General features: G+C 39.8%; 3 protein-coding genes across 3 annotated transcripts; 1 reads left to right on the top strand and 2 right to left on the bottom strand.

Moving 5' to 3' along the window:
- The first annotated feature begins 1,695 nt into the window (after positions 1-1,695).
- Positions 1,696-10,954, top strand: LOC135477702 (dnaJ homolog subfamily C member 1-like). Its single transcript, XM_064757894.1, has 10 exons — positions 1,696-2,019; positions 2,639-2,740; positions 3,070-3,116; positions 3,654-3,825; positions 4,520-4,805; positions 5,398-5,534; positions 6,094-6,213; positions 7,945-8,008; positions 8,675-9,048; positions 10,035-10,954. The coding sequence occupies exons 1-10, from the start codon at positions 1,864-1,866 to the stop codon at positions 10,104-10,106; spliced, it is 1,530 nt and encodes a 509-aa protein (XP_064613964.1). The 5' UTR covers positions 1,696-1,863; the 3' UTR covers positions 10,107-10,954.
- Positions 10,955-19,868: 8,914 nt separating this feature from the next.
- Positions 19,869-36,484, bottom strand: LOC135477950 (uncharacterized). Its single transcript, XM_064758186.1, has 14 exons — positions 36,289-36,484; positions 34,155-34,376; positions 33,365-33,560; positions 32,963-33,086; positions 32,603-32,726; positions 31,232-31,393; positions 29,846-29,911; positions 29,008-29,249; positions 28,246-28,472; positions 26,486-26,583; positions 25,500-25,625; positions 21,197-21,361; positions 20,643-20,689; positions 19,869-20,031 (listed from the first exon to the last, which is right to left on the bottom strand). The coding sequence occupies exons 1-14, from the start codon at positions 36,482-36,484 to the stop codon at positions 20,002-20,004; spliced, it is 2,025 nt and encodes a 674-aa protein (XP_064614256.1). The 3' UTR covers positions 19,869-20,001.
- An 11,940-nt stretch (positions 36,485-48,424) lies between these two features.
- LOC135478269 (mesenchyme-specific cell surface glycoprotein-like) lies at positions 48,425-55,376 on the bottom strand. The gene is made up of 10 exons (XM_064758543.1): positions 55,325-55,376; positions 54,926-55,115; positions 54,059-54,188; positions 53,595-53,718; positions 52,049-52,210; positions 51,754-51,822; positions 51,177-51,418; positions 50,553-50,776; positions 49,161-49,270; positions 48,425-48,561 (listed from the first exon to the last, which is right to left on the bottom strand). Exons 1-10 carry the CDS (start codon positions 55,347-55,349, stop codon positions 48,425-48,427), a joined length of 1,413 nt encoding a protein of 470 aa, XP_064614613.1. The 5' UTR covers positions 55,350-55,376.
- Positions 55,377-60,993: the final 5,617 nt, after the last annotated feature.

Here is a 60,993-nt window from a genome sequence, read left to right as displayed (position 1 = left end):
ATCGGCGCTTAAAGTTTATGTTTGTTCGGTTCGAAGGTTTAACGTCGCTTACAACATTGTTTCGGTCTTATCACGACAGTGTCTCCTTGTACATGGTATGTTTTTATGCGAGACAATACTAAAGTAGACACCACACACGACACCCAACCTATATACCGACACCTGGTCGACAAATGCTTACTTGGCATATGCCTCTTATACTGAGCGCCAGGCGATGTACTGCAAAGAATACCGATGTTAAAGTCTTATGTATGACTCAATTCGAGACCGACAGGAGTATTTACCATTTGCGAGGCACACTTTGACACTGAGTTTGAAAACGAATACCCCAATCAAATTCAGAGAAATTATTTGCCATGCTGAATGTAAGACCTAAAATGCATGGAGCAAGATGGTTTTCCTACTTGATGCGAGGGGACACAAAATGAATCTGCGCACAAAATTCTGTAAAAATTATACAATATTTGGGGCAGTTGTTCCACGAAAACCAAAGACCCATGAAATATTCAAAGGTTATGTATGCACGAATCGGACTGGCTTTCAAACTTGATAAGTAGTTTATCGTTATGAACTTGAGCACAAAATTGTCAAAACGGGCAATACTTGATAATGATTTTTTTAAAAAATACACCTTTAGAATTAACATAGGCCTACGAGAACAATATCACGAACAAAGAATCTTTCAGAGTCTTTGCACATGACGGCAGAGGGCACCGCAATTACGATGTGAAATATGATCACGGGGAATAAACAGTTTTTCTCAATGAGAGAAAGTCGAAGTTGGCTCAATTTATTCCTGTGACACTTGGATCGGTTTTTCTGTAGGGTTAGTGATTAAAACTTAAGGGAGTAACCCGCCCCCAAGATGTTTTGTCGTCTTTCGCGACAAAACATAAAAAGGTACTTACTGGTACCATGGGTTTAAGACAATGACAAGACAATGGTCCTAGTTTTGGAGCGGGAAAATGGAACGTGCGCAGGCCGTTGGCCTAGCGTACGTTGTTCGTCACTTACGATATGGAGATTGTATGATGGATAACAGCATGTGTTTTACAGGACGTGCTCAGCTGCTAGCCCCCTACATATGTTGTCATGTTTGTCTGTCCTTCATAATTCGAAATCTATTCTGGCTTCCACGTCAGTCGTACGTGGGAAGGTCTTCAACAACCTGCGAATGGTCGAGTGTTTCACACGGGTTTTGCCTGGTTTCCTCCCGCCATAATGCTGGCCGTCGTCGTATGAGTGAAATAATCTTGAGTACCTGTACGGCGTAAAACACCAGTCAACTAAATAAATAAACGTAATTCAAATTCAAGTTCATTTGTCCGTGCTGATTCAATCCAAACTGAATATGACCAAGTTAAAGGTGCAACAACAACAGCATATACATACACCAACTGAGAATATATGAACACAATAGACAACTAATGACAATCTTGTCAATATGCAGCTTAGGCCTGTATGGTTTGAAGCGCACACCCTCTCAGAACAAGAGGCCGGACTTCACCGGTTACGTGTGACCATCAGTTTGTGAGCCATCACACTTGTCGTCGCTGTTCTTGTTTTACTCAATGTGCTTTCATCGGCTTCAACAGTAAATGTGACCATTAGAGTTCTCTCCCTGTAGAAATCACTTCTTTAGCTTGTGGAGGTAGATATTTCGGCTTCAGATGTTGATGTTGTGGCAGGAAGGAAATGATAAAACAAACGTGGTTTGTGTTTTGATTAACTGATGAATAGATGTGAAAAACTGAAGATCAATGCCGTGGATGTGAAATTAAAGCAAGTGACATTACATGAGAATTGGTTTGAGAACAGTAACATCAGTGCTTTAGTATCTCTGCAAAGTTTCCGTGACTACATATGGCCAGAGACATCATGACGTTTCGCTTGTCGACCACCCTTCTGTTTCTAATGTTATTAGTAGTCTGCTCAGCGTGGGACAACGAAGAACTGGAATTGTTCGACTTGGTAGAGGAAATAAACCAGAATTTTTACGAACTGTTTGGTGTCGATCAGGTAAAGTTTCGACCAGACAGTAGATCAAAACCGAAATCGAAATTTAGTCTAATGGAGTGAAAAGTGAAATCACTGCCTTGACTAGGTACATGTTCCTGACAACACTCACCATTTTAGGCTGTAGGGAATCATTGATCGTAGGGGGGCCTCTCACCAATGCCGTTGCTGTGAGTTCAAGACAAGCACATGCTGACTTACTCTTTGGCCGTACATAGGAAGGTCTTCCAGCAACCTGTGGTTGGTCATGGGTTTTCCCCAGGGCTCTGTCCGATTTCTCGAGTACGGCATAAAACACCAATCAAATAAATAGATAAATAAATAAATCAATGGCTTAGAGCTGGAATGGCAAAGACTCAACTGTGAATTAGTAAATGTGGTGTAAGGTAGGTACATGTACATGTAGCATGTCCTGATTCATGTCATTGTTATTCAGGGTCCTCAGTTCTAGACCTATGATAAGATTAAGTACAAAATGTGTTTACAAAGAAATTTACAAAAGTACCAACACTCTTTCTTCCTAACATTTTTTGAATGTAAGATAAAACCAGTGTGTCTTTTTTTTTTTGTTTTTTTTTTGGTAGTATGCTCATAAATCATAAAAAAAATCTTACTTTTTTAGGCTGCAAAATCATCTGAGATCCGGAAGGCGTATAAGCGTCTATCACTACAGTTACACCCAGATAAAAACAAAGCTGAGGACGCAGGAGAAAAATTCAGACAGGTGAGGCAACATATTACGTAATTGTCAATTTTCAAACACCAGCATGTATTGAAGATGTGATTAATATTACATTTATTTTATTTTATTGCATTTTTAACATGACACTACTTTTCAGTCAAGGTTATAGGTGAAGGAACTGAAGTAAACCACTGCCATATGCCAGGTTTCAAACAGAACTAGCCACAGCTAGATTCAACCCATGTGTTTTATTTGATGCAGGAAACATAATTAATTACCTTTATTGTTAAAGTATAAGCATTGTTTATTTTAGTGGAAGTCTAGTGGTATTTTAATTCTGATAAAATGTTATGAATTTTAAAAACTTTCAGATGGTGGCTGTGTATGAAGTCCTCAAGGATGAGAACAGAAGGAAACAGTGAGTTTATACATGCACTTTGTAGTATCAGGTACTGTACTGTAAAGTAGAATTAATCTTGGACTGATTATGTCACTTTTACATATACAGAATGAAGAGCATTCTCTTTAGGTGGAAGTTATATATGTATATTTTATTCATTTATTTATTTGATTTGTGTTTTACGCCATACTCAAGAATATTTCACTTATACGACCGCGGCGGCCAGCATTATGGTGGGAGGAAACCGGGCAAAGACGGGGGGAAACCCACGACCATCCACAGGTTGCTGACAGACCTTCTCACTATGGTCCAAAGCAGGGAACTCACTTGTTCTTTCCTGAATTAGGTCACAACTATCGGTGTACTGATAAAACATATATAAAGTGCACACGGACTGCAAGGTCACAGAAGAAAACAATGTGTTCTACTGTCATTTGGACCTTCTGTGTAGCTCGTCCTTGAGTCTCCCATTGGTTTCAGGTTTAATGTTTCTAGCCATAATGTAAGCCTGGGTAATGAAATCAATAGCATTGATTCTAACTGTCATGTTTGCAGATATGACCTGGTCCTACAGAATGGCCTTCCTGATTGGAGGATGCCAGTGTATTATTATCGGAGAGTCCGGAAGATGGGGCTACTTGAGCTGGCCCTGCTCTTGTTTATCATCCTCAGCACTGGACATTACCTGGTTGTCTGGTCCATCTACTTAGAGAAGAAGTTCACAATGGTAGGTGTGGTGACGAAGAAGGGACAAATCTGGAACAAGGTTGCACTAGGAGGAAGCGAACATGTTCAATCAGTAGAAATCGTTTTCACACCTTAAATTGAGCTCAGGTCATCATAAAGGTGACTTTGAGTCATGCAAATATTCAGAATTTCAGACACATAAATGATACCAAGCAGGTTGTTGTTATATACATACTTCAGTGTTATATTACAATGCTTCTAAACATTGTCATCATTCTGAAGACCTTGAAATATCAAACATTATGACCTCTTGTTGTGTTGGTATACTCTGACTAAGTTGGGTGTCCTGTCTGGTGTCTTAGGTATGTCATTTCAGTGAGGCAGCAGTGCAGATATAAATGTCAGCTTTGTGACAGGTGGCCAAGGAGATGCATAACATTTTTGAATGCTCTATGACAGAACTATTATTAAAAGTGACATCAAACCAAACAGCACCAAACAAAATCAGATCTGCTGAATCCATTAACCCCAGGATAACAGTACTTTTACAAGGACAGCCAGCATTATGGTGGGAAGAAATCTGGCTGAGCTTGTGTGAAACCCACAAAGCATCTTCAGGTTGCCATATTAGTTTAACTTCTTAAAGAATACATCATGTAGTGCATGCTGTAAATACATTATAATTTATCCAGCTATATCAGTGAACCAAATAGTCAGTTGATTGATTTTTCCAGGAGGAGCTGTTTACATCTGTGCGGAAGAAGAAGGAAAAGAAAGCGAAGAAAAACAAAGCTGAGGTGGAAGAGGAGATGGACGAATTGTTAAAAGAGGAGCTTCAGCAGCTGCCACGCCCGCAGTTCAAGGACATCCTGCCATTCCAGTGTGTCCGATTAGTCATCCATGTGATTGTCTCTCTGCCCTCATACTACGGTGCATGCAGGGATTATGTGGTGGAGCTCCGCGCCAGACAGAAAGAGAGAGCCCTGGAGAAAGAGGAAGAGGAGGCTGAGGAGATAACAGGTGGGCAGGGATACAATAAGTGTGTATGTGGTCAAGAAGAAAGGTTAGTAAGTGGGTCTGTCTGTAGTGGAGTAGAAATGAGTCATGGAATAGTGGATGGAGTTTGTCCTTAGACAGATTTGATCAAGGATTAATGAGTTGGTGGGTTTTATCTTTGGGTAAATGTTATTGAGAATCTATGGGCATATATAGCCATGTGAGATTATCTTACAGCAAATGATGCAGTGGGTGTGTGGGCAGTTAGCGTTTTTCTGTGGCCAGATATGGTCATAGGTTAGTGCGTTGTGTAGGTGCAGTTGAATGATTTCTATTGTCAAGTTATCTCTTCAGTTATCTAGTTGTTTTCATATTGGTAAAGAGTGACAAGACATGAGTCCCGTTTATCTGTTTTATAGTGGATATCAAAAGTTTGGGATAATTGTGTTGGAGCTTTAACATCCATCTCTAATGACTGCAAATTGTTTAGAAATTTCTGTTTTTGAGGTGTGATATTGATTTTCCTCTACGACATCTGTATTTACCTTTAGGCACATGTAACACAAACACAAGACTACAAACTCAGCATGCCTTTATATCCTCTGTTTCACTGCAGAGGTTGTCAAGAAACCAAAGAGGAGGAAAAAAGTGGAGCTCCCAGAATATTCCCCAGAACTATACGAGCAGTCAAACGTTGTGTCGTATTCACCACTGGACGACACGAAACAGGAAGATGAAAAGCAAATCATAAAGGTACGTGCTGAGGACACTTAATCATAAAGGTACACGCTAATGACACTTAATCATAAAGGTACGTGCTGGGGACACTTAATTGTAAAGGTACGTGTTGATGACACTTAATCATAAAGGTACGTGTTGATGACATTTAATCATAAAGGTACGTGCTGATGACACTTAATCATAAAGGTACGTGTTGATGACACTTAATCAAAGGTACGTGCTGATGACACTTAATCATAAAGGTATGTGTTGATGACACTTAATCATAAAGGTACGTGCTGATGACACTTAATCATAAAGGTACGTGTTGATGACACTTAATCATAAAGGTACGTGCTGATGACATTTAATCATAAAGGTACGTGTTGATGACACGTAATCATAAAGGTATGTGCTGATGACATTTAATCATAAAGTTACGTGTTGATGACACTTAATCATAAAGGTACGTGTTGATGACACTTAATCATAAAGTTACATGTATGTATTGATCGCAACACACCTCAGCTTTGAGTGTAAAATTGTTGAGTATGACATTGAAATCAGTGACACATGCATGTTGTTTGTGCAGACTGGGGAATGGACTGATGAGGAATTGGGATTGTTAGCAAAAGCTGTGGCCAAATTCCCTGGGGGCACGAGTCAGCGATGGGAGAAGGTGGCTGAGATGGTTGGCAGGACCCCGAGCGAGGTAATCAATGTTTTTCCACTTTTGGTAATGGTTTGTCACGAGCCACATGTATATGTATTTTACTGTGTTAGGGTTTCTGGTGATAACGTTATGGTCAAGTACATCAAGCAGGTACAGACTTTAAATAGTAGTTTGTACTGCAGTTGTATGGGGAAGTCATAAAACTCCTTCATGCCTGTAATAATACAGCCCAAAGTTATCAATTCTTTTGCTCTTGTCTTTAGTATGTCACAGTTATCAGTGTGTGTGTGCTCATAACATACATTTTAATATATAGTACACAAGCACTGCAATGTACCAGAACAAAACTGTATTTTACCTTTGTGATTTGGACCTTTTGTGTAGGTCGTCCTCGAGTCTCCTATTGGCTGCTGGCTACTGTCAGCTGGCTGCTGGCTGCTGGCTGCTGTCTGCTGGCTGCTGGCTGCTGTCTGTTGTCTGCTGGCTGCTGGCTGCTGTCGGCTGGCTGCTGGCTGCTGTCGGCTGGCTGCTGGCTGCTGTCTGCTGGCTGCTGTCTGCTGTCTGCTGTCAGCTGGCTGCTGTCTGCTGGCTGCTGTCAGCTGTCAGCTGGCTGCTGTCAGCTGGCTGCTGTCTGCTGGCTGCTGTCAGCTGTCAGCTGGCTGCTGTCAGCTGGCTGCTGTCTGCTGGCTGCTGGCTACTGTGTGCTGTCAGCTGGCTGCTGTGTGCTGGCTGCTGGCTGCCGTCAGCTGGCTGCTGTCTGCTGTCTGCTGGCTGCTGTCAGCTGGCTGCTGGCTTTGTTAGTAAATTGAATGCTGAAAAATGAATTAAGGCTCATCAAATGGACAGCTGAAAGCTATCTGTAAAAATATGGAATCTCTTTTTTCTGTTTATTTTTTGGAAGATAGTTAAATACTCTCAAATGTTCAGTTTGAATTCTGTGGTGAGCTTTGTTCACCATATCCAGTGGTCAGGTACTCTTAACGTCACAAAAAGTGTTGCCCACTATTAATACAGTTTTCAGTAGTGAAATAGATCTTATTGCCACAATTAGATTGCTCTAAATGACCTAAAATCCTCTGCAAAAAAGGGCATTGTTAGAGGCAAATAAGTTAAGGTCATAAAATATCACTTTTGGTGCCAAATGTTGCATTTTCCAAGTAGTACAGCACCCTAGCTTCCAAACAAACCTCAAAACATTGTACTAAGATCAATACAACTGTCACAATCAGGTTAAATGAGCAGGTTAGTCATGGGTGAAACTTTAGATCATTTACCGTACATGTACTTGAAGAATACTAACAAAAATTTTACCTTTAGCTAGGTGAATATTATTTATTTATTTATTTGATTGGTGTTTTACGCCGTACTCAAGAATATTTCACTTGTACGACGGCGGCTAGCATTATGGTGGGAGGAACCGAGCAGAGCAGAGGGGAAACCCACAGTTATCTGTAGGTTGCTGGCAGACCTTCCAACGTACAGACGGAGAGGAAGCCAGCATGAGCTTTACTTGAACTCAGAGCGATCGCATTGGTGAGAGGCTACTGGGTCATTATGCTGCGCTAGTGTGCTAACCAACTGAGCCACAGAGGCCCCAAGTGAATATTCAGAAAAAAGAAGTGCCACACCACTTGCAAAATAATCCAGTTAGCCCATCTTGCAGTTCAAATTCTTGACTGTAAAACTGTCATTTTCATCTAATCTTTTGTGTTAATATCTTCTGTGAGGAATGTTCATTCATTCTACTTCTCGGCTTCTCTCTCACTGCAGGTCATATCAAAATCAAAGTCCCTAAAAGGATCCTACTTATTAACAGTGAGCCCCCAAGCTCAAGGTAAGTCTAACAGTTGTTATTTTATCATCGTACATGGCTTCCTCTATCTGTTCTGTGTAAAGAACCATTCATTCTCTCATATTCAAACTACAGTCTGATGTTTAAGAAAGAAATCTTAGGCTATGAATCACAAAGTAAAAAAATGTGAAATTCAATTTTTATTGGTCCTTTTTTTTTTGGCAAACATTTTATACTCATTGAGTTCGTCCAAGTGATATTTCTACATCTACATTTATAAAGCCCATCATAATAAATAAAGATAAATTTTAATAAATACACATAATGTCACACTGGGCTTAATGAAGAAGTTTTTTTTTTTTTTTTTTCTTTTTGTAAAAGGTGTGACCTTCCCTGCTCTCTCCCCACCTGAAAAAAGAAAGAAGAAAAAACAAAAATAAGAAAGTTCCTAAGTATGTGTTATCATAATGACACAGTATCTAGGAAATTCCTGGGGCTTTGTACATCATTCTGTGTATCTATACATCACCTATGTAAAGTTCATCAATTACTGGCCAAAGGTCAGTGGTTTACTCCAGGCACTCCAGTTTCCTCCACCGTAAAATTGACAGCTGTCATTTAAGTGAAAATTTTATGGCGTTAAAACAGTGATCAAATAGATAAGTAAATAAAAATGTACATTGACAAGATGTGTCTGATTTTCCCCAGGGTTAACTGGCATCTCAGACAAACCTGTCAAGTTTAAAGGTGGGCGGAGCATTAGTGATGACATCATTTCCACAAATACAGAGGTGGAATTCACTGACAACGACAACGGTGCTGAACCAGAGGTGCGGGAAAAAAACTCAGGGACAGCATTGAAAAATTCAGCAAAAGTTGTAATAGTTAAAAGTGGCCAACAAAATGTTTCCAACTGTAGTCAGTCCAGTTCCCATGGTAACAAGACTTCAAGCGAGGAGAACCAACCAGATTCTTGGACTCAGAATCAACAAATGATATTAGAGTGGGCGTTGAAGCAATATCCTAAAGGCACAGATCAGCGCTGGGAGAGAATAGCTGATCATATCCCGGGAAAAACAAAGGTAACAGTAGTGTTATTAAAGTGAATATGTAAAAACCCTAAATATCAATCAAATAAATATGTAAATAAATCAGGAGTAACATTGTGTTTTCTTTGGCCTTGTGTTGCAAAGCCATGTAATATAAATTATTTTTCAATGTCGAAGTAGGGTATTAAATTAAAAATGGATTTGAAAATCATTTAAGTTTTGGAAAATTTGAACCGTCCAAGCGATTTTTCCTGAAAATTCCTATTTACATGATCAGATTGCCCTGAGAAACAGGAAATTCATAATATTCTCAAGCTTGGACAAAATGTAAGGCTGACTTTTCAGTTTTATTTTTATTTTTGGACTTTTAGCGTCGGTTTACTCCATAATACATAAAATAAAATTGTTGTTATTCATAGTATATAAACACAGACCACCAGTGTGCAATATAGCAATTGTATATATGTTGTTCATTGTTGGTATACTGTTATACTGTGACCAGCTTATAGCTAAGATTGCAACACTGTAACAAAACTTAGCCCCAGTATATATTAAACAGCATCACTTAACATGATGCATAAAAATTTCATATGGGTAGTGTACGCCTTGGCTAGCGGTGTCAGTTCAAATCCAGTTCTTACTGCTTTGTATCATATTGTTAAATATATGAAAAATAAACCTGGTTAGAAAATTTTCCATCTTGGCTAAAAAGTGGATTCAAACATATATACACTGAAGTAATACCCATTATATATCTAGTGCAGAAATCACGGAATTGATGTTTAATTTTGAAGATAAATTTTGAAGAACTTTATTTTGATATAACATGCACGTGTATTTGGTATCAAGCAAATTTTACATGCATTGAATGTAAGCAGTGGTCCACAGAAGTGGTGGTAAGAATTTGATTTTTTGTTCACGATGACCAAATTTACTACAGCTTTCGGTTAAGAAAGAATACAGTACAAGATACCAGTGAAATGTGTCTTAACGGCTTTGCCTCTTTCATTTTCCAACAGGAGGATTGTGTATCTCGTTTTAAGTATCTAGCAGAGCTTGTACGGAAAAGGAAAACAGCGTCAAAACAGTAGTCATGGCAACAGTGCTGTCTGAAAGTGGTCTGGGATTGCAGTGATACTGCCAAAAAGTGGTCTGACAAGAAGACGATGCTGCAGGAAACTGTCCTGAGACTGTAGTCATAAAGCTAACAACTAGTCCGTGGCTTTGTTGCTGCCAGAAACTGACTTCCAACTCATGTGATACTGCCAAAACTGGTCTGACGGGAAATGATGCTGCCAGAAACTAGTCTGAGACAGAAGTGATACTGCCAGAAACTGGTCTGAAACACTTACTGCTCACAGCTGATGTCATATGTACATGAAAATAATGGAGACTAAAGAAGGTGGCCAGTATATCACGACATTGTATCACTCAGCTGCCAAAAATTATCTGAATATTTTTGTATTACTTAAAAAATTTGCACCCAAATGAGATAACTCCTGACACAAGCGCTACAATTGTGTCTCTTGCCAAAATGGGATGCTCAAGGATCTAACTTGAATGTCTCCTTTCTGACATCATCTAGAGGGTTTTACGTCCAGTGCGCAAACATTTCTCAGGCATTGGCAGCTGGGGTATAAGCGGAATTGACTGTTGTTCTTTTGAGTGATACTTTACCAGTTTCACAAAAAAAACGCGATATAAAATACAGTTCCATTCGCCTGTTGAAACTATCAAGGCCGTATACCATAGCATTTGTGAACACCTGAGTTGGTATCCTTTTACACTCGATCTAAAGCAGATAAAAGGTAGTGCTCGAATTAAATTTAACGTCAACAGCATGGTGACACAGTAACTAGAGATCAATTCAGCCTGATATTGCTCTGTGGCATCGAACATATATACATGTGTGTATTTTTTACGGTATTTACTAATTACTAATGCCACTAAGTCAGTGGCCGAAATAACTTATTCTTCTATAATTCAAATGAAATAGCCCTGGTCAGAAATGCTGTCATTTTGATATTGCACGCCTGTGTGCTTATCTTTGAAATAGTTTCATAGCAACATTGTCTCAGGCAGTCATCATATGTTTACAATAATTGCCCCGTAGAATTTGGCTGAAAGTAGACATTACATGTGTGAGTCCATACTCATAACGTTTTCATTTATAAACAAATGTCTCACTGTTGCTGAAGAAAGGTAATTTTTACTGTAATACTGGTGACTTGTCATAGCAGCCGTATCGGCCGATGCTGCTTGGAGCATTTTATAACAGAACAAAGTAAATAATAGATAATGGGACTTGGGGTTTAAGCGTCTATTCCAGAGATTTTTGGCAAAAAATCCATATCCGCTGGTCAAGTACAATTTTCTCTGTTTACCAACTTTACCGGCTCAAATGTATTTCATAAAATATCAGACTCGTAATTCGGCAATTTATGGTGTTAATGTGATTTTGGAGATTGTAAAAGATACGTGTATAAATTTTATGAATTTAATTACCTATTTTTGGACGGTAGCACGTGAAGAAGAATGATATTTTATGAAAGAGAACCATTTGGGCTATTTTAAAATAATTCCAAAAATTCGACTGGTCATATGCTGCTTGATTATTTTTCAAAATCATCGGTGTAACCGTTTTTAAGAATTTGATACTGGTACTTGATTGATTTATTTATTTATTTATTTGATTGGTGTTTTACGCCGTACTCAAGAATGTTTCTGATACTTGAACTACATTTAAAGGAGAAGAAAATTTAAATATCAATCAAATACCATTGCAAAGAGTATGCATTTCCTCGCAGGTGCATACTATAAAAAAATTCTAATATGTACCTCAAGTTGATAAATTATAAATAAAGTTAGCACCAAAATCCGCTCTGGGCGACTCCATTTTGCCTAAGAACTAGTCCTTAGGTCTTCTGTGTTAAGCTTCGTTTACTGGCGAGCGGTAGATTTAGCGGTTTCGGCAGCGTCCGCGGCCGCAGCGGCGGCTTCGGTAGCGGCAGCGTTTTTTTTTTCCGCAGGGGTGAGTGTTTATTGAAACGCGGTACGAGCGGTTTTCATTTCCATCATGGTCCCCGTACAGCCAACTCTCGCTGATCGTGATCAAGATATAATTATCATCAGATTAGGTATACTGCTGCTGAAACGAAAAAGGAGGAGAAGATTTCGACGATGGAACGTCCACCCCATATTACAGAGTCGCAACACACACGGGGTTTTCCATACACTGGTTAAAGAACTTGGGCAGTTCGAAGAAAAGTTCTTTGAGTTTCACAGGATGTCAAGGGAGCAGTTTGCCCAAGTGTTCCATCTAGTTGAAGAAGGAATATCAAAGACGCATCATTCCCGCACCGATGTCATACAAGCGAGAGAACGACTGAGTCTAACTATTAGGTGAGAATTTCTCGTTTTTTATTGTCATGTGCTAATACAAACCAGCCAGTCCAGAACTTAATGTTTGACACAATACTTAATTTTGACGTTGAAAGGACAACAGGAAAAACAAAACACACTCCCATATCCGGCGAGTGTTGAAATTAAGTTGAGTTCAAAGTGCATACCAAACTCCTGGGTATCATAGTGAAAGGATATCAACAAGAAAATACAGATTGATCAAAGGTTCATAGAACATTTTGGCTATAGAACATAAACTTCTCGTATTCAGACAAACTCAGTAGGCTCACACTGAAAATAATCATCTGATCAGCTAAACATTATCATGGATCGACTTTTCCGATCTTCTTATCATTGTTAAAAAAGGTTGATAATTATGAATATCTTGTCAATATCAATTCTCAATTATCATTGTCAACATATGCAATTCGGAAGGCAGAACGTATAATATCCATCGGCGCGGCTGTCCCCAGGTCCTGCGAAGTGTTCCTGAATTCTGGCTTGGTGGAGGCATTGACATGTCCGGCAACGGGTCGTCGGAGCGGTACATAGAATTTTGTCTCGAAGTACAGGGCTGGAGGCTGGTTTGAGGTGCAGGCCACACAGAATTCTGGATCACATGGCTTTGGCTTGAGGACAGATAGGGCACCGTGGGTTGAGGTCGCAGCGGTAGAGGTGTAATAGGAATGCTACTGTCCGGATTTTCGGCGTTGAAAAAGATTTGCGAGATCTGAAGCTTGACGTAATGTTGAAGAGTCGTTGGTAATTGTTTTAAACGTATGGCGTAATTCGAAAATAACAGATCCTCTGCGCTGTCTGCTGCTATGTCCTTAACCTGTTGGCGCGATTGTGTGGCTGCAGAAATAAAACTAGTCAAGGCATTTTCCAATGAGTTATCGTTATCTGGTGTTAAACTGTGACGTCCACGATGAACCGCTTTCTTCTTCTTTCTCGAGGTTTCTTCGGAAACCTTTTCAGTTGATAATGATTGCGAATGGTCAGCTGAGTCCCTCGCCAATGGCTGTGACTCATCAGATGGGTAATTCTCTCGTCGTGAAGAACGGCTGGAGGACATGGATGAGACCCCGGCCAATGGCTGGTTCTTCTCCTTTAGGTCATTCTCTCGTCGTTGTTCAGACCGGGAAGATGACATGGAAATGACAGACTCGTTGTCCATGTCCATATTGTTGAATTCGTCATCACCTGACAAGGTCGACCTGCAACAGCAGATCAAAGTCGTACAAATCATAACTGATAAGTCGGAGTCTAGTACCTATCCTATAGCTAGGTACGGCTGATCTTCAGCTGATCAGATAAATACTGTTTTCAGTAAAAGTTTTTCATTCTGAGCCTTTGCTGTGAGGTACGACTGACAGATTAGCGACTGATTCGTTTTGTCGAAATTTGTATCGGTGGATCGCCCTGAACAAATATAAATATTCGTCTGAAATCATGAAAATGTTGCGAATCGTCGACGCTTGCAAGCGCTGCGCGTGACATTGGTACTAAATATCAACTCAAACCAAAGACTTCAATGCAGTAATAAATAGAGGATATTACACAGTGAAGGGTGGATACCACAGATCTTGTTCGAGTGAAAGCTGACGACGATAACCCACGAGACGCGCAGCGTCGAATGGGTTATCATCAAAGCTGACGACGATAACCCACTAGACGCGCAGCATCGAGTGAGTTATCATCAAAGCTTCCACGAGAACGATATCTGTGGCATTCTACTGTGTAATATTCTATTTATTATTTATAAGAAATTTCGGTATCAAATTCCTTTTAACAACTTATAAAACCAGTTAGGCCTAATTTAATGACACAAAACATTAACCACAAGCCTCCCAGACTGTGACGTCGTGTGGAACGTACAGCTGGCGCCTGCTGCAACGTCACGTTATTTATTATAAATAATAATGAAAAATATTCTATGTTTTCACAGGTATCTGGCAACTGGTGAATCATATCGGTCACTCGCGTTTGCCTTCCGAATTGGAGTGAGTACAGTGGCCCAAATCGTCCCGGAAGTATGCGCTGCTATTTGGAACAAATTGTCGGTTCTATACATGAAAACACCAAACTCCCCAGAAGAATGGAAAGCGATCGCAGAACAGTTTTGGATTAAATGGCAGTTCCCACAGTGTTTAGGCGCCATAGATAGGAAACATGTAGTTATGAGGAAGCCAGATAATTCGGGTTCTCTGTATTTCAACTACAAGGGTACCTGTTCGGTTGTACTTCTGGCGCTAGTAGATGCGAATTTGAAATTCATAGCAGTCGATATCGGAGCCTTCGGTCGCAACAGCGATGGAGGTGTATTTTCAAGAAGCTTTTTCGGGAACCGATTCATCCAGAAATCGTTCAACTTCCCTGCTGACCACGTATTACCTAACTATATGCGCGGCGGTCCTGTACCATTTGTCGCCGTTGGAGATGAGGCGTTTCCATTGATGACGAATCTGATGAGGCCGTATCCTGGTAGGCAACTATCGCTATATAAGCGTATTTTCAATTACCGACTAAGCAGAGCCAGGAGAATTGTTGAAAACGCCTTCGGTATATTAGCTGCCCGATGGCGGGTGTTTCACACAAAAATAGCAGTGAATCGTACACATGTGACGGACATAGTGAAAAGCTGCTACTGTTCTTCATAACATGCTGCAGGCTCTGTCAACGGCAGCTCACATAAAGGCGTTGGTCAATGAGGCACCTGATCTTTCGCATGCAGAGGGAATTTGCCCTTTAGCCGGCATTGGAGGTAGAGCGCGAAATGATGCTATGGAGGTGCGCGAGCGATACAAAGACTTTTTTCTTCAAGATGGATCCGTACCATGGAAAGAAAGACATGTTGAAAGAGGATATTTGAATTAGTAATTAACAAACAAACCTTTCCATCGAGTCCTTCCAAGACTCAGTGTCGTTTTCTTCGTCTGACAACGGCATCACGTTCGACTCGGTGCTAAAAAATTCAAAATACCATTGAATTACCCTCTGACATATTTGGCTTTGATAAACGTATGTTGCAGTTTGATAATTGAGACCCGTAAAACTCACCTATCTTCATTCCTGTAATTTTCCAAGAACGATAGAATCCCTGCAAATTTATAGGCTCTGACCGGCTTTGCAGCCTCACCGCTTTTCTTCTCCTTTATTTTCTTTGTATATTTCCTGTTGGCGTCGACAATATTCTTCCATTTCTTTTTCCAATCAGCTCCTGTGGAAATCCACAAATCATTATTTCTTTGTACTATTAATTTTGCTTCTAGTGTGTCTGATTAATCTGAAATAAAATGTATAATGACCGTTCCAATGGGAACAACCCAATCCTGCGTCATATCATTCACTACGTATAGCCTATAGGCCTATATTTCAGGAGAAAATATGAGTGGAATGAAATAGGACCTCTTCAAATCGATGCCAGCTTACGTGACATGCCAGGCTTTGCCATTTGCTTGCCTATACTGCGCCAGATGTTGTCAATCTTCAGCGAGTCTATGTGGTCCGCCCTTGTACAGTCGTATATGGCAGGGTGCACCTTTACAAGCTCTATCAGCTTCTCAATATCACTATCATTTGGCTTCGGAGGCATTTCTGCTGTTAATCTTACATTTAAAAGTCAACTTAGCATGTGTTTATTGCAATTTGTTCTCTTCTGCACGTGTTTCCTTGATCGAAACCGAAAGTGAAATTGGGAAATCCCCTCCGCGGCGATTGCACCGGCTAGCGGCGAGCGGATTTAAATGCCCCTTGGACCATTCCAGCGGCGAGCGGAAAACGGCGAAAAAAACGGCTTCTCCGCCGGTTTGTCGCCGCCGCTCGCCAGTGAACACTGCATAGGAAAATTGTACATAAGAAAAAAATTCGCTGACCGCTGCCGCTACCGCTACCGCTACCGCTGCCGCTACTTTACCGCTCGCCAGTAAACGAAGCTTTAAGAGGAGAATTGCCGTCGGAAACTGCCGAAGTGCAGTTCGTACATTTTCCAGAAGGTAGCGAACTGTACAGTTTGTTTTCCGCTTGACGATCAGAAAACCGGAATGTTAGACGTAGGTTCCGAGTTTTCACGAACAAGCCGGCAATTTTAACGACTCTCAATGGCTGAGAAGCAACACCCCCCCCCCCCCCCCCCCCACCCTTCCCCAGCATAAATTACAGGCTGTTAAAGACGGAGGACGCGATGGACTCGGCGATCTATGCCAGCTTTGCCGTTTTCAGGCTTTACGTGTATGGCGAGGAAAAATCGCAATATTATGCAGCAGGCACCACCAGATAGAAAAAAACGTGCTCTTTTCAGCCTATAGTGTCATTTTTAAAAAGTTTTCTTCCCCTTTAATGTCAGTTGCAGCGTTCCTGATTTGCTGGTGATTTCAGAGAGTTGTAAAGTGTGGTTTGCATTATTGATGGAGGATATGACGGCAGTTCATTGAATAAGCTGCTTTTTACCATGAACATCAGAGAGTCGGGTCAGCATTTGATAAACAATGGCTGTACCTTACACTGTGCAGCCTGTTACAGAGTGTATCTATTATTAAGGGATAGGTATAAATTGGTAACACTGTATAGGCGTATCAATACCATCTTCCACCATTTTGTTTTGCGTGAAGAACCTAGCTATCCAATGAGATGAGGGTTCAAGAGCCATCAAAAGGCCCCTGAAGTTCTTGGATCCTATATAGCGTGTTTTAAGAGGAAAAACTAAAGATATCATTCCTCAAGGTTGTGATTAAGTTCGGCACCCTTTGGCACATATTTAATGATCGGCTCGCTCATCAACTTCATGCACTTGCTTCCCATACAACACACAGTCGGAAAAAGCACTGTTTTAGTTGGAAAATATGTAGTTAAACTGGAACTGGTGCAAGATGGCGGTGGAGTCGTACATGTATACAGACAAGCAGAACGTCCACCCCAGTCAAATATACAGGCGAGGGTGCAGGGGTCGCCTAGAAACAAACGAGATATTCGACGTCCAGGGACGGGTTCTGAACGCTTTTTTGACCAGTAAAAGTATATATAAGTACTTTTATATAACCTATAAGTTGTGAGCTATGGAGAGAGTATCCACAAAGTCGCAAAAGAGAATTCCAGACCTGACCAGCATTATACCACAAGCTCAATGTGGAACAGAGCAAATTCTGCATTGAGTTTTACTGGCAGGTAATTTTGACATATAAGCGACTTATACCGTTTGATGCAGAGTTTCGAGGCCTTCATTTGGAATAGATGTTTTTTCTCCGTTTGTATGCAGAGCTACATAGTCCGATTTTGCAAATTAACGTATATCAGATACCAGTTTTCAACAACGATATGATCCCTTTTCCCGAGCCTGGGTTTAAAATATGTGACCAATACAATTTCAATGCATTAATCTGTTTGAACATATGCGTACTTTTTAACAGTCGATTCTGATCAACTTCAAAACGGCTAGGAAAGCACTGAATATTAACTAATTAATTATTTTTAATTAATTTTGTATTATTGGATTGATTTCTACCTTTACGAAGAGAGAGTACAGGCAAATCGGTTATGTAGTACTTAGGTATGACAGGAGGATAAGTCAGTCCAGCTTGGGCCAGAGTCGCCATAACACGGGAAAAGGTATCTCTTTATAGATCGATGGGCGGAGTTTCACTGGAGTGTGGCATGTTCCTGATGATATCTTTCATGTATAGTGCAATTCCGCTTTTCAACATGAATTTTCCTCAAATTGATAACATGCGAATCTCGCTCTAAAGTGCTGAATGACGAATTTTCCCGCATTAGACGCATAGATTTTGACACGCAGCGCGAGAACCATGTGTACCAGTACTCCTATATTAATAGTGGGTCGGGGTCCTTCGTGGCCGAGGGGATTAGCACACCAGCACGGCGCAAAGATCCAGGACCCTCCGAACAATGCGGTCGCTGTGAGTTCAAGTCAAGCTCCTGTTGGCTTGAAATTTATATATTGATTTAAATAAATAAATTAATAGTGGATCCACGAACATCATGGGCGTATTCGAATGGCTGTTCGCGCGTTGATCCCACACGAGGAGGAGGTTTCGAAAGGCAAAGTTTAACTCAAGATCACTGTCAGCGAACGAGATATTTACTCCCTATTTCACCAGGGTTAATTGTAACAGGGTGCAGCAAGAACGGTATTGAAATAAATCGCCCTCTGTGCTCTTTTTGCACTTAAACATTTATATCAGCTGACACGAGAACACTGTCCCATCTTGAATATGTCAAAATGTGGGTTTTGTGTCGGACTGTGTTTGGTCGTATCCAAGCAAAATGCCCCGCGCTGTTGTATAAGCGAAATACAAATGCTGCCGGTTCGGACAGGGAAAAACAGTCTAACTGTATATACATGTATCGATAAAGTATCCAAGATAGGTTTTGAAGGCATACCTGAAACTTTTTACCTTTGTGATGTCGCTTAAAGAAGATATCGCAGTTAAAAGCCAGCAAACTCGCACATACTGAGAAAGTATAAAGTGTCGCCATATTATCATTTTTGGTCAATCAAAAATTACCCTGACAGACGTCATATAGGTGTAAGATTTTGCGTCAAAGGTCAACCAAAAAATAAATATATGTAGATGAAATATCCTCGTATACCACTTTATGACATTTATAGATGGGCATACAAGATGTCATGGCAGATCGTTGGAATATAATTCACGAAATCCTTCACCAAAAGTAGCTTCATGTAGCCCTTAGCATTATCGGGAGATACTTGTCTATAAATGGAATTTAGACCAGGTAGTAGAAATGCAGTCAAAAAAGACAGAGAGGCAAAGGCTGTCAAGATAAATTCAGTCCTCATGTCTCGAATTTATCCTTTATCATTGGTGAGAAAATTCCACCTGGTTTTATCATGACAGTGGGCTGAGATCTCGGTCACCGGAACACGAACCTAAGTCACGACTTGTCCAGGTTTCTAAAACAGATCCATCCAAAAAAATAGTACAGAAAACCCACAGAACATTGTCAATGGTCTACACTTTGTGGGCCCAAATTACTTTAGGCGGAACAGCTTTAACTTTAAAACTCCATATATTCATGTATTGTATCCTACGAGGCTGACACCCGCATGGTTTATATGAACTCATTGAAGAATAATAAGTGGTTCTGTCTTTAATGTAGACAGCCTTACTTCCCCAGGGAATTTCTCATTGCTGCTGGACATAAGTGATTTATTCATTTTAGAATAACACCTGAAATTATTAAAAACAAAAACTAGGTCCTCCAAGATACCTAGACAGCGACTTTCAGAAGATGAAAGGAAATGAGTTCTGCCTGTGAGTGAAACTGGTTATGAATTTGTACGTTGAGAGGTCTCTTTGATATACACATTTCTTTTAAGTGAAAATTAATGACTTACCCTATAACAAAAATGACAAAACTTCAGGTCTATATATTATATAACATGTTTTATTTCCAAAACAATTACAGATGTGTTTAACAATGTGCTAACTTAAGAGACAGCTTCCCGTTCATACCCTCAGACAGATGTAGACGACTGCAGGTAACTGCAAAACTTGATCCCTCCCAAACTGTAGACACCAGAGATGGTGGACTGAGTACCCCCAGTGTTTAACTCAGGTCGATATTATCGTGTAAAATCTGAAACAGGGGAAGAAAACAATATTTCCTATCATGAAGATGAAAAATGTACCTTTCTTATGTTATTTGTACAATAAATAAACAGTTCATAAGTTGGGTGAAAGATCAAATATCGCTTTCGCTGATTCTAGACACCCCATATTGAAACTGTTTTGAAAGTCCAGCCTTCGTCGGTAAAGCTGTGGCCGGATGTTTGTCTGGTATCTGAGGAAGAGCGGTGATTGATCCCGTTAACCTGGTCGCTCCATGTATATACGCACGTGACAAATTCTTAGCCATTAAATAAGAATCAAATAGACAATAAATAAATATTTGCCTTTTTGAAGAAGTCTCCATACTGAAATGAAATTTAGCCAATAGTTCAACTAAAGGGTGTACAGAATGGACGCTGATTGGATGACAAAGGAAGTAGGGTTGCGTGGGTTAAATCCTTCAGCATTCGTCACGCTTGAATAAGTGTGCCATACCTAAAATTCATTTTAGGCTGGAGATAGCCTGGACTAGCCTATCTATCACACCAGTCAACCAGAAACGATTCGGTATCCCTTTAAACACTTTATGTTAATATTATTATTATTTCTCAACAAGACAGCAATAAATTGTGTACTTACTCGCTTCCATTCTCTGCTAAACTGGTCACGTGTAAGTGATCCGGTAGCTGTATAAGAAATATAATAATATAAAGCAATGACTGATGAAAGCGCCAAAAGCACATTTATTGCCTATTATCTGACATGATATCTGCCAACTAAGTTCAATTTGTGACCATGTCAAAAGATACACCTGGAAAGTGTTTCATATAAAAGGAAAGAGGAAATGTTGCGTCCGAAAAGAAAGCAAAATGGGTGTCATCCAATAAAAAGTAGAGACGTAGAACAGAAATAAGAACGCAGGACAGGTAGGAATAACAGGAAGGGATTCATTTGGAAACAACACAAACAGAAAGTGTTCTATTTGGTAAAAATTTGTTACCCACTTCTTAATAAGATTCCATATGAAAGCTTAAGGAAGGACATCTTCTGGAAACAAATTGCGATACAGATGGAATGTTTCATTTGAAATCATGTAAACAAGTATTTTTTGAAACAGCGCAACAAGTACTCTTAGAACCAGGTTGAACACTGATCTGGAACTACTATACTTTTTAGAGTGTAAATCAACTCACCATCCCTGTCGGACAAGTAAAACAGAGCGTTCGTGTCGAATGAGTTCAAGTACCGGTTGTTGTCCACATCAAGCTCGTTGAACACGAAGTCCAGCTTGTCTGCCAGCAAACCAACCTTCGGGTTAAAATCCGTGAAGAACTCGTCTTTGTCTACCCTGTGGTTGTCTAAACAAAGAAAAACACGTGTTATGGTTAATTTAGTAACGATGTGGAACAACGCCAAATGCTGACAGTTCATTGATTCATTCACCTCTTAAATCCATCATTCCTTTTACTTAAAGATAAAGAAAAGATTAGAATGTACTGTATTTCATAATATAGAAAAACATAATATAGAATTTATATATGAAAATACGCATGACTGCCAATTAATATACAGAAACATTCCTCGGAGGAAATCATCATTTCTGTCATCATTGTTAAATTATCCCAATGACCAATTCAAAGTCTAGTATCTTGCTAACCCCAAATAGCAAGTTAAGCATGGTACGAAATACGCAGAGGTGAATTACGCTCTGTCGTCATCTCTTTCTGTAGTCCTGGTATGGGGTAAAAACGGGCCACAAGTATACCTACTGTTACTCACTGTCAACATCGCATGGTATGGAGCAAAAACGGGCCACAAGTATAACTACTGTTACTCACTGTCAACATCGCATGGTATAGAGCAAAAACGCGTCACAAGTATACCTACTGTTACTCACTGTCAACATCGCATGGTATGGAGCAAAAACAGGCCACAAATATGACTATTGTTACTCACTGTCAACATCGCATGGTATGGAGCAAAAACGGGCCACAAGTATGACTACTGTTACTCACTGTCAACATCCCATGGTATAGAGCAAAAACGCGTCACAAGTATACCTACTGTTACTCATTGTCAACATCGCATGGTATAGAGCAAAAACGGGCCACAAGTATAACTACTGTTACTCATTGTCAACATCGCATGGTATAGAGCAAAAACGGGCCACAAGTATACCTACTGTTACTCACTGTCAACATCGCATGGTATGGAGCAAAAACGGGCCACAAGTATAACTACTGTTACTCATTGTCAACATCCCATGGTATAGAGCAAAAACGGGCCACAAGTATAACTACTGTTACTCACTGTCAACATCGCATGGTATGGAGCAAAAACAGGCCACAAATATGACTATTGTTACTCACTGTCAACATCGCATGGTATGGAGCAAAAACGGGCCACAAGTATGACTACTGTTACTCACTGTCAACATCGCATGGTATAGAGCAAAAACAGGCCACAAGTATGACTACTGTTACTCACTGTCAACATCCCATGGTATAGAGCAAAAACGCGTCACAAGTATACCTACTGTTACTCACTGTCAACATCGCATGGTATAGAGCAAAAACAGGCCACAAGTATGACTACTGTTACTCACTGTCAACACCGCATGGTATAGAGCAAAAACAGGCCACAAGTATACCTACTGTTACTCACTGTCAACATCGCATGGTACAGAGCAAAAACGGGCCACAAGTATACCTACTGTTACTCATTGTCAACATCCCATGGTATAGAGCAAAACGGGCCACAAGTATACCTACTGTTACTCATTGTCAACATCGCATGGTATAGAGCAAAAACGGGCCACAAATATGACTATTGTTACTCACTGTCAACATCGCATGGTATGGAGCAAAAACGGGCCACAAGTATGACTACTGTTACTCACTGTCAACATCGCATGGTATAGAGCAAAAACAGGCCACAAGTATACCTACTGTTACTCATTGTCAACATCGCATGGTACAGAGCAAAACGGGCCACAAGTATACTACTGTTACTCATTGTCAACATCCATGGTATAGAGCAAAAACGGGCCACAAGTATACCTACTGTTACTCACTGTCAACATCGCATGGTATAGAGCAAAAACAGGCCACAAGTATACCTACTGTTACTCATTGTCAACATCGCATGGTATAGAGCAAAAACGCGTCACAAGTATACCTACTGTTACTCATTGTCAACATCCCATGGTATAGAGCAAAAACGCGTCACAAGTATACCTACTGTTACTCACTGTCAACATCGCATGGTATAGAGCAAAAACGGGCCACAAGTATAACTACTGTTACTCATTGTCAACATCGCATGGTATAGAGCAAAAACGGGCCACAAGTATACCTACTGTTACTCATTGTCAACATCGCATGGTATAGAGCAAAAATAGGCCACAAGTATACCTACTGTTACTCACTGTCAACATCCCATGGTATAGAGCAAAAACGGGCCACAAATATGACAACTGTTACTCACTGTCAACATCGCATGGTATAGAGCAAAAACGCGTCACAAGTATACCTACTGTTACTCACTGTCAACATCGCATGGTATTGAGCAAAAACAGGCCACAAATATGACTATTGTTACTCACTGTCAACACCGCATGGTATGGAGCAAAAACGGGCCACAAGTATGACTACTGTTACTCACTGTCAACATCCCATGGTATAGAGCAAAAACGCGTCACAAGTATACCTACTGTTACTCATTGTCAACATCGCATGGTATAGAGCAAAAACGGGCCACAAGTATAACTACTGTTACTCATTGTCAACATCGCATGGTATAGAGCAAAAACGGGCCACAAGTATACCTACTGTTACTCACTGTCAACATCGCATGGTATGGAGCAAAAACGGGCCACAAGTATAACTACTGTTACTCATTGTCAACATCCCATGGTATAGAGCAAAAACGGGCCACAAGTATAACTACTGTTACTCACTGTCAACATCGCATGGTATGGAGCAAAAAACAGGCCACAAATATGACTATTGTTACTCACTGTCAACATCGCATGGTATAGAGCAAAAACAGGCCACAAGTATGACTACTGTTACTCACTGTCAACATCCCATGGTATAGAGCAAAAACGCGTCACAAGTATACCTACTGTTACTCACTGTCAACATCGCATGTATAGAGCAAAAACAGGCCACAAGTATGACTACTGTTACTCACTGTCAACATCGCATGGTATAGAGCAAAAACAGGCCACAAGTATACCTACTGTTACTCACTGTCAACATCGCATGGTACAGAGCAAAAACGGGCCACAAGTATACCTACTGTTACTCACTGTCAACATCGCATGGTATAGAGCAAAAACAGGCCACAAGTATACCTACTGTTACTCACTGTCAACATCGCATGGTACAGAGCAAAAACGGGCCACAAGTATACCTACTGTTACTCATTGTCAACATCCCATGGTATAGAGCAAAAACGGGCCACAAGTATAACTACTGTTACTCACTGTCAACATCGCATGGTATAGAGCAAAAATAGGCCACAAATATGACTATTGTTACTCACTGTCAACATCGCATGGTATAGAGCAAAAACAGGCCACAAATATGACTATTGTTACTCACTGTCAACATCGCATGGTATAGAGCAAAAACGCGTCACAAGTATACCTACTGTTACTCACTGTCAACATCCCATGGTATAGAGCAAAAAACGCGTCACAAGTATACCTACTGTTACTCACTGTCAACATCGCATGGTATAGAGCAAAAACAGGCCACAAATATGACTATTGTTACTCACTGTCAACATCGCATGGTATAGAGCAAAAACAGGCCACAAATATGACTATTGTTACTCACTGTCAACATCGCATGGTATAGAGCAAAAACGCGTCACAAGTATACCTACTGTTACTCACTGTCAACATCCCATGGTATAGAGCAAAAACAGGCCACAAAGTATACCTACTGTTACTCACTGTCAACATCGCATGGTAATAGAGCAAAAACGCGTCAACAAGTATACCTACTGTTACTCACTGTCAACATCGCATGGTATAGAGCAAAAACGGGCCACAAGTATAACTACTGTTACTCATTGTCAACATCGCATGGTATAGAGCAAAAACGGGCCACAAGTATAACTACTGTTACTCACTGTCAACATCGCATGGTATGGAGCAAAAACAGGCCACAAGTATAACTACTGTTACTCATTGTCAATATCGCATGGTATAGAGCAAAAACAGGCCACAAATATGACTATTGTTACTCACTGTCAACATCGCATGGTATAGAGCAAAAACGGGCCACAAGTATACCTGCTGTTTCTCACTGTCAACATCGCATGGTACAGAGCAAAAACATGCCACAAGTATACCTACTGTTACTCACTGTCAACATCCCATGGTATAGAGCAAAAACGGGCCACAAGTATGACTACTGTTACTCACTGTCAACATCCCATGGTATAGAGCAAAAACGGGCCACAAGTATGACTACTGTTACTCACTGTCAACATCCCCCTCCATGACAAGCCATTGGTGCTCTTCGATGGAGAGCAGCTCATTTGAGTCGTTGTCAGCGTGTGAGAATAGGTCATTCACTTTGTTAGCGAGTAAATCATCTTCTATTTCATCTGCAGAGGAAAATGTATATGGGAAGAACGTTACTTACAAGTACTTAATCAAGCAAGATTGAACTTCTACAGGCGTTAAGGATCACTAGATCAGATCTGCTAGCGAGAGAGAAAAAAATCTGTGGTATTATGTATGATGAAGAGTACGGATAGTTGGTCGGCCACCAGTCATAAGTTTAGTGATTTGCGTTACTAGAAAGCAAAAATCTATTGTGTGTTACTTGATTACAGGGCAACTAAAAATGTAGGCATTGTAACTTTAAAGAGAAAATAAGCTTTGTAATCGCTTCGTTATATTTTAAAAAATTACAATTTTGGGCGCTTATTTTTTGTCAGGCATTGAGCTGGTGTGCTATATGTTCTTACTTGCTAATAGTATTTATTTATTTATTTGATTGGTGTTTTACGCCGTACTCAAGAATATTTCACTTATACGACGGCGGCCCAGCATTATGGTGGGAGGAAACCGGGCAGAGCCGGGGGAAACCCACGACCATCCGCATACGGCCGAAGAGGAAGCCAGCGTGAGTAGGAATTGAACTCACAGCGACCGCATTGGTGAGAGACTCCTGGGATATTACGCCGCGCTAGCGCGATAACCGACTGAGCCCCGGAGGCCCCACTTACTAATAGTAAGCTACTGTCGTAAACCCTTGGATGTAGACCCTCATTAAGTATAGAAGTTTTAGGACAAATACTTTTGTTTTACGAAACTTGGTAAATATGCTTACCAGCCTTGGGGTAAAGTATATGTACGTCACTTTTATGGCTGGTTTCACTCACATTTCCATCGCGAAAAGTTTCTAGAGACAGCTGTGAACTAACTTGTTGACAATGGATATATCAAAATGAGAACTTACCGACTTTGCTGATTTTGAACAGAGAGAGTGTACCACTCACAGAGCCTGACACCAACAACAACGGCTCCAACACTGGACTATCACGGGCTTCGATAAACCTGGAGAAATTTCAAACAACCGAAAAATAAACTTCAAATTCCGGTTAATTTGTCCGAAACACCCTTATTTTCGGTAAGCGTAGACAGCTTCTTGTTACTATGATTGTGATACGATTGTGATATTTAAGGTAGTTAAAGCTACGGGATTCCCCATACTTCTTGATGAAAGGAATATCCCAGACCCGGGAACCAAAGTCCACAAAATAAAGAAGATAAAGATAGATCAAGAAAGATGTAGATAAGGAAGAAAAATTGCTTGAAATATGTGCTGAAGTCTTTTAACTGAGAAAATAAACCGCACAGACCGAGGCTGCAGAAATGATTGTAAGGATTTTCACAAGGGGCTGGGATACAATATAGCCATTGGAATCTGTGCCAGCTAGGTGTCTTAGTAAGGGGCTGGGATACAATACAGCCATTGGAATCTGTGCCAGCTAGGTGTCTTAGTAAAGGGCTGGGATACAATACAGCCATTGGAATCTGTGCCAGCTAGGTGTCTTAGTAAGGGGCTGGGATACAATATAGCCATTGGAATCTGTGCCAGCTAGGTGTCTTAGTAAAGGGCTGGGATACAATATAGCCATTGGAATCTGTGCCAGCTAGGTGTCTTAGTAAAAGCATGAATGTCCATAATATGTTGAAAAGGAAACGTTGCGACCATGCTGTTCCACAATTCCCATACGTAAATACGCCTCTTGCTTTGGAACGTCTTTTCGCAAAGGCAATATCGGTAAAACTGATTTTCAGCAGTTTTTCAGAAATGCACGAAATTCTGACAAAATGTTTTGGCAGAGGCTTTTCGAGCTGTAATGATATACTGTGTGACAATCACTAACCTTTACTATACTACATTTGTATTTGCTATACTACATTTGTACTTGCTATACTGGATTTGTCTTTGCTACACTACATTTGTATTTGCTATACTATATTTATATTTGCTATGTTACATTTGCGTTTGCTATACTACATTTGCATTTGCTATACTACATTTGTATTCGCTACATTACATTTGCATTAGCTCTACTACATTTGCATTTGCTCTACTACATTTGTATTTGCTGTACTATATTTGTATTTGCTTTATTACATTTGCATTTGCTATACTACATTTGCATTTGCTATACTACATTTGCCTCTTTTATAACGTTACAGTATGGTGCAAAGTCGTCACTGTATCAAAACTCACCAGGGAGCTACAATATCTACTATTTTATACATTTGTTACTGTTCACACTGTTCATTTTATCTGTGTCATCTGTTGCCAGTAGTGGCCATTTTACTTTGAAACCAAAGATAACAGACTATACCAGCAGTTGCCAAACTTGACACTTTTATCTTAAGACCAAAGATAAAACCAAATTTTGATAACGATTTTCATGAATCATTCTAGTTTTCAGCCAGGACTTTATAAGATAATTTCATGAATTAAAAATATTTATGGTTTCGTTATTTTTGGATGCGCTATTGGTACATTCAGCTTAGGGTACACTTGCCTAACCAGACCCTGTATTAAACTGCAACTTGTCTAACTTTCGCCAACTGATCCCAGTTTGCTGTACTGCATGATCATATTACCATGTACTATTTAAAACAGTAAACATTTTAATAGCTTAAAAATGAAAAAATAATTATAAACAAAACCAAGTTGTATAATCTTACTCGAGGCCTTCCGGATCTAAATCTCCGGTATTGTGTTCTTGGTAAAGCGTCTCCCAGGTTTTTCCAACCTCGATGAACGGAGTCCCGTAAGTAATGTTATGGAACACTGGATTCGTCACGCCGTGACGGACAGAATATACCTCCACCGAAGAAGACCTCTCGTTTCCGATGAAAAATAATTTCTCCCCGTCAACTGTTCCTACGGCAACTGACTCCGGCTCAGCACCCTAAAGGGTAAAGATTGCATCATCATCAAATTCTCTAGTCTGGTTGACGGAATGAAATGTTTGGTCTTATACGACAAACCAGCGAGATAAATAGTGACGTGTTACTTGTTCCAAGTGCTTGCCTGCTTCTCTTTGCACGAATCCGTTCTTTGTTCTTTGGTAGCTGGTGTTGAACGTTGTGCTGGGAATTGGCGTTGCGATTATTAACCTGGAACATTCATTTTGGTGGAGGACAATGTCTGAAGAAATCATTTACTGTATTGACTGGTGATCCTAGTCCGAGATAACGAAACATAAAAGATATTCACGAAGATCTTATATTGGACCCATTTTAATAGGGAAATCGGTTTGCCCAGAGAAAATAGCAGGTCTTCGAAACATACCTGACAAATCTCCTAACTGAACCATCATCCAAACCAACATGCATGAGAGCTCAGTTTGAGCCTTGTCCTCATTGCCCAGGGGTTGATTTCCTGCGGGGTGAACAACGCTGTAAGCAAATGACGCAATGAGTTCCAGATAAGAGTGACCTTACCCTGTTGTCGGATCTGGTGTCGCGAGTCTGGAGCACGGTCAGAGAACCTTCCTGAGGGTCTGTGTTAAACAGAGACGGGGCCAGACTCTGGTGGTGCAAGCCTGTGAGATCCCCGCTGTCGTAGACGATCGTCGACGGGTTATCTGCCCTTCGAATGGAGAAAGACCGAGCTCCGAAGGAGTAAAAGTCGCTTATTTTCCCATCAGCCTCTTTTCCGTTCACAACAGAGAACTCAAGACGACCTGGGACGGAGGTAAAGAAATGAAGCCCGGTGAATGAAGATCCCCCTTTAATACACGTGTTTAATTACTCTTGATTTTGCAGTCTACTGCGAAGATTGTATGACTGCTTTTGGTATTCTTCTCTCAGAGACTTAGCAATGAGATGAAAAAAGATTAAATTCGGTATATTATTCCCTGGTGTCCTGGGACGAGTCTGTCGCTGCGTGGCACTGGCTCGCCAACAACGGACAGTTCCACCTTACTTTCGTTTACTTCGTTGTTGTGTGCCGAAAATGTACGCTTATAGCGTTAATGGGCTTTTTTCACACATCTGTCTACACAAGCCTGCTCCAAGCTGTGTAAAAGCACATGATTCTCCATTGTGACGCTACAGCGCTTTGAACGAAATCGTTGTTATACGAGGACAACCGTACAGAAAGTGGAATTACGTATTACGGAAAAGTACAAATCCTTAAAGCACTAGGAAAGGTTTGTTTTACTGTTACTTAGAGCCGGTGTTCCCCATTATTTGTGCAGTGTATTAGAAACATCCACTTGGATGTACTTTACATTTACCATTTTCCTCTGAGAGAATAGGATTTCGGTCACAAACTTACCCAAATTACTTGTTGTCAAAAGAGCATCTTTCATGGATTGAGCAACCCCAGCATGGACCAAGTTTTCTGAAATTAAACAAAAATAAAACAAATGACAGACTTGCACTGGTTAATGTATGCAAGTGGTTAAAGTATTAACGTTATTCAGTTGCTAGAGAGGATACACCTGATGATATTAATGTGGTCACAGAGATGATGGTATTCCGAGTAAAATGATGTGTTAGTTGATCAAAAGGCTTGCAAGTCCAAGCAGTGAGATTATTATAGGGAAGACTTGCTATTTCAACGTTCACTTTAAAACAGTATCGAAGGTAATGGTTGATGCAACTAGTCTAGGGAAAGCACACTACGTATATAATTAGAGAGTATCAGTATCTCAGATTAGGGGCCTCCATGACTCAGTTGGTTAGCGCGCTAGGGCATCGTAATGACCCGGGAGGCTCTCACCAATGCGGTCGTTGTGAGTTTAAGCCCAGCTCATGCTGGTTTCCTTGCGGATGGTCGTGGGTTTGCCCGGTTTCCTCCCACCATAATGCTGGGTGCCGTCGTATAAATGAAATATTCTTGAGTACGGCGTAAAATACCAATCAAATAAAAAAATATCTCAGATCATCTCACGTTGTGGTCGGATCAGGCAACCCAAACAGCTTAGATACGTTATGAATAAACAAAATTTTTCGGGTTGGTTGATTATGACGAATTTTATCATTTCAACCTTTCATACTAAACAAGGAAGTCGAGTTTCGAATTTCCAACACGCAGGTACTCATCTGTGTCATAAATCATAAGGGCTGAGACTTTCATTTCAATCCACCGTCGTATAAGTCAAATATTCTTGAGTACGGCGTAAAATATACATGTATATGCATATATATATATCGGACATTAATGAGGATGTTATTTTCTGAGAGATTACAATTTGGACTATTTGGGGAAATTATATATACTGGAGAATTCTGTGTTGAGGCATCTTCATTTTCTGTAATTATGCCATAGAGAACACAGTTGTTCGGTTTTAATCGACGTCACATCTGACTGGATGTGTACTTCTGTATAACTCATTTTGATACATCAAGAAAGCAGGGTGTAAATTTAAAGGGTAGGGTTTCCAATCCTGTGTGAAACGAACTTGTGACTTAAATTTAACTTATCCTATCATTTTCTGCCGGCATACACCTTGGGACTACAGCTATGAAAGGTTCGGGTTGAACTTTCAAAATTAACAAACACTCTTTAACCTTTTGGACCTTAAAATTGCCCCAGATGTTTTTCGGAGTTTGGGAATTAGGCGTATGGCAAGTCTCATTTGGAACCCGTGGAACAAATATTAAGTTTTTTGACAAGTTTGGAATTCTGACAAATCCTGTGACCTCTTTGCCTGCTTACCCAGCATTAATTCTTGGCCTCTCTTAACCTCAGACCAGCTTGGATACTCCTTGGCTGCACCTTCGTTAGCACACAGAAGGTATCCTGTCCCGTCCACTTCGAAATACTGGACAGCATCAGGCTGGTACATCCCGTACACTCGCCACTTCTGCATGCGGATGTCTGAGAACAAATTAATGGATTGATGCTTTGATAGTAACAAATGAGAGGCACATACAAAATTTGATTTGACCGTTTCCATCGGTGTTACCATCTTTATTTAGATCTACAAAGGTCTTGTATATCCTTGATATATTTATGGTGTATGTAATGACAACACATCGTTTTGAGGAATTCTAGACCAATGACGTCTAATAAAGTGCAGTTAACATCACTGTATATTTTTTTTATTTAATTCTGCTTAAGCCATGGAGCTAGGGGCGTGTAATTTGCTGCTATTTATGTATTTACATGAACAGTTAGAATAAAACCCTAATTGACCTAAATTACCAAGGGGTCATATTCCACAGGTTACGTGTGAGCGTTGAACAAATTTCACACAGTCGTCTATTCTCTATACAGAACGTCTTTTATAGTATTGTGAAGATTTGAATCAATTAAAAGATTTGAAAATACCGACTCGTGGATAAACCGTCTCGCATAGAGCAACGATCGATCATTGGACTAGATGGTAGCATCATCATCTTTTACGTCATAACGTTTGTCCACTATGTTTGGCATGATATGGTCTTATCTGCAGATACACCGGTTTACCCCGTATCAGTGAAATATTCATAAAGGCACATCGTAAAACTCAGATGATGTTTTAAAAAAAAAACGTTTCCGACATATGTAGTCTTTGTGACGTGTTAGAAACCTCATAAATACAGAATGGTACAACTTCCGGAAGAATTAAATTGTACTTTCAAAATTTGGACATCTATTACCCTGCTCTGTGCTATTCTGGTACTGGTCAAGGCTAGTGAAAGTGAAAGCTTCTGTGGTAGAAAACATTAAATTTGATTTTATGCCGGGAAAGTAGTGAGTGTTAATGTGTTTTCTCAGTTCTGTCTCAGGTTGGGTTAGCGGGCTAGCGGGCTTCCAGCAACCTGCAGATGGTCGTGAGTTTCCCCCGGGCTCTGCTGGGTTTCCTCCCACCATAATGCTGGACGCCATCGTATAAGTGAAATATTCTTGAGTACAGCGTAAATCACCAACCAAATAAATCAAATAAATAAAACCTATTACTGTTACGCTTTTATGTAGATCAACTTGTTTTTGTGTTGGTTTAGAGGGTTTTGCTGTAATATATCTTGTTATTTTCCACTCGGAGATGATCATGGTTTAAGCGAAAAATTGTAGTTTGATGTGTCTTCGGACGTTATAATTTACCTTGATCCCAATCGCTGGGGTCCATGAGAAGGTCATGCCAAGATTTGTAGCCCAAGGGGAATAACTCCACCACACGCGCGGACGAGAAATCTGAGACATCGAGCTCAGCAATGGCATTGTTTTCCTGAAAATCATGCAGTCAAATTATTGATGATTGTACAATGATAATGATCGGCTGAGACCTCATACTTACTGGCATCCTTCAATGTAATAAGTTATATATTCTAAGCTACGGCTCCCGGTCACATGATCATATTCGGTATCAGTTTGATTTCAATACCAATTTTGGCAGTTCGACTTCCTAAACATCACTTGTGCCGAGCTGACAAATCATATAAAATTACACCCAAATCATTTTACCTGGAGAGAAACATAGGCCACATTCTCGTCATATCTCAAAGTAATTCCTTCTGGTTCGAGATCCTGTGAGAATGTTGAGTTGGGGTAAACATGGCGGACACCTCTCTGGATATAGTCGTCGGATCTGGGAAAAGAAACGGATTATAGTGGAAAATGAGTTATTGTCCAAAGTCCAATTGAGGTTTTTATTGCGCAGTGTATTGGCCAGATCTGTGCCAGTGTGCCTGTACATAAGTTGTTGTACATTTATGCTAATTTATTTATTACTTGTGCAATAAAACCAACAAAATAAAAAATACCATCGCAACTTAGGTTCAGTAGTCGAATATTTTGTCATTTCTTTTCATGACCAGCTTGACTTGGCAGCTTGAAATAAAATAATAGAATAAGAGTTTATCTTACTGTGGGTTAAAGGCAGTGAAGTCGAGGACCTTGTGGCTAGGCTGGACCCCAAGGTCACTTGATGGGAAGATGATGATGGACACGCCCCCTTCCGGATCGTGGAAGACACCGTTTTCCTCCCAGGCCTCACCCTCTAGACTGACCAGTACCTTCTGACAGTTCTCCGACACAGCGATATGGGCGGGGTTATGCTCAACTGCCAACATTGACTGGCTAGTTATTTGACTGACAGATAAATGGGAGGAGTTATTGCCCACTGCTAATCTGACTGATTTGTCAAGTGAAGCCCTTTGCCGTCGAGAGATGGAATAAAGGGAGTTAACAGTGGTTGGTGATTGAATTATTAATATATATGAGAACCTTCGACAGTTGTAAGCTATATAATTAAATTCAGTTACGACAGGAAGTCCACTTGGCTCAATTTGGAAGCATTTGACACCTATCTAATGAATCGCTTGATGGTGCGTGCAGGTGACCATTTCTTACACATGGTTAGAGCCCATTGTTGCAATGCAGTTTTCACTGTTTTTTTTTAAATACATTTGAAATTGTTGGCTGAAACAGTAGGTTACACAGCCAGTTTTGAGAGAAGTCAAGAAATGAAATGCGACATTATAGGATATGTTTCTTTCTAACTCGATGAGTTATTATTACAAATGTTTAATAGCTTCACACAATTTTACATTAATTACTGTTTTAAATATACGGTCAATAAACGTAGCGTTTTATGTTTTGACTTCAGTCGGTCAGTGTATGCTCAACCTACCTCCTGGTGAAAATTGTCACTTACGGTCTATAACCTGCATGAGGGGCATTTCCTGTGAGACGAAGTTATATTTCTTGAAGATGAAGAGTTTCCCATCATCCCTGTCTACAGTGTTGTCCGCAGGCGCGATGACGTACTCTCCGCACAGGACGATGTCCGTGAACCGGAAGCCAGGTTCGTGGATGTGGTAGACATTATCCATGTGGAGAATGTCCTCCATGTTGACCACGTGGATCAGGTCCTGACCTATTGGCAATACAAGCTGAATTGTGATGCCTTGTTGGGCTAATTTAGAGAGTTTTTTCATGCTTCAAAGCAGTGTTTATATCGTAGTAGCCCTAAATATGCATTTGGATTTATGGCAATACTAAAAGTTTACAGGAGTTCAATCCTTGGACTAAATAGACTTAAATTAGGCTTTGTGACATTGTCAACAACTAACACTATTAATGCAGAGTATTTTAACAATGTTGATGTATTATTTCTATATACATTTCAAGTGGTGGAACTTAAAAGTTTGATCTTGATCTGTAGTTTGATTCCTCATACTTTTCAGTGAAACGACTGGACTTGTGCAAATACCATTGTAAAATTTGTACGAATGTATTTGTTAGAAGAAAGCTGTGAACTGTGTATGAAAGTAGTTTTAAATGAACATCGCAAACTTTTGATCTGTAAATGTATTTAATCTCTAGAATATTTTCAGACAAATGATCATTAACTTGTGAATGTACCAGTGTAAAATGTGACTGAAAGTATTTGTTAAAAGACTGACGTGAATCGTCTGAGAAAGTATTTTGTTAAAAGATCTACGTGAACTGTCTGTGAAAGTATTTGTTAGAAGCTTGACGTGAACTGTCTGTGAAAGTATTAGTTAAAAGATTGGCGTGAGCCCTATCTGAAGGTATTAGTTAAAAGATTGGCGTGAGCCCTATCTGAAAGTATTATTTAAAAGACTGACGTGGACCGTATCTGAAAGAATTTATTAAAAGATTGACGTGAAGTGTCTCTGAAAGTATTTGTTAAAAGTCTGAAAGTTTGCTATCAATTGTGAAATTATCATAATAAACTATGCACAAAAATATTTCTTTTCTCTCAAAAGAGATCATTTTAACAATTTGTCGGACAGTAATGTACAATGACCATTGTAAGCTTTGCTCAAATGTACTTAATAAAATATTATTGTTAACTGTATGAAAATCTTATTTATAGATCATTAAAACTGTTACCGGAAGTATAAATTTAAAAGATCATTGTTCGAAAGTACTTGGTAAAAGATCATTGTAAACAGTCTTCGGAACTAAAATCTCATGGTAAATTGTTCCGAAAATACTTGATAAAAGATCTTTGAAAACTGTGCTTGTCAGCATGTGGTAAACGACAATGTAAACTGTGCTGTGTCTTTTAACCAGTAATTTTGTGTTCAAAAATAGTGGTTGAAAGTATCTTGGAAAACTGTGTCCGAAAGATAAACCGCAAACCGCATCAGAAATTACTTAAAAAAGCATAGTAAAATGTACATTTGTTTGGAGACCATTAAAACTGTCCAAAAGGATTTATTAAAATTTCAGATTATAATGTGTCCGAAGTTATTTTTAAATATTTCCTCACGAAATAAATTTTTCGTGAAACATCACGCGTTAGCACATTTCGAAATGGCATCGCAAACTATGTAAAACTACTCGCTGAACTACACAGTAAGCCATGAACAAATGAATTTCTTAAAGTGAAAACATTTCTAAATGTAACCGAACGCACTTTTTCTCATTTCCTTTAAAACTTATCACGCATTTATTTTTTATCAGACTATCCACACGTGGTGTACTACTGATACACATGCATTGTAGATGTACAAATTTGTACTCGAGAACACTGTAGTCAGGGGGGTTGAAATAGTCGTTTTGTCCAGGATAAATAATGGTACTAAAATCTTGCATAAATTGCATAGTCTGTTAAAATATGTATAGCAAATCCATACTTTGTGCATTTTGAAGCCTAAATAAAAAAAAATGACTAAATAAAAATCTTTTAGTTAAATTTCCTGAAAAAAATCTCAACTATAAAAAATAGTGTGCAAATAACGTGAGGTCATAACTCATTAAGTTATCAATATTTACTTCGTCACTATCACTTTCCACATGGAAACCTCCAACCTTACCTGCCACATAGGCAAAGTTGTATGTGGGATCATATCTCACTCTGCCGGCAGCGTTTCTGTTATATTCATAACGTGGAATCGGCGTGTATTCAAATGGCAGGTATAGAGTATCCTCCAAATGAAGACTGTAGCGACTGTCCGATTGATGAATATACGCCAGGGATAGAACGAGGAGGTACTTCCAAACGGAGGCCATTTTGGCAGAAAGTTAGCAGGAGGATCCTGGGGTCTGTGTTCGTAAGTCTTTGTAAAAAGTCAGTTTAAATACGACGATCACGTGCTGTAAAGTCCATTACCACATTTGGGAAGGGTGCCTATATTTCATTGGATGATCACCAATCCTTCAGTTTAACGTTTTGAGGTTCCGCTGGACGATTGGTTGAAAGACCGACAGAAAATGTGGATACCATGAAACCGCCTTTGCCAAGCCATCCCACCTTTTTGAGAAACTTAGAATCGGACATAACCGGAAACTATTATAAAACGACTTTTCCCGACACGAACTTACGTGAACACCTGTGGGTGAACAAAATGGGTTTACGTAAAGACAACGAGTTGGTTATACAAGGTCCAGTCAATGGATTCCCATGTCAGAGCAGGGCATAACAGCCAAAGGTGTGGCAAGATAAGGCTGCGTATAGGTTTTTATATGTTGTCCAAAGGACACTCCGTTTTAACCTACTGCCTTTATTTTCATATAGATAAGGCTGGAGAATCTCATGAAACTTTAGTTGCTTAGTATAGCAACATCGTTTATTCCTAGGAAGTTGCTAAAGGATAAATGCGACGTCTTTGGCACACCGTTCCAGTAAAGCAAAACTATGCATACCTTGGCTGAGGGTCCTCATATCTGGGCTAAATAAAATACATTTGCAATTTATTAAAATGAATATTCCGAAGTGTTGCTGTAATAAAAGCCCCTGGGGCTATTTCTGACTTATGCCAACATTTAAAACTTATGCCAGCTCTTTAAAATCCTTAGTTTTTGGAACTGAAAGTTGGAAGTTTCGCGCATTTGTCTCAAGACAACATCTAGGCGGTGGTCAAAATCGTATTTCAAATTTTGATTTACGTCAGAACTAGATGTGTGGCATTTTATTGTCTTATTTCATAACTGTGTGCAGTAACTTATTACAGTGGTTATTAAACATAAAATAAAAATGAACAGATTGTATGCATATGGATATACGCCTGTGGTAGAAGAATATACATGAGGCAGAAGTAATGCAGAAGAAATCTATGCTTCGAAAAAAAAAACATTCGTATACCAGCAGTCCACCAAAACGGACGTGACGCGCCAATATCAGCCAAACCAACTGCCAAAACACAAACGTTTAACATAAACCATCTATGGACTAAAAAGTGTATTAAACGCAAAATTAGGACGGAATCATGTCATCACGGAATTAGGTCCATCATATCCTCAATTGTCCAAATGGAGGAGCGGTTCAAACTGCAGTTCAGATGACCTGCTCCCAGCTCTTGTCACTGAGGGTGATGTTGTGCTACGTTAGGGGGTTTGCTGGAAACTTGGTGAGAAGTAAAAAAAGTTGATTAAAAAATAGTGTGCCAAGGATACTCCGTCAAACGCCTTCACTCTAAACTTCTAAAATTTTTAGAATCAAGAACATAACACTCTGGTTTGCAAATATATATGGACAAAGAGTCCAGAATCTCTGACGATCTAGCCACATAGATCTAAGTCCGCTTAACCCAGGGCTAGGCATTGTGTAATCATTCGTACTGGTTACATTAACATTTGTAATTTTATGGCCAGGTGCAATCAAGCTAAAATATATTTGTATTCAACCTGGAAATTATATTTCCCTTTAGGATGCATGTCAACACGTGTGAACACATTTTATGTGGAGATATTAGTGAACTTCGAGGTTGAAGGATATGATTATGTTTTGGTGCGAAAGATAAATTTCGCTGTGCGCGAAGAAATGACTACCCAGCGCTGGTTACTGAGTGTAGTTTTTGCGAAACCTGTTTTGGCACCTTCCCTACAATGAACCAGGATCTGTGTAATACAAATCGGGTTGCGAACGTCATAATGGCGATAAATAAAACTTTGGGAGTTCAAAATATTTTGAAAATATTTATCAAGTTTTTATTGTGGAGTACTATTTTATCACTATGTCCGGGATAGATCCTTACGTGATAATCAGGTACAGAAAGGTCATTTACGTCAATGTTTTAAAGGATTTTGGTGATGACATTTGATTTAACTCACTTTGTCCAGTTAATTGTAAACTTTGAAATTGAAATGAACACTTTAGGTACAAATTTGGAATAGTTCAACTTTGCCTGTTTATGACCTAAAACTTTACTAAAACTATAAGGTCTAACGGTACAAGTTTTGGAAAATAGCTAAACATTCTGACTTACTTCAAAGTTCACCGAAAGCAGAAGGCGCCTAAACGTTTAATATTAGAACCTAACGAAGTGATATAGAAACAAATGACTCAGTATATGATGGAGAAATCGGCAGTTCTTTGTTTTTTAAATCATGTTCAAGGCATTTCATTAATACCGTAGTGTCATTTGGTAAATTCTAGAATACAAATTCGGTTAAGACCGATCTCTGTGTCGACTAAAAAGCTAGAGTAAAAAAAATGCCAACGATCAAACGAAAAGCGAACTTTTAAACTGGCAATACCTTGTGGTAGATCTTTACTTTACTTGATATCTTGATTTATCAGTGTTACTGTCTTATATCAGGCGACCTCGTTAGATATTGACCAAATGTCCATGACATGCTGTACTTGTCTAAACGAACGTGAACGTCGCCTGGTTTAGACTCGTACGTTGTGTAACAGACTCGTACTCGTGGGTAAATGGGAGAGTCTTCTGGCAATACAAGTAACAATTCCGATACACAATGCGGCTCAATGAAACTCCGTGCGTGGGAAGGTCTGTAAGCATCCGGCACCCGGTGTCCTCCCCCCACAATTCTGGCCGCCGTCTCTGGGACTAATGTATCTGTTATATTAGTCCCAGTTATATGTGAAAACACCCATCAAACAAATAAATAAAGCAAACCTATTTCCCAACTTTCAGTCATAACGCCAGTTTCGTCTCCAGTTATACACAGCTGTGTTTACATAAAATGATACCCGCGGCAGATGTTTTGACAAGCACGGCATTGAAATGAAACTTTGTTTTAAACAGTATTAATGTGACTCATAATATTCTAAACTCCTCGTGTCTAACTCATGTGGATTGTCTCTAATTTTCTTTGGCAAGTCCACGGTTTTCCCGTAGGATATAACGTGCACTTTCAACCAATCTTGACATGTACCACAAGACAGCTGATTGCATAAGTAGGGTAACACGTGCACTGTCAACCAGTCTCGAGAGTTACATGCACTGCAATGCAGCTGATTGCAAAACTCATTCACTTAGACGTCATGAAAACATTATATGGTAAAGAACAAATTTTGACCATAAAACTATTAAGATTGTGATTTCAGAGTGTGCTTGCACCGAATGTTATACATTCTCCACCCCCGCTTTCTTGTCTCTAGTAAACACCACGATGGGTAACTTCATTGAGTCGATATATAGGGCATCCTGTTACAATGAAAGTGGGTTATCATCGCCCTTGAAAAGAGAGTAAAAATAACCAGGCCTTAGTGCTGAATTTCAGTTTAACCTAAACCTGGCGAGCTGTTTCAGTCTTGTCATAGCTCTGTCTTATTCCACATTACCCGGGTCTGGGGGAATTATACGCATCCATGTTTAAAGCATCAGCACGGTGTTTTCATGACCCACTGCAATCAAAGCGCGACCACGATGCTAATTTTTTTTATTCATCATGGAAATTATTCACGGACTACGAATTTTAAATTTTATTGGAGGCCATTCCTAGAATAATGGCTGTTTTCCCTGCATCTCTTGTAAATCATAGAGAAGTCGATAATCGCCAAACTCATTTTTCCAAAAGAACCTAAAACACAAGTCCACAAAACGAATATGTAAGTTTATAATTTATAAATATTGAATAAAGCTGGTAACATGCCAGAGAGAGGAGAACAGTTTTTAGTGGTGCAGAGAAGACAGTCGTTATTCATGACATCCAATGCACAACCTGTGCATTACATTCTGGTCGAATACAAATACATTTATCTCAGTTGCTCTTTGATTGCAACTGTTCATGAAAGCATCGTCTTGATGTAATAAACATACTTGACATATTACCATTTTTTTTTACTTAAAATGTGTGACGTAGTTTGAAATGATTACATTTTACACATCGTCTTGCCAATTCTACAAGTCGAGATGTGTATAAGCCTGATAGAAAACGTGAGACGAAGTCCAATTGTTGGACCGAACGTTGTTGTGCTAAATAGACACCCTGAGGTAATAACTTTTATCTGGGAAGGATTGCCGGCTAATGCAGATTCTTTGATCTCCTTAAAACGGAACGGTTTGACATTACTTCATCAAATTTAATGAACAATTTAATCTTTGATTACTGTCTTAATGTCAGCGAAAACATAGAGCCAATCAACTCTGAAATTATTTATTTTGATTGTTGTTTAACTGCATGCTAAAGAAGTCTTCACTTCCTGGAGTTCCTGGAGTAAACCACCCACATTGGGCAAGTTGGTGACCAAGTTTCCGACTTGTGACGTATACAGCGGCCTTTAATGAACGTTAGACTGTGAACACGACCACACTAGTGTCGACAGTCGCTTATTATCATCAAGAGCTCACAACCAGTGAGAGCCGCGAATTCCTTATCCAAGGCCAAATTTGAGCCCGCGTCCCATGTGCCCTTTAGCAATTTAAAGGGAGGACCTTAAATGTTCGGGCACAACAACCCCCTGGCCAGTGATATTCCCACCCTGGAAAACAAAAGATATCTTGAATCTCTATCAGAGACTTGTAGTACTCTTCTGTCCACTGTTAAGGAGCGGACCGTTGTAGAGATGTTAAGGTGCGTTACTTTGAAACGTGAGGTCACACAAGACGTTGGGTCAGTCGTAGTTTAGGATGATTATACAGAATAATTGCTGAATTACATACGACAGATTTACAGATAGTGTAAATAGTTTACAAACCAAAAATACAGAGCAGATTTACACAAATTTGAAGTATTTACATATCATAAAATTGTCCATTATATGTACAGAAGCAACTTTTCAGTGTCTGCTGTACGGTTATAATCGGTCTGATCTGTATGAAACTAGCTTGACCTCTTCAGTGGCTTTATGGTTAAAGGGTCCGTCTCGAAGTCAAGAGACTCGGGATAGATCCGGATCGGGTTATACTAAAGATTTTTAAAATGGCACTTGTTGCTGACTCGCTTGACGCTCAGCACTGAGAGGACAGAGCAAGGAAACAGGACTGGTTGGCTAGTTGTCAGTATAATGTGACTGGGTGGGGTGTCATTTCTGGTGTTTTCGGCACGATACTTGAGTGGTGGCCGCACTTTGGCGGCATGGACTCGTTCTGCCACAAGAAGACATAGTATGTGTACACACGCCAAATGAAGACGAGGAGTCATTTGACTGAAAAATTACGAAGTACGACGTTAAACCCCAAGCATGCATTCATTCATTCATTCATTCATTCATTCATTCAAACTAGCTCAGATTGTTTACATTTTAAAGACGAATCTACTAGAGTTAGATTTCTCCACTCTTAAACCTTATAGCCATGGTAATGCTGAAAAATTATTGGGTACAGCGTTGAATACAAGCGATGAATAAATAAATAAGTAAATAAATATGTATTAGGATAGGAACAACGACTTCTGTCCGAGATCGCCACGATACGGCCGAATTTCTGCCCATGTGGTGTTAAGAGCATATCATTCATTCATTTGAGTAACGTTCGTCAGAAAACTCTGACACCATCTGTGTGTTCTCACGAGCGCACCTTTCTTTCACGAGATCCTTGCTTTATCACTTGCTATCAACCACCTTTTATCTGACAGAAAATACACGGAGAATATCAAACGCCGATATATAGACTTTAGCCCCAACACAAAATTAATCTTTAGCAGTGCATATGTAGGTCTGGATCACGAAACCGACTGAAGTCAAGCAAGAATTAAGCTGTTATTTTAGAACTTCTATACGTATCCCTAAAGTCTCCGCTTTTGCGTTAAAAAGTTATCTTATGGCAATTGAAAAAAGCCTTTGATTAATTTTGGGACTTCAAAGGTTAAAATGCAAAATATCTATCACACCTAATGACAAAGTGTTAAAGTTTAAACCTTTAGGATCGTGGATTTTGTTTCAATCCTGTGGAATTATATGAGCCTTTAGCGTGCATCGATGGGTGCCACTTTTTTGCTTCCACCCCCCCCCCCCCCCATAGCTTCCTATTCCAGCCATACAATCCCAGCTTATAGTACGGCTTTGGTGGCAATTTTGCAGAAAAATTGTGGATGTTTTGAGGTATGTAAAACAAGCACAAACTGGGACTGGAATTCACCAGCACCCTCATAGTGGCATCTTTTCTCTGCCACTGTTTGGCGGAATTGGTATAGACCAAATCGTACACAACGGCGTAGCGTTTTGTGCTGTTATTTTATTATGTAGTTGGAGAACTGTTGGGTTCATTTCCTTTCTTCTCATCCCACCGTAGAACTGCACTCTACACGGAATCAGTACCCTATATTAGCACTTCCGTTTAGCAATTATGGGCGAGGGGACACAAGGACACAAGTGTCGATGAGTGAGTGAGTGCTTGGCGTTTAACGTCGTGGTCAACAATTTTTCAGTCAATCCTTAAAATGCATGTAATGTGCCTCCTTGTTGCGGGACGGATTTCTACCGCTCTTTTATCTAGTTCTACTTGACTGAGACGACTTACCAAAGGCAAGTAAGCTGCCCCGCCCGAGCCATTATACTGATACTATCCCCTTCATGCTGAACGCCAAGCAAGGAACTTCCTCTGTTAAAGTCTTAGGTGTTACTAAACCCAGGATTGATCCTAGATCTATCGCTCCCGAAGACGACGCTCTACCAACTGTGCTATCCGGGCCGGTCAGGTGTCAGTGAGGTTGCGAGTGACGTCCCCTTGGCGTTGATATGCACCCCTCCCAGCTGCTTGCATAAGAAGATACATATTTTGACAGTCAATCCATGTCAAGATTTTATGGCTTCTTTCTCACAGGCTGCGCCCAGTATACACCAAAGCTTATTGACCACGGAATGTCTGGGACTGAGCTACAGCGCTAAACGTTAACATTGTCGCTTATGGAAAATTTGTAGAGGGTCTTAGGCCATACATGTTATCCGCTTTTATTTATGTTTATTTAATGGAATTCTAAATTAGCTCAAGTGAGAAGAACGGGATTCGAACCGTGTGAAGGAGTCGTTTGCTCACAAACCAGATTCTGTTAAACTTAATAATCGACATTTTTGATTTATAACATGCTATCCATATTTTGTGAGTCTGCTATACCCAGTCATGATGTACAATAATGCCCAAATAATAACGAAAGCAAACACGTAAATTTTTTCTTGCATTGTTTTTGGTAATTGCTACTATTTATTTGTTATTTCATTTGTTCAGAGGTTAATGTCATATTGCATACAATTTCAATTATATCGTCACGGATTCGTCTTGCGGGTAGATAAAACACATGACATACACATTACTGATCCACTGAATCATCGTGACAAGGACAACAGACCTGACACTTCGAACAGTCGTCTTTAAACTGACAACTTGAACACAAATGCTGAACCCATGTGCAGTATTTTAGTCTCCGTGGTGGCAAGTCTTGTGGTTGAACCCCGTACCTCCCGCACTGAAGGCGGATGCTCTATAACCACGATAGCCGTTTAGCCCACAAATTTGGTACGTCTTTTGGACAACAGATGCTGGTGTTGACCAACTGTGGTGACAAGATTTTGCAGATCACAAAAGATTCGTTTCTTTTTTTTTTTTTTTTTTTTTTTGCTTACCGGGTTTAAAAGTGGCTTTGTACAATTCTTTCGTCGTGAAGACAGTGTCTTCTTGTAGCAGGCCGGTACCACGGTCCACGCATTTATAGTGCTGCTTCACCCATTAACATTGTACAGACTACAGACCCAAAAGTACACAGATCGGAGAAGAATTGCATATGCTTTCCTGGATACATTTTGGTCTGATACCCAAAAATGTGCCCTTTTCTAAATCAGATCACGCGGACTTGAATTATTACTTGGTTATGTCAGATGCGTCATATACATGGGCATAGAGACTAAGTCTCGTATACATGATCAAAAACAAGGGAGGAAATACGCTCATAGTATCGGCAACAGTACCTCACCAAGTACAGAGAGGAAACAAACATTGCCTCTTTGCTGACACCACCCGTCTCCTGCTTTAATAAATTTAACCGATTTCACTAAACCCATCGGCACCAGATATGAAAATACATGACCACAGGCTGACAGAATGAAAACAATATCTCACATTCAACGTTTTTATTATCACAAATATACATTTATACATACATAAATACAGTATCTTTGCGTCACGACATCCCTCGGTCGAGATAAAGTGTGAAGTGTTCAAGTCATAATGAAATCTACGACTGCATGCCATTCTCCAATAGCTGGAAATAAAACAAAAAGAGAAGTAGGATATCACTAATTCAGTCATTATGCCGACCCAAATTTCTAATTTGCCTGGTACCATGATACTGTAAAGGCTGATCTGTTATCTTTACAGAATACTGGTCGTTTATTTAATTGACTGCTGCTTAACTCTGTAGTCAACAATGTTTTATTATTACGGATGCAGGATATTGTTACGGATACAGGATATTATCATCCTTGCAGGATATTAAATTTATTATGGATGCAGGATATTATTACGGATGCAGGATATTATTACGGATGCAGGATATTGTGAGCGCAGTAATGAACAAATTCTCAATTCAAGGCGGGCTTAGTAGGCTTTACTGCATAACAAATGTCCCAAGTTTACAATTTTCACATGTCCCAAGCTTACAAGTTTCACGTCACAAGTTCACAAGTTTCACCTGTCCCAAGTTTACAATTTTCACATGTCCCAAGTTCACAATTTTCACTTGTCCCAAGTTTACAATTTTCACTTGTCCCAAATTTACAATTTTCACATGTGCAAAGTTCACAATTTTCACCTGTCTCAAGTTCACAATTTTCACATGTCCCAAATTTACAATTTTCACATGTGCCAAATGAACAATTTTCACATGTCACAAGCTCACAATTTTCACATGTCCCAAATGAACAATTTTTACTTGTCCCAAGTTTACAATTTTCACATGTCCCAAGTTTACAATTTTCACCTGTCTCAAGTTTACAATTTTCACTTGTCCCAAATTTACAATTTTAACCTGTCCCAAGTTTACAATTTTCACATGTCTCAAGTTTACAATTTTCACATGTCCCAAATGAACAATTTTCACATGTCTCCAGTTCACAATCTTCACTTGTCCAAAGTTTACAATTTTCACATGTCCCAAGTTTACAATTTTCACCTGTCTCAAGTTCACAATTTTCACTTGTCCCAAATTTACAATTTTCACATGTCCCAAGTTTACAATTTTCACATGTCCCAAGGTTTTACAGTTTTCACATGTCCCCAGTTTACAATTTTCACATGTCCCAAGTTTACAATTTTTACATGTCCCAAGTTTACAATTTTCACCTGTACAAAGTTTACAGTTTTCACATTTGCCAAAATAACTTCTATGTGGTTGCACACGGCTTAACTGTTTTATGTGTCATTAAATGTTCCAAGGATATTTCGCCAAGGCAAAAGGATAAATGACTCTACTTGCACTATCGCCAATACGTTTTCACAAAAATCTGGAGGTCACTTTTACAAAGCGGCGTACATTTTTTTATCGTAGTTTTGTCGTACGATATTTTGCACGTCACTGTTACCGTACCATTTTCCTATACGTGCGATTATTGCACATGTACGACATCTTTGTGAAACTTAGCCCAGCGCTCTGGAAATATTCCTGTCGCTTTATATCCATTACATGTACCACCTGCCCGTTTTACCAAAAGTGCTAGTTTGAGGAAAAATGACGAGTGACTGTACATTCATTACAGCCTAAACGCTTTACCATAAGGGACGGCCTGAGGGAAAATGCCAAGCGGTATTATATATATATTATATAAGATTATTCCGCTGGCATCATTACTTTCGATTAACTCCCCGAGTCTTCACATTTTGCTAAGTCACTTACCCCTCTCCATTCCCGCCTCCATTCATCTATGGTCAGCAACCCATTTGCTTTAAAGAGAAGAATTAATTTGGTTTTCATTAATTAGTTCTTTACGTCGTACTCAAGAATATTTCCCTTAGCCTGTACGTGACCTTCTCACGTACGATCGTGAGATGAAGCGAGCATGAGCTGGACTCACAACGACCGCATAAGTGAGAGGGCTTATAGATCTGCACTAGAACACTAACCACCTCGGTCATGAAGACCCCTAAAATACGTTTTGATATAGTTAATAATATAGTTTACTATGGTCTGAGATAATATAAGATAGCAGGTTTATTTTCGTTCCACCCACAATCACTTTTGGTTATGAATACAGAGACACTTTTGTTGGTTTATTGTGTATTGATGAACAAACCGGAAGCACTGCAGCTGAACTGTGGACCCCCAAAAGTAGAGAAACGGTTCAAAAGTGTTCAAAAAGGGTTCAAAGCCAGGCAATTACATGTACCTGCCATTTCTTCACAGGGAATAATGAATAATACACTGCTCTGGTGAATGTTGTTACACTTCATGTACACTTCATTAGTTACCATACTATACATTGGATACTTCATTAGTTATCATTCTATACCCTTGGATACTTCATTAGTTACCATACTATACCCGTGGATACTTCATTAGTTACCATACAATACCCGTGGATACTTCATTAGTTACCATACCGTACCCGTGGATACTTCATTAGTCACCATACCATACCCGTGGATACTTCATTAGTTACCATACTATACCCGTGGATACTTCATTAGTTACCATACTATACCCGTGGACACTTCATTAGTTACCAAACTATACCCGTGGATACTTCATTAGATACCAAACTATACCCGTGGATACTTCATTAGATACCTCATTAGTTACCATATTATACCCGTGGATACTTCATTAGTTACCATACTATACCCGTGGATACTTCATTAGTTACCATACCATACCCTTGGATACTTCATTAGTTACTTTACTATACCCATGGATACTTCATTAGTTACTTTACTATACCCATGGATACTTCATTAGATACCTCATTAGTTACCATATTATACCCGTGGATACTTCATTAGTCGCCATACTATACACTTGGAGTAATGTTGCAAAACAAATCTAACTAAAAATTTTAATAAAAATTAGTAAATAAATAAAAACAAAAAAAAAATGAGAAAAAAACAAAGTAATGGTTACAGAAATCAAAAAAAAAAAATTAGAAGATTATTTCCGAAGGGGAGATTCGAGGAGTTTGTGAAACGAATTTCTTAAAAAAAATGATGCCAATCACTAAATATTTTACCATCTTTATCGGTGACGATATCCACGAATCCGTCGCAGTCGTCCGATTCTATCACTCCATTGTTGTCCATATCCAGAGCGTTGAACACCCGCGCAAGTCCGGCCTCGGTAAAAGTCACCCCCTTGTTCACTTCCCAGTCGTATTCAAGCTCACTTTCAAAGACAGCTCCGTCCACTGCAAAATAAAATATTACGGAAGTCTATGGTGTTTTGCCGTAAACGTAACATTAACGCTTTAATCTATTAACCGGGAATCTGAGTTTTTGGATGTGGTTCCCAGAAAGATAGGGAAATACCCTTCTTGTCATCCATTAATATGAGAGATCTTCATTGATTCATCCACCTCATAGGGCCAGATAAGAGTCAGATTAATTTCTCACTAGACAAATTTCAGTGCTTTTTAAAGTGGATTCTACATAATAAACCATTTTTTGATGCCAGAGTGCTCTACAGGCGTTTTACATGAGACGTTAAAATAAAACCATAACTAAAGGAATTGACAAGTGGCCCGCATTTGATCGGTAATACCTGTGACCATTCGTGACCAAGTATCATACGTTCGTCACTGCTCTGGTTTTACTGTCTGCTCTGTGTCTTATTACATCGTCCTATTTTCTAAACACACAAACCGTTCAAATCAGCGCTCCCCACGATGAATGTCCGAAATTCCATCTTGGAAATGAATTCGTCTGAGTCGCCGTCGCCATTGTCGAAAAGTTTCCTGAGCAAAACGTCCATGGGGTCGGCCGTACCTGGAACAAGTTACTTACTTACTTACTTAAAATGGTCTGCATGGAAACTCATTAGATCATAGGACTTTTAAAAAAGTAATGGGTTAGCTGTCTTGAACACAAAGTTTGTATAGCTCCAAATCCAAAGGCTTCACCTGAATTTCTCTGATTTTTGGGAAGACTACAGTTAAATCACATAATCGGAAGGCTACTTCATCGGAGCTATTTCGTTACACACCACAATGAATGCCTCCGGGTCGGATGTAATGCCGTGCTATTTTAGATATATAGCATTTCTCGCCATTGCACTGCCTTTTCGTTTTGTTTGCAGCTTGTTGGGTGGTAACTGTTTTTAGGGCAGGCTTCCAAGTTTCATTTCCAGGTATAAATCTGTGTGTTCTTTAGTAACGTTAGGCAGATGCATGTACACTAAGTAGGAATAGTCTTATCTTTCAGGAATTTGACTAGAGTTGTCATAGGGGAGTACGATTATCAGTCCCGGAAATTTCGAGGCTCGCTGGAACAGTTGCTGTGAAATTCAATGTGGACTGCGCGTGTCCTGCTGTCTGATCACTGGACCAACCTTCATATAACCACGCATGCGCATGAGACACACGTACCAGTACCGTCGTCGTCTATCACAGCGTATACAGCGAGTGTACCGCTCACGGCTCCTGTCACAACCAACAGGTCCTGTCCCAGGAGTGGGCTGTCACGGGCCGAGATGAACCTGGAATTTTGAGGAAAATGCATCGCCGACACGCTGATGTAGTGATACAATGTAATAGTCTCTAAGGTCATTATCTCGCCGCCTCAAGTTAAAGGCGAACAAAACGTAAAAACCATGTAAACTTCAGGCGAAAGAGTGATAAGAACTCTTTGTAAATATGGTCTTTTAATTTGTCATCACGTTCTTGGTATATATTGTTTTGAATAATGATGTTCTAAATATGGATATAACGCTTATGTAATATTTTTGAATAATTATGCTCAAATTTGGTCTTTTGTTTTATCAGTACTGTTCAACTATAGTTTTAACCATATAGTTTTAAAGTATTCTTAAATATGATTCATGTGTTTAGATATATTCAACAAATTTACCTTCTAATACATTGATTAGACATTCATCCCATCATTATTTAAAAGACTGTTGTTCTAACTACCCACTATACAAAAGTATATTTCAATACTCTTTCTTCCTGAAGGAAAAATCAAATCAAAAGTTAAAAAAAAAAACATATTAAGTAAGTGTTCAAGCTCTTCCTCTGAAGTTTGTTTTATTTTTATGTTTTCCTCTCCTTTAGCGGACTACCACGGTAAACTAAAAAACTTTAATGCCGTAAATTGGGTTTTACCATTGATTTGTTTATTTATTTGAGGTTTACATCATTTTCATCATGATCATCATGATCATGATGGTGTGAGTTTTGTAGCAGGCTGGTATCGAGGCCGACGCATGCGTAGTCTGATAAGCTCCAGGTATACACGAATGCTACATATTCCATGACTACTATATATTTCCTCTACCATTCTCCTCACACATACATGTATTCTATTCATATACCCACTTAATATATTCAGGGTCTATATCCCCTACCCTTTTATATACTCACTTAATGTTCTCAGGGTGTATGTCCCCTACCCTCCTATATACTCACTTAATGTCCTCAGGGTCTATATCCCCTACCCTCCTATGAACTCACTTAATGTCCTCAGGGTCTATATCCCCGATCCTCCTGTATACTCATTTAATGTCCTCTGAGTGTATCTCCGACTTTCCTATGTACTCATTTAATGTCCTCTGGGTGTATGTCTCCGACCCTCCTATATACTCACTTTATTTCCTCAGGGTCTATATCCCCTACCTTTCTATGCACTCACTTAATGTCCTTTCGGTCTATATCCCCTACCCTCCTATAAACTCACTTAATGTTCTCATGGTCTATATCCCCTACCCTCTTATATACTCAATGTCCTTAGGGTCTATATCCCCTACCCTCCTATATACTCACTTAATGTCCTCAGGGTCCATATCCCCGATCCTCCTCACGTTGTATTGATATTCCCAGCTGTCAGACATGGTCAGGTTCCCGCCGTAGTTTATGCTGTGGAACACCGGATTGGTCAGGTCGTGTTTCACGGAATAGATCGCGATTGTTCCCGTTCTCTCGTTACCAATGAAGAAAACAGTGTCAGAACCGATCGTGCCCACGTCACCAGCTTCTGTCTCCGGGCCCTGTAAAGCGCATGCGGGTGATAGACGTCAGCATAAAATTTTAAGGAATTTAAATTTTTAAGGGGGCCTCCGTGGCTGTATGTGGGAAGGTCTGACAGCTACCTGTGGATGGTCGTGGGTTTCCCCCGGGCTCTGCCCGGTTTCCTCCCACAATAATGCTGGCCGCAGTCGTATAAGTGAAATATTCTTGAGTACGGCGTAAAACACCAATCAAATAAATAAATAAATAAATTTTTGAAAAAATCAAACATTATAAATACTAATGACAACTCAGTCTGAAAATACTTTGTTACGTTTACATTATTTAACAGAATTGAGAAGGGGACGCCTCGTTTAGAGTGATAAACGGCACGTTTTCTAATTCTTCTAATTGAGAAGATACCGGTACAATTTTTATCACCTTGTCATCCGATCTCTTGTCGAAAGTTGACACCACAGGGTCTTTCCCATCGTTAGCGTTCGCATTAAAAATATTAGCCATGTTGTTTTTCATCACGGTTTCCATGGCATTCGTACTATCCCAAACGAGGCTCATGTCCGTAGCCGACCGGAAACTGAAACCACGTGACCCAAAGGCATAGAACGACGAGTATTTCTCGCTCCCTGGTGTCTTTCCGGAGGCTGTGCTGAACTTCAAACGTCCTGTTCATGCGAAAGGATGAATGGAAACCTTGAATGATTGACTGATTAAGTGGACCCGTGATCGAGTGACTGGTACCTTTGCGTTGTGTATTAAATGTGATGACAACACATCATGTTGAGTAATTCTAGACCAGTGTCGTCTAATGCATTACAATTAACACGAGTGAATTCTTTTTAATGCGGCGTGTGATTTGCTAATTTGCCATACAAACATTGACATGAATAGTTGGAACAAAAATTCTAACTGAGGTAAACTGACACATATTTCACCGGTTACGTGCAACCATTTACCAAATATTACACTGTCGTCGCTGCTACTATAGTGTCATGCTTACCCAAAGCTGTAACAACAGCCAAGTTGTCCTTGAAAACCGGGTCTACAGCGTCATCGTCTACCATGTTATCTGGAAGACATAGGTAAATGGGTGGCGATTAAAAATTCTTCTTCTGTTCCTTGACCTTCTCGAAATTACATTTCAATATGTCAGCAATATTTTTATGTGAGCACAACATTTTGTTTTTCAGAAAGTATAAACATTATTTTTATTTCCTCGAGCGACAGCGCTTGGCTATTCCTCTTCTGATAACAATGATACACTATTTTCTCATGAATGAATACATTTCATTTACTTAATAAAAAGTCCTGCCCCCTCATCTCTTCAGACCAGGAATCGTAGTCTTTGGCATCACCCTCGTTCATTGTCACTAGATAAGGCTGGTTGTTCAGTTTGAAGTATTTGATGGTATCTGGCTGGTACATTCCGTACACATCCCAACTCTTCATGTTTATACCTACATAAAATAGAGGAATAAAGCGAAGAATGAGAGAGAATGCAAAGAGAAGAGAACCAATCCCCATGCTTATGCGAAATAAAGTCTATCCGAATTTACACACTCATCAAATTTTATTTTTTATCTAGGTTCTTCATATTCAGTTAAGTTAATCTGGTTCTTCACACTCAGTTCCAGGTTCTTCATACTCAGTTAAGTTTATCTAGGTTTCTTCACACTCAGTTATGTTTATTTAGGTTCTTCATACTCAGTTAAGTTTATCTAGGTTCTTCACACTCAGTTCTAGGTTCTTCATACTCAGTTAAGTTTATCTAGGTTTCTTCACACTCATTTATGTTTTTCTAGGTCCTTCATACTCGGTAAAGTTTATCTAGGTCCTTCATACTCAGTAAAGTTTATCTAGGTTCTTCATACTTAATTAAGTTTATCTAGGTTCTCTATACTCAGCTAAGTTTATCTAGGTTCTTCATACCCAGATAAGTTTATTTAGGTTTTCCATACTCAGTTAAGTTTATCTAGGTTCTCTACACTCAGTTAAGTTTATCTAGGTTCTCTATACTCAGTTAAGTTTATCTAGGTTATTCACACTCAGTTCTAGGTTCTTCATACTCAGTTAAGTTTATCTAGGTTTCTTCACACTCAGTTATGTTTATCTAGGTTCTTCATATTCAGTTAAGTTTATCTAGGTTCTCTATACTCAGTTAAGTTTATCTAGGTTCTCTATACTCAGTTAAGTTTATCTAGGTTATTCACACTCAGTTCTAGGTTCTTCATACTCAGTTAAGTTTATCTAGGTTTCTTCACACTCAGTTCTAGGTTCTTCATACTCAGTTAAGTTTATCTAGGTTTCTTCACACTCAGTTATGTTTATCTAGGTTCTTCATATTCAGTTAAGTTTATTTAGGTTTTCCATACTCAGTTAAGTTTATCTAGGTTCTCTATACTCAGTTAAGTTTATCTAGGTTCTCCATACTCAGTTAAGTTTATCTAGGTTATTTACACTCAGTTATGTTTATCTGAGCTTCCTAATCTCTTCTTTTTATCTAATGTCTTCATACTCAGTTATGTATTTAAGACCTAAGCACATATGCTGTATATACTCAGTTATGTTTATCCATACTCAGCTATGTTTATCTAGGTTTTCCATCCCTATTATGTTTAGGCCTGTCTACTCAGTAAACTCAGTAAAGTTTAACTAGGTTCTCCATACTCAGTTATGTTTGTCTTGGTTCTTCGTGGTCAGTTATGGTTATGTAGGCTTTCCATGCTCAGTGGGGTTTATTAAGGTTCGTCATAGTTATGCTTAAATCCGTCCTCCATACTCAGTAATGCTTCATTAAGCTCTTCATACCCAGTAAAGTTTAGATGGGCTCTTCCTACTCACTATTGTCTCTATCGCTGGCGTCCAGCGTGGATTGAGACCAGTCTGCGTATCCCAGGGGATACAGTTCTGTGATCCGAGCGGTGTTAAAGTTACTGATATCAACCGTGGCTATGGCATTGTTTTCCTGTAATGCAAACATTGTTAACATTTATGACACGAAATAGGAACGAATTCTGTCGTATGATTAAGACTCCTTAACCTAAGGCCTTGTTCACACGCCAGTCGGTTAACCCCGTAGCCAATATAAGACAGGAATTAGGCCTCGCTGCATCGGTTAAGCTTTAAGTCAGGATGATTGTCAGGTACCAAGCTAAGAGCGGTGGTCTACTTTGGGAATTCCTGTATCTTCAAACTCAGTCAATAAAGAAAAAGTTGTCCATCATACATGTTTTTCACGTACTTCTAGAATAGAGCAATACATCAAGCGGACGTTAAGTAGCCGGAGCGTATTTACAAACTTATACCTGTATGCATATATACGCTATGGTCTCATCCTCATTCAGAGTGACGTATTCAGGCTCCAGGTCACGTGCAAACGTGTTTCCGTTCTCCTTATAAATGAATCGGACGCCCCGTGCTTCATATTCTGCTGCACTGAAAGGCAATAGCAGAAGTTAGATGACATCTAAAATAAAGAAAAACTGCATTTGGTTTTATCTATTTTTAAGAAGCTTTTGTGATAACATCCTTCAGTTTTATTCTTTGCTGGTTGTATGCAAATTCCTGAGCGCTTTATTATGTCCATGGTTGTCCATTCCTCAAGTCTTTTACACTGATTGCTTGCTCCAAAAGCTTGAAAGAAAGAAAAACAAATATTTTAACCGTAGTTATTTCGGAAGAGAGGTGGAAACGGATACAACAATTTTGTTCTGAGGAATGTGGTAACTCTGTAAATCAACTTTAAATCAGGAATTCTTCCGAAGCCATGGGAGTCTTGTTGTTACAGAAACCAAAAATACGATGTCGGGTCACCCGTACCCGGCGCCCATATGACTAACATGCAAAACACGGTTTGTGGTGACATCATTCTCTGACTATAGAAATAACTTGCGCCTGATTGGTTAAAATTGAGAACATTTTGGCGTTTCGATTCTGACTGCGATAACTTGGTTATGCACCTTCACAAAATGGATACTTTATAGATGTATATATATATTTGGTCTATTTTCTTTTAAATCGTAAACATGGCGTTATTTAGCGTGAGAGGAGGATATGACTGTCGTCACGATGGATCTAAAATTGATCCTGGTTGGTTATCGTCATCTTGCCTGAGATAATCAGTCTACAAAGAAGTTTGAAGGTGAACTATTCACCAAAAACTGATATGTTACCTGAACCCTGAGAAATCCAGTCTCTTTGTCTGATACTGCCCACTCAAATCAGTAGAGGAGAATCTAATGAGGGTAACGCCACCTAATGGGTCCACAAGTTGATTCCCTTGCATATATGGTTCTCCTTCGATGACAGCTATGATCGTGCGGCAGTCTTTGGTGACCTCAATCATATCAGGCAGGGAGCCGACTGGAAAGACGAATGTTTGTAATTTTTGTTCTCCCTTTGCACTGCAGTGACAAAGTTATTGCCTATTGGCAAGGCAGGCAGGTATTAAAATAGCGATTATTAGGTCTCAGATCTTAGAACTTCAATCGCGTCGCACCAAGCATTTTCAAGGAAAAAAGGAAAAGACACAGAATCGAACCCGCGACGTATGGATTGTAACTATTTCTCACCTGATATCGAATGTAAGAACTTCATGGTCTGCTGGACGGGATCATAACGCTCGTAGATGATCACTCTGCCGTCCTCGGGATCCTGTTGGTTATCGGCAGCCACGATCACATACTTGCCGCACACCTCCACGTCGGTCAGTTCGTACCCAGTCAATGTCACGTGAAACTTGTGCTTCAGGAAGTAAGGGGTCAGAGCGTTGACCACGTGGATATGTGTCTGACCTGGAGCAATGAGTGAATGATTGATTGACTGATTAAATGATTGATTGATTGATAGATTGCTTGAATATTAAAAAAAGAAAAACTCAAGTTGGAATAAAATTTTATTCCCATAGTCTGATACGCCACACGACTAGTACATTTCAACAAGAGTTCCATTTCCGGTTCCGGCACTCATGAAACTTGACAATGATACATTTATCTGTTTATTTGATTGGTGTTTTACCAATTTGATTTGTAGGAGTTTTTTGCAGAAGGCCAGCTTAAAAAAAGACTCCGACTGCAAAAGTGGAAAAAATAAAAAACGCACATAAAAAAAAAACGAAAACTGCCATGTCCCCTTTACGGCTCCTTATTACACTGTACTCAAGAATATTTCACTTATACGACGGCAACCAGCATTATGGTGAGAGGCAACCCGGCAGAGCCCAGGGGAAACTCACGACCGATCACGTTATAAAGAAGTCTACAAGAAACACTTTTGAGTGCATGCTGTAAAACAACAGTCTGTTGAATTCGAAAAGTTTTCGATCTCCAGATATAGATCGTGCAGACCATACATTGCTGGCTATCGAATCAACATTTTACCCAACCCCTTTCACTTCGTACTTACCAACCATTCACCCAACCAGTTCCAAAAAGTGTTCGCCACCTCAAAGTAGCTGATTATGTTTTTGTTGTTATTTTTGTCGTGGAAAATAGAAATAGAAAGCTTTTGCGGTGTAGCTCATGAATGATCTGAGTTTTACCTGAGAGAGCAGAGCCCGCCGAGAATAGGCATGTATGTGCTTGGGGGCTTTTCGTCGTTGTTAGCGATTTTTTAAGTTATATGACGACGAGGAAAGAGCTCAATGATTTCTTAACGTTTCAGTTTATTAGCAATTTTTGTAATCATTCCTATTCCCTTCCCACAACTTTTCTCTCTTACTTCGACCATACCTTTATCTCGAGCTCACAATTGTCCCACAAAGCAATCAACATTAAAACTTTATCGCATGAATTGTCGACCTGATTTATCTCTATATCCGCGGGAAAGGTACTAACATGTGAAACAGTTTGCCCTCAAATCTCAAATCCATTAGGTCGGTGCCACTTTTTAAATCATTAATTAAAATTATGTCTTTGGAAAGTGCGTCATCTTTATTTAATGCCTGTCTTACTCGATAGCACAAGTTAATACTAGCGACAGTGAGGTACTGCAGTATTATTACCATTTTTATGTTATATTAAAGTTTACACCTGTCCATGCTTGATTTGTTACTGAACATTCAAAATTTACAGTCAACCGCAGTGCTCTGATACATTCTTTCTTATCCACTATAAGGGAGACAGCAAACCCCATGGGGTTTTATTCCTGCCTATTGCGTTTGTTTCAATTATTGAGTGATTGAGTGCTTGGGGTTTAACGTCGTACTTAACCATTTTTCAGTCAAATGACGACAAAGGAGTCCTTAGAGTGTATGTGATGTGCCTCCGTGTTGCATAACGGACTACCACCGCTCTTTTATCTAGAGCTGCTTCACTGAGACGACTTACCCAAGTCAAGTAAGCTGCCCCGCCCGACCCATTATAATGATACGGGTCAACCAGTTGTTGCACTATCACCTTCATGCAGAATGCATGAAGGTCTCGACCCAGGATTGACCCTGGATCTACCGCCCCCGAACGGGACGCTCTAACAACTGTGCTCTTGGGGCCGGCTGTTTCAATTATTGTAAACAAAGCCTATGTCATGGTGAATAAATGAAAGGACATTGGGTGTTATTAGATGTGTGCACATATACGGTGTCTTTTTGAGACAGGGCGAGTCGATGCCGTCAACGTGCTCCCGCCACTGAAGTATCATGCCGAAGACACCAGACACGACACCCCCCTACTCAGTCATATTATACTGACACTGGGCCAACCAGTCTTGTTTCCTCGTTGAGACAGGCAGCAACAAGTAAGGCCGCCCAGGGTATTAGGCTGTGACATGTATTCCATTAAGTACAAACCTATGGTCTGATTCGCTGGCTCATGCAGCAAAGGCGTTCTTTTCAAGGCAACAGTTAGGGGGCAAGCGGTGGATTGCTTTGGCAATCTGACAGCCGTCACTCATAGGCGTTATCACCATTATGTAGACCTAAGCGAAAAATCCTCCCGTACGCCAACCAAAATATAAAATAAACATAAACTTTACGAAATCCTTGTGTAAAAGTTAGAACATAGCTTGTCTAAAATAAGCGTATAACATCAATCAACTGATAAGGGAAACATCTATATAGGCATGAAGTTATGGGTGGTTTTCATCGGTTTATAGTTGTGTCGGCACAATTCGAGGACTATGTTTGTTCACTATATTTGCATAATTTCTAATGTCCTGTCAAAACAAAATTTATTTATTTATTTTTTTGATTGGTGTTTGGCGCCAAAAATTTCACTATTACGACGGCGATCAGCATCATAGTGGGGGGGGGGGGGACCGGGCAGAGCCCGGGTGAAGCCCACGGCCATCCGCAGTTTGCTCGCAGACCGTCAAAACAAAAGCAAGGTAATCCGTTATTATGTGCTAGCCGATAAGGTGTTCGATAAACGATTTTTCAGGGTGTTTAGAGTGCACTGCCTATACGTAGACACATGTACCTACCTACGACGTACACAACGTGGTTTTCAGCATCGTATCCAAAATCCACCGCTGCGCTGTGATCGTAGCCGTACAACAAGGGGTTGTGACTATAGGGTAAGAACAATCGATCCAACAGTTTCAGTCTATAGATACTCTGTGAGACATTGACAAGGACGGACACGAACAACAGCCACAGTATTCTTGACGCCATTTTGGGGTTTCTCTTGCCGCAGTGTTCAGACTATACGGCACGGCTCTTTACTACCGGTTCAAGAGGATATCACCAAATCTTGGAGGAGTGTCAACTGCCAGTGTCAGGTGTCAACTAGGCGTTTTATCGGGGAATGTCTCTACATGTAGGCGATATCAGATCTTTAGTGCTAAATATGCTTTGAAAAAGCGCAATGTGGGTGTATACTGTCGGTTGATTTAATGTTTTAAGCCACTTTAAGGTAACAATGTTTTCACACAGTAGAATGTATTTGATTCGTCGGCTGATTTTAAATTATATTCATGTTGCATAACGGTGGTTAGGTTTTGAGGTGAAGCCAATGGTTAATATTTAAAAAAAACCCATCCCTTCAAAGGAATAACCCTCTCCCCGCTCTCCCAAGCTTTTAACCAGCCGTTTGCCACAAAGTCCCGCACAGATGAAACTGTAACATATATTCGCCTCAAAAACAAATGAGAACATAGATTTTCATGAGAGTTGACAGCGGGTTAACTTGTTCTTTTACAAAGAATTTCAATGGCATTTACTAAACGTTACATGCCTCACTCTTTATGTGATATCATTCATCGAAATTCTATCTCTTGCCAAGCGTTCGAACAGCTGTGATGCAAGAAGGAGTAAATGAGCCAATGAGATTGATTATTGTCTTCAATGGGCAGCAAGCGTTGCGCATGCGTTAAAAGCGATTTCCGCACCGAAACTGGAATCACCGATTATCGGGTCACAATTAACTGACATGCGCACTATGATATGAGTGTTAAGTACACCGTTTCATCATGTCACGGAGTTTATAGATAACATCATGAAAAAGATTAACCGTAGGGCAGAATAACTCAAGGTGTTATGATTTTAAGATTTTTTTAAAATATTCTACATCCAAATATAACAAAATAGGTCTGTGCTCTAGGTCGAAAGAATGTCAAAGCATCATTCCCGTGTCTTTGCAACTGCTATCCTGGTGGGATTGACCATTGGTCTCTTGTAATGTACAAGAGAGAAACGTTACCGGTTTGACCGTAAATCGTTATAGCCAGGGCAGGAATGAGCACAATGCTACACAGCATAGGCTGTCGTGTAAGTGAAAACCTAATGAGTTCAGTGTTAAACACCTGTCAGACAAATAAACAGAGCCAAGCAAAGGGACGTCAACGTATTAACATCCATGCATGGCTTTTACTGACCACGTCAACTCTGGACATCGCAGTTCGCATCCAGATCTTGTAGAACGAATCCTGTAGAGATCATGCATGATTTCATCGTCACAACGTTACAAACGCATTTAAAGGGATACAGAATCAATTCTCATTGGCTGGTGTGAGAGATAGGCATGTCCAGGCTATACCTAGCCTGAGTATATTTTAGATCTGGCAAATTTATTCAAGCATGACCAAGGCTATATGATTTAACCGAGGAGCCTCTATCTCCACTGCCAGCCAATCAGCGTCGATTTTGTATCCCTTTGAGGCACAGCAAAGTTTTCACGATCGGTCGAAATAACATACACGCGCATGTTGTATGAGTGGATCAGATATGAATAAAGTCACAAGTTTTACCAAAGACACAAGACATGAAGGCATTTCCAGGTTAAAATGACACTGCCGTTCCTAATGTCTACCAAACTCGCGTTTGGTAGACAGATTGGTAAGTTAAGGCACACGTATTTTACTCATCAATAGCAGAAGAACAATGATCGGTTCACATTGAACCCGATTCGTCATTGCGCGGGAAAACGTACTAAATTCGTCACCAAATCCTTTACTTTTTTAAAGTCAAGGAAAACTGAACTCCCATTCCGCGTTGAAGCTCTAACAACCCAGCTACTGAAAGCTAATCTAGAGGATCGCCCAAGTTAACACTTTCTTTTACTTTTTCTCACCGAGAAGAAGCTATGTCTAGGATTTGCCTTGCAAATTCATTGTAAGATCTTCACCGGGAATGTCCACGTATACATGTACATGTAAATGGTGATGATTAACATGTGAAAATGACGCCCTCAATCATACTATAATAAGAATTACATTTATCTCTCAGTTTTGGGGGGAGAAAGGTAAAGATATGAATATGTTAGCCTTTAGATGTACTAACGATGTGAACAAAAGAAACTAAATATTCCTGTGCCAGTTACATGTATATTGTTTAAAATGAACAGACCAGCTGTCTGTGCTCTACAGAATCTTCTGTAAACGTCTTCAAAAGTGAAACTCCGAGCAAACGCTTTAACTACCAGCACATCTAAGCGGTCTGATGCGTCATATGTATGTATGCTTGAGGTTTTACATCATACTGAACAGTTTTCTGTACTGTCTTCTTGTGACAGGGAAAGTGTAAGTTAAAAGACATCAGACATGACACCTCCCCCACTCACATTACAATAACAATGGGCCAACCAGTCTTGTTTCCTTACTCTTGACATTCAGTGCTGAGTGGTAAGCAAGGCAAGAACAAGTAGCTTTTTTAACCCGATATGGGTTCTCTCGAGTCGGACGTTCTAAGCACTAGGCCACCGAAGCGGTCTCCCTAGGTATTCAATCGGGTATGAGTCTATACCATTTACCTTGAATGCAAACATAAAATAATCTAGCCTTGAGTTTTAACAAAAAATACAATTAAAAT

This window comes from Liolophura sinensis, chromosome 11 (assembly GCF_032854445.1).
Source record: "Liolophura sinensis isolate JHLJ2023 chromosome 11, CUHK_Ljap_v2, whole genome shotgun sequence".
NCBI lineage: Eukaryota > Metazoa > Mollusca > Polyplacophora > Chitonida > Chitonidae > Liolophura > Liolophura sinensis.
This window is presented reverse-complemented; position numbering and strand designations above follow the sequence as displayed.

Excerpts from the sequence above, each read along its gene's own strand:
- LOC135477702 (XM_064757894.1), top strand. The coding sequence starts at position 1,864 with ATGGCCAGAGACATCATGACGTTTCGCTTGTCGACCACCCTTCTGTTT. Across the intron at positions 2,020-2,638 it reads AACTGTTTGGTGTCGATCAG|GCTGCAAAATCATCTGAGAT; the intron begins GTAAAGTTTCGA and ends TTACTTTTTTAG. Across the intron at positions 2,741-3,069 it reads CAGGAGAAAAATTCAGACAG|ATGGTGGCTGTGTATGAAGT; the intron begins GTGAGGCAACAT and ends AAAAACTTTCAG.
- LOC135477950 (XM_064758186.1), bottom strand. The coding sequence starts at position 36,484 with ATGGCCTCCGTTTGGAAGTACCTCCTCGTTCTATCCCTGGCGTATATT. Across the intron at positions 32,727-32,962 it reads TGGCCTATGTTTCTCTCCAG|GAAAACAATGCCATTGCTGA; the intron begins GTAAAATGATTT and ends CATGATTTTCAG. Across the intron at positions 26,584-28,245 it reads TTAGATCCGGAAGGCCTCGA|GTTTATCGAAGCCCGTGATA; the intron begins GTAAGATTATAC and ends AAATTTCTCCAG.
- LOC135478269 (XM_064758543.1), bottom strand. The coding sequence starts at position 55,349 with ATGAAGTTCTTACATTCGATATCAG. Across the intron at positions 53,719-54,058 it reads TAGCGTATATATGCATACAG|GAAAACAATGCCATAGCCAC; the intron begins GTATAAGTTTGT and ends TTTGCATTACAG. Across the intron at positions 48,562-49,160 it reads GATAGACGACGACGGTACTG|GTACGGCCGACCCCATGGAC; the intron begins GTACGTGTGTCT and ends AACTTGTTCCAG.